This window comes from Amphiura filiformis, chromosome 4, assembly GCF_039555335.1.
Source record: "Amphiura filiformis chromosome 4, Afil_fr2py, whole genome shotgun sequence".
In the NCBI taxonomy this organism is placed as follows: Eukaryota; Metazoa; Echinodermata; class Ophiuroidea; order Amphilepidida; family Amphiuridae; genus Amphiura; species Amphiura filiformis.
The window spans coordinates 83,134,205-83,199,179 of NC_092631.1; the positions used below are offsets into that span (position 1 = coordinate 83,134,205).

The 64,975-nt window shown below is 38.8% G+C and overlaps 1 protein-coding gene across 1 annotated transcript; it reads left to right on the top strand.

Moving 5' to 3' along the window:
- Window positions 1–12,004: 12,004 nt before the first annotated feature.
- LOC140151539 (uncharacterized) lies at window positions 12,005–59,350 on the top strand. The gene is made up of 7 exons (XM_072173914.1): window positions 12,005–12,220; window positions 12,617–12,671; window positions 13,496–13,653; window positions 16,374–16,635; window positions 32,909–33,222; window positions 38,588–38,726; window positions 56,847–59,350. The coding sequence occupies exons 1-7, from the start codon at window positions 12,101–12,103 to the stop codon at window positions 57,104–57,106; spliced, it is 1,308 nt and encodes a 435-aa protein (XP_072030015.1). The 5' UTR covers window positions 12,005–12,100; the 3' UTR covers window positions 57,107–59,350.
- The last annotated feature ends 5,625 nt before the right edge of the window (window positions 59,351–64,975 follow it).

The window sequence follows — 64,975 nt, forward strand, 5'->3', positions numbered from 1 at the left end:
ACAAAAGACTTGGAAGTGATGCTTGTTCTCTAATAAACTTATTTATATGTATGAAGATTTCATAAATCATTCCAAAGTTTATAAAAATTGAAAAATCTAAAAAAAAATAAAAATCTGACAAATCCCAGAAATTGAGGAGGGAGGGGACGAGAACCAAAATATTAATTTTACACGGCCTAACATCACACAAAAATGTATCCTATTAGTTCAAGTCACTTATATTATTAAACTGATCACAATGTTGTCTTTCATATATAGTTGCAGAAAGCAGATATTACGAAGGTTACAAAAGTAACGATTCTCGAGTATCCTTAACTTAGGGTTTGAGACATACAAAAACGGACTGTTACAATTATTATGTCAGTAGATATGCAAAATAAATTATTGACAGACAGAGATTTAGTCAATGTTAGTTGAAATTGTGGGATAGGCTTTTACGACGGGAATTCATAACAATTAGTGGGTTTTAGCGGGTTCGCCGTCGGACAAGTTTAGAACTGTCAAGCTTTCGTCAGGAGTAGCTCTGACTTCTTCAGGACAAAGTACCTAAGATTGAGACATGTAGACCGCCCCTTGTCTACTGATGACTCTGAAAAGAGTCGTTCACTGAAGACTGCCCCTTGTCAACAGAGAACCAGCAGATCTCGCCTATCTGCTAATATAAAGGTTTTGGTGGCTCTGAAAAGAGCCGTTTGCTGAAGACTGAAATATTTGTTATCAAAACATTGTGATAATTCACTTTCCTGAGAATGCTGCCTCGTAATTTACGCAAGTTTAGAGGTCGAAGAACTAATACATAATTTGCAAGATTGCGTGATATTGCCTATGCCATACCATTTTACCATTTAAGCACATCGTAGCAAACGTGCATGGCGGCAAAACAGATGTTGCTACTTCTCTATCCGGCTTTGCATGGCTTTGTTTAGCACACAATAATATTTCTAATCCGATTGTTTACCAGTACGTCATGACTCTATACAGTGGCGTGCGTAGGATTTTTTTTTGACTGAAGGGACACACAATCCTGTTCACCCGAATGACTGCGCCCAAAAAGATTGAGCCATTTTTTTACAACAACAAAAAATCATGTATAGTTCAATTGGTTTCACATTTTGTTTAAATCTCCCAGGGAGATCCAGAATTTTAGGTTTTTTACCTAAAATTTACCGCTTTTAAGGGGTAAAGTGGTAAAAGATGAATGCAGTTTTCATTGTTTCATCTTAATGTGACCACTCCCGTTCCCAAGAATGACCATTTCCCCCGGTCAAACTGTAGGGGAGGTCTGTGCCCTCCTCCAGGGGCGTAGCCAGCTTTTTTGGTCAGGGGGGGCAAAATAAAATTTCGGGGGCACAGACGAAAAAAATTACAGTTGCATCATACAATACATAGAGACAAAGGGCTTTATTGGGATGTTGTATTTTACACTATCTTTGCTCATTATCAGGAAAGAACGGACTTTATTTTTACAACGTGCGCGCGTAGCGCGCAAAAAAATTGTATTTTCGGACTGAATTTTGGTAGAATATGGCTCCTTGCCCTTTTTCTTTTCCTTTGCCCTCCTGATTTTCTCTTTTATTTTTTTTTTGTCAGAGGGGCACTTTTTTCTTTCATATTTTGTCAGGGGGGGGGCACTCTGCCCCCCCTGCCCCCCCGCTGGCTACGCTACTGCCCTCCTCCCCCTTTAATTTTGCGCACGCAACTGACGTTATATGATTTCTATGCCAAATAATTTGCTTAAGCGGAAACATCTGCTTAGTTTAAAAACTTCTACCTATTAGTCTTTCATGTACTTTCACATCCAGCTCAAAGTTCAGAAAACTTTTCTAGTCTGAATGATACATGCTACTTTATAAATGTTTATCATATCGCATTCAAAAGAATTTCAAAAGTTAAATTACTAGGTGTCGGTAGAGATTTCACATGATGCAGTTATGTCTACAGTAGAATTCACCACGACCTTTGCAGGACGTAAACCCCATTAAAGGCTATTAAACCCAAGACAACACTCATTTGAAACAGCTCAATTAAATCAGATATTTTCTGGTTAAATCCACACTACACATGTTTCTGTTTTACCTGTGCGACATTGCAATGAGCTGGTATTATAGTTTCAGTTGCGTGAACGATTATAAAGCAAACGCAAGGTAACAATACTGGGTGGGCCTTTGTTTCCTAAATGAGACAATAGTCTGCATATTGTTAACCAGCATTTTTGAAAATGAGAAACATAATGGTTTTAGAGTTAACACGGTTTGGAAATAATTTCTTCATTTTTTTGGTGTTATCTGTCATTTACATATCAGGGATGTACGACCATTTGCAGATGCCTAACCTACTCAGTTTTTAGCCTACATGTAATGTATTCATTATTCTTGATTAACATCAAGTACAAAAAATATCCGTCAAGTGGTTTAGCTTTAATGCCCTTCGCAAGAGAGCGGTACACAAGTGAAACATTTTGCAGGCCGTGCCGTGCCCTTCCTTCCTAAAACACCAAAGTGCGAATATTTCCAAACACCTACATTAGCTAAAAAATTAGGACATGTTACAAAACTATATTTTCTAGAATTTCAGAGAGTACTTTAAATATTGGCCGGTTATATTTGCACACAGTGACGTTAACTAGGCAATGCCCTATACCCATAACATACACTGTTTGTAGAGGTCACCCGTCAATGGTGAGAGTACTGTGTATTGTACATAGGAAAATGAACAGTAACTGCAGTATGAAGGTTTTTTATCAATATATTGATAAGAATATGAGTTAGGAAAGTATTAGTGCAAATGCCATACTATTTTATAACACGAACCCAAATCTGGCGACCAAATCAGCAGTTTCATAATTATATTATCCGGGTCTGGATGCCTCTGTGTGGCACAAAATAATATCTTTCCCGGGGAAATAATAATTCCCGGGGAATAATTCAACCTTTAACCATGTACCAATCTTTCAATAGGCTATATATACTTTTTTTCTAACACGTTGTAGCTGAAACTTGCAGAGATCAGATAGCAAAAAGGTTGCAAACGATTTTGCAAAATATGTTAACACTGTACTCGTGCATGTTTAGCCAAAGCATTTCACGATTGTTTGATCATACTACAGTTACTGTCCGTTTTCCTATACACAATACGCAGTGCTCTCACCATTGACGCATGACCTCTACAAATAGCGTACGTTAGAAGTATGGGGATTTGCCTAGTTAACGTCGCTGTGTGAAAAATAACCGGCCAATATTAAAAGTACTCTTCTAAAATTCTAGAAAATATATTTTTGTAACATGTCCTAAATTTTTAGCTAATTTAGATGTTTGGAAATATTCGTACTTTGGTGTTTTAGGAAGGATATGTAAACGACAGATAACACCATAAAATATGAAGAAATTATTTCCAAACCGTGTTAAGTCAACAATCATTATGTTGCTCATTTTCAAGAATGTTGGTTAACAAAAAGCAGACCATTGTCTCATTTCGTGAACAAAGGTCCACATACCATTGTTTCCTTGCGTTTCCTTTATAATCGGTTACCCAACTGAAGCTATAATACCAGCTCATTGCGATACCGCACATATAAAACAGACACATGTGCACAACCAGAGAAGATCTGATTTAATCAGTTGAGCTGTTATCTTGGTTTAATAGCTTTTAATGGGGTTTAAGTCCTGCAAAGGTCGTGGTGAATTCTACTGTAGACATGACTGCATCATGTGGCATGTAAAACTGATTCATTTTTACGAAAAGTTGAACAATGATGGCGCTATTTATCTAAAATCTTGTTTGCATCTTTACAAGGGGTAGACGCTTGTAAAATGGTATTAGAACATCAGCAAACAGACTAACAAATGACAAGGGAATTTTCAAAAAAACTTTGTTATCATGAAATGTAAGGTATAACTCATATTATTTGGCTAATTTGAATCTAAAATGTAAATAGCGCCCTCAATTTGCACACAAATGTAGAGTTAATAGAATTAAAATTACCATAAAAAGCAGAAAAGATGAATAATTTGATATAGGAACGAATATCTATATTAAACATTGCTACAAAATATATGTGTAATAAACTTTATTAGTGTGATTCTGTTGGTATTATTCAGGTCTAGAATTGAACATTATAATGTTTTGTTAGAAAAATTAATAAATGATCACATCAAACAACCGTGATTTCAAGAGTTGTTTCTTATCCATGAATGATACACCAATAACCTGGCCCTTGTACGTAATGTTACAGAAATCACAGATATTTTCTGTAAATTACAAAGGTTTTGCCACATCATTTTACAGCACGACGCGCCAACGTGGAGCCAAAAGCAGCAGATGTTGCTACTTCTCTATCCGGGTTTACATGGCTTTGTGTGAAACACAATAATATTGTTCAAACCGATTGTTTGCCAATAAATGCATATGTTACCTTTTGGCATCCGTGTTTCTAAATGGTTCTGCTTTCCTGTCAGCATAGTAAGACTGAATATCACGACAATATGCTTCATCCTAGCTGATTTGACTTCACTGAAAATTTTTATTTTTTCCCCACACTTTTGAAACAAATCTACTTTCAGAATCACTTTATCTAACTGGAATGTCAGTGGCGTAGCCAGGGGGCAAGGGGGAATCTGTCCCCTGTGAGAAGTTTTTCCCTCTCTTGCCCCCCCCCCCCACCCCCACCCCCAGTGTGGGATGTTTTTGGTGCTTTTTAGTCCATTTTTTGTCAAATTTCCCCCTTTGCCTTGCCCCTCTTGCCCCCTTTCGCCACTGCGGAATTTCGTAGCTGAAACGTGCTAAAATAAGTTTTTAAAGGATACTCCTTTAACAAGTAGTGGCGAATTAGACGGGGGTTTAGTGAGGGGTGTGATCCAATGTGCTTCTTGTCATGTTGAACAGCTCGAATATAAAAAACCCTAAAAACAAATGCTTCGCTGACGTGCATGTGGCCCAAGATACACCATGTTAACCATTTTAGCAACAATCAGATACTTGCAGCTAAGAGGTGCATACCCTATGCAAACCACAATCAACCATTGCAGCCACGATCATCTCCCCGAGTTCTCCTACAGGTAACCAAAGCAATATAGAGGTTGTAACTTCCAAATGCTGTGATCGTATGCGCGTCTAACTATTAGTATTCAAAATCACTAGGCCTATCTTGTATGCGCGTCTAACTATTAGTATTCAAAATCACTAGGCCTATCTTGTATGCGCGTCTAACTATTAGTATTCAAAATCACTAGGCCTATCTTGTATGCGCGTCTAACTATTAGTATTCAAAATCACTAGGCATATCTTGTATGCGCGTCTAACTATTAGTATTCAAAATCACTAGGCCTATCTTGTATGCGCGTCTAACTATTAGTATTCAAAATCACTAGGCCTATCTTGTATGCGCGTCTAACTATTAGTATTCAAATTCACTAGGCCTATCTTGTATGCGCGTCTAACTATTAGTATTCAAAATCACTAGCCCTATCTTGTATGCGCGTCTAACTATTAGGCCTAGTATTCAAAATCACTAGGCCTATCTTGTATGCGCGTCTAACTATTAGTATTCAAAATCACTAGGCCTATCTTGTATGCGCGTCTAACTATTAGTATTCAAAATCACTAGGCCTATCTTGTATGCGCGTCTAACTATTAGTATTCAAAATCACTAGGCCTATCTTGTATGCGCGTCTAACTATTAGTATTCAAAATCACTAGGCCTATCTTGTATGCGCGTCTAACTATTAGTATTCAAAATCACTAGGCCTATCTTGTATGCGCGTCTAACTATTAGTATTCAAAATCACTAGGCCTGTCTTGTATGCGCGTCTAACTATTATTATTCAAAATCACTAGGCCTATCTTGTGACGAAGCGAGGTCGCTTATTAATTTAGCCAGTATGTATTGTAGCTTCTGCACGTACGAAATGGCCGCGCAGAAAACGTAGAAAACGCTGTGAAATTGTCTGTTTATAAAAGACAGTCAAGGATATTGAACATACGAGGGAAAGTCTAACCATTAATATGATACATTTAATATGTTTTTAAGAAATCATTTTAATAAAACAACAGTGAGGTGTGACTTCACTCATATACGCGCACCCATACGTGCAGATTGTCAATTGAATTAATGCGTGTGAGATCGGCAGGGGCGTAGGCAGCTTTCTTGGTCAGGAGGGGCAAAATTAAATTTCGGGGGCACAGACGAAAAAAAAAATTGCAGTTGCATCATACAATATACCGGTTTTGTATCTAGAGAGGCTTTATTGGGACGATGAGCGTGTAGCGCGCAAAAATTTGTATTTTGCACTATTTTTGCCCATGATTGGGATGAAAAGGGCTTTATTGTGACAATGTGTGCGCGCAGCGCGCAAACATTTTATATTTTTTTATTTTGGCCCATGATCGGGGTGAATTTTGGTGGAAAAGGGGCTCCTTGCCCCTTTTCTTTTCCTTTGCCCTCCAGATTTTCTCTTTTATTTTTTGTCAGAGGGGCACTTTTTTCTTTCATTTTTGTCAGGGGGGCACTCTGCCCCTCTTGCAACCCACTGGCTACGCTACTGGAGATCGGTCATATAAAAAGAGATTGCGATTTGTAATAACGTGTAAAACACGGACGACGTTGAAATTGACAGTTTTATGAGTTTAGCACTGCGTCACGCGATTCATGCAACGCGACTAATTTTCCCCACGAAAATAATATCATTTTGAAAACAAAGTCATGATATATTTATGTAGTAATACTGAATCAAAGCAGACAAAAGACACGGGCATACAGAGCCCATGCCAGCTAAATATCTTGTATGTTGCCAGATGTCTTAAAATAAATACATAAATAAATGCAGATATTTACATAGCGCTTTATGCGTAAACAGCCTCAAAGCGCTTTACATTTATTCCGTCGTTATTTTGAGAATATGTTGAGAATAACCACGTTTGCTGCCTACAAATGGCGCATGGTTCATTAGTACAACGATTGTGACTACCCCTAACAGCTTCCCACTGTACCTGGGTGGGGTGGGGTGAGGTAAGCGAGGCAAAGCGCCTTACTCAAGGGCGCAACTCGGTGTTGGGACGGGGACTCGAACCCACGCACGTCGAGCAAGATTATGAGTCCAAGGCCGTAACCACTTCATCTGATATTATGTTTCCAATGTTAGGATGGAAGTCACTTCAAGACCGTTGTAACTATTTTAAGGCTTTATTGATGTATAAATCTCTAAATGCTTTGGCTCCATCATATCTCTCTTCAAAATTCAATTATATTTCAGATGGACATTGTGTTAATAAGAGACAAGCCGCAGCTGATCTGCTGGCGCTACCACCATGTTCCAATGGCAATGATACTGAATATTTCAAGTCTTCATTTTCCTATAGTGGTGTTCAAGTATGGAACAAAATTAATCTTGACATCAGAAAGTCACCAAGTATTCAATGTTTTAAGCGCATGTACAATTTATGATGAACATAACGTTTGTTAATATTGGTCTATTTTGCATTAAGAGTATATCGTATATTTTGGTTAATGTTGATGAATTTTATTGTTATTTTGTATCTTATTTTATGTTATCAATTATTTCATCATGGTTGATGCGCACAAAACATCAAGATAAACAGTATCTTCATTTTATGTTTGTATATAATTATGTGGGGTGCGTGTGGGGTGGGTGGGGGTGTGGGGTGTATAAGGTGAGAGTTTTACGTGAGGGGTGAAGTAGTGTGGGATGTGTATGTTTGTGCGGTAGTGGGGATATGAGGACGATAATGTTGTGTGGGGAGTAGTGCAGTGGTGGATATTTGAGGGTGATAGGAGAATATGAGTTCATTATGAGTTTGATTTTGATTCGGATTTGTGCAATATATTTGATTATAATTTTGTGCCATGTTGAGTTACCAATATTAGTATTGGGTAAATATGATGCAATAAATAAATAAATAAATAAATAAATAAACCACTGAGCCACCGTGTCCTTCCGCACAAGGTTGGTCTCGATCCCAACCGGCTTGTGCTCCTTCGTCACGAAGTTTGATGACCAAGGGAGCACAAGCCGGCAGGATACCGAGACTAACGGTATACCTATGCACGCCCGTATGAACGCACGTACCACACAAGGCGTATGAAACATCGCAATCTATTAAATAAGCAGTTAGTTCACGAGAACAAACAGAGACTCTGCCGGGGCTCGAACTCGCGTCGCCAAATACCAATGGACCAAAGTCTAGTGTACGCATTACTGTACCGATTGAGCTAACTTGACTTCCGGGCAGAAATCAACCAATATTGAATTATTATTGAGATGCGCATCTTCTATTTTTGGTCCGTTTAAGGGGTCTCATAGGGACCTTTGTAGATTATGTTATATCAATACACAGGTGAGGACAAAACTTGTTTTTCATTTAAAGACGCATGACTAGCAAAATCAATGTAAAACTCCGGTTTATCATCATTGGATGAATTTTGCCTTTTTACGAAAATATATTTATCACCGAATAATCAAATCTACAGCCTGTCTTGTGCAAGTGAAAAGCGCCCTCTTTGGCAATTGCAAAATCCCGTTGTGACATAATGCCTACATCAACGTCACGGGCGCAGTCTTAGCTCTCAAATGCCGCTTGTTCTGTTCAATTTGCTTGTTCCAATTTCGAGATATTTTTATTTAACAACGAAAGGGTAAAATCACAATTGTGCCACTTTTAATATGGAAGAGAGCTGTACATGTAAATCAATGATAGCTGATGTTGATGCGTCTAATGCACTCCCCCTTTCTTTTTCGGCGCATGCATTAGACGCATCAACATCAGCGCGCGTACATTATTTTGTCTAATATCTCTCCCAACAAGTAATACGCATTCATTAACCTACAGCCTGTCTCAAAAAAAAATTGTGCAAGTAAAAAGCGCCCTCTGTGGAAATTAGAAAATACTTTTGTGACATTATGCTTAAATATCAACGTCAAGGACGCAGTCTTAGCTCTGAAATGCCGTTTGTTCTGTTCAATTTACTTGTTGCAATCTCGAGATATATTTATTTAACAACGAAAGGGTAAAACTAGACTTAGCTGTGGTCTAACCCACGAACACAGCCATGTTGTGACCCCTAATGACCTTTGACCCCAAAATATATGAAAACGCCCATAGACATTGGCTAATGTTAATGCATGGGTGCACGTGGCACCACTTTGCTATGTTACTTGTGGCAGAAGGGGCATTTTGAAGGTTTTTCGTCTCAGACCGGAAGTGACCCCTTAATGACATTTGAACCCAAATAAAAAAATACCACATATGAATTGGGTAACCACAATTCATGTGTGAATATACCGTTACTGTCCTATGTTTTTCCTATCAAATAAAACATTTTGAAGGTTTTTCGTTTTATACCGGAAGTGACCCCTTAATGACCTTTGACCTCAAACAAAAAAAATAGGGTAAACATAATTCATGTGTGCACATACCGTCACTCTCCTATGTTTTTCTTAGCTTATAAAATTTTTTGAAGGAATTTGGTTTTATACCAGAAGTGACCCCTTAATGACATTTGACCTTAAATCTGTGTACGATTTACAGACACTGGACAATAACAATGCATGTGTGCAAGTGGCGTTACTGTCCTACGTAAATTGTGGGAGAAGTAGCATTTTGAGCTGAAATCACGTTTTTGACCCCTGTGATCCTTACGTGACCTTTGACCCCACAAATTTCATGTGACATGTAGGGGCATGGTCAGTGATGATTGTGACCAAGTTAGGTCAAAATCGGTGTACGGATGTCAGTGCTAGAGCATATGTAAAGGTCGACAGAAGAAGAAAGAACTAGACTTAGCTGTGGTCTAACCCACGAACACAGCCGTGTTATAACCTCTAATGACCTTTGACCCCAAAATATATGAAAACGACAATAGACATTGGCTAATGTCAATGCATGGGTGCACGTGGCACCACTTTGCTATGTTACTTGTGGCAGAAAGGGCATTTTGAAGGTTTTTCGTCTCAGACCGAAAGTGACCCCTTAATGACATTTGACCCCAAATAAAAATACCACATATGAATTGGGTAAGCACAATTCATTTGTGAACATACCGTTACTGTCCTATGTTTTTCTTATCAAATAAAAATTTTTGAAGGTTTTTCATTTTATACCGGAAGTGACCCCTTAATGACCTTTGACCTCAAACAAAAAAATACCACAAGGTAAACATAAATTCATGTGTGCACATACCGTCACTCTCCTATGTTTTTCTTAGCTTATAAATTTTTTTGAAGGAATTTGGTTTTATACCGAAGTGACCCCTTAATGACCTTTGACCTCAAATCTGTGTATGATTCATAGACACTGGGTAATAGCAATGCATGTGTGCAAGTTGCGTCACCGTCCTATGTAATTTGTGGGAGAAGTAGCATTTTGAAGCTATTTCGTTTTATACCGGAAGTGACCCCTTAATGACCTTTTGACCTCAAATAAAAAATACCACATATACATTAGGTTGACATAATTCATGTGTGCACATACCGTTACTCTCCTATGTTTTTCTTAGCTAATAAAATTTTTTGAAGGAAATTGGTTTTATACCGGAAGTGACCCCTTAATGACCTTTGACCTCAAATCTGTGTATGATTTATAGACACTGGGTAATAACAATGCATGTGTGCAAGTGGCGTTACTGTCCTACGAAATTTGTGGGAGAAGTAGCATTTTGAGTTGAAATCACGTTTTTGACCCCAGGGACCCCTACGTGACCTTTGACCCCACGAAATTCATGTGACATGTAGGGGCCTGGTCAGTGATGATAGTGACCAAGTTAGGTCAAAATCGATGAATGCATGTAAATGCTAGAGCAAATGTAATGGTCGGCAGAAGAAAGAAAGAAGAAAGAAAGAAGATCCTGTAAGAAAAAAAGACACAGCCGTGACTAACGTCACGGCTGTGTAAAGAAAGAAGAAAGAAGATCCTGTAGAGAAAAAAGACACAGCCGTGACTAATGTCACGGCTGTGTAATCACAATTGTGCCACTTTTACTAGGGAAGAGAGCTGTACATGTAAAATCAATGATATAGCTCTAATGCACTCACTCTCCCTTTGGGGCTCGTGCATTAGACGCATTATTCGCATCAACATCAGCGCGCGTGCATTATTTTGTCTAATTTCTCTCCCAACAAGTAATATAAACGTATAAGGTCCGTATGATTTACATGCAAAGCTCTCTTCCCTATTAAAAGTGGCACAATTGTGATTTGACCCTTTCGTCGTTAACTAAGCATATCTCAATATTAAAACAAGCAAATTGAACAGAATAAACGGTGTTTGAGAGCTAAGACTACGCCCATGACGTTGACCTAAGCATCATGTCACAATGGTATTTTCTAATTGCCAAAGAGGGCGCTTTTCACTTGTACAACTTTTTTTGAGACAGGCTGTATAACATGTATAAGTGCGCAATATTTGTTTGTCTTTTAACATGTCTGAAGTGACTAAGAGAACAGTATTTACCATGATAAATATATCATGCACATGTATTTAATTTTTACAGCATAATGTGAAATATTTATTTATCTTTTAATATCTTTTAAGAGGAAAAAGAGAATCATCATTCCTGCATCATGATAAAACAGTAAAAACAGTCAGAAAATTTTTGTTTTGTGTAATTTATGCATTTTTTTGATTTTACGAAGGAACTCCTGATAAACTCGATGCTATCACTGTTACATGTAAAGCCCTCTTCCCTAGTAAAAGTGGCACAATTGTGATTTTACCCTTTCTTTAACTAATCATATCTCGAGATTAAAACAAGCAAATTGAACAGAACAAACGACATTTGAGAGCTAAGACTACGCCCTTGACGTTGATACAAGCATTATGTCACAACGGTATTTCCTAATTGCCAGAGAGGGCGCTTTTCACTTGCACAATTTTTTTTTGAGACAGGCTGTAGTGACTGCTGTAAACTACTAGTATATAGCAAATGAACCAATCAGAATAATTCACAACGTTTGGACGTATTTCTATAAGTTTTCCGATATATCAGTTGTTATCAGTTTCATATAACTAAAAGCTTATAACATTGATCAGATTGGCCAGAAGCTGATCAGTACTGGGTGAGTACACAGGTATCAAAACTTCAACTTTAACGATGGCGCGACCATTTGGAATGACTGGAATTCTTGTCTCCATTTTAGTCCTACAAACCTTGAGTTTGGTGACTTTAGAAACACCTGAGGCCAGTGGTGATGAAAATGATGTGGACCTTTTGGTATGTAGCCCTAATATTATTTTTTATAAAACTCATTTTTTAGTTAAACCCGTAAATTTTATATAAAAAGCTAAAAGTGCAAAGTATTATCCTCCCATCGGTCGTGGATATTCATGATATTGGTGGTGAAACTACGCACCTCAGTTGCATTTTGTTGGCACGGCTGGGCCTGATGGGCTCGAGATGCAGAAGGCCCGAAATATTTGAAGTGTTTTAGTTTTTTAAAGTCAATTTTAAGAATATAAAAATAAGGAGACCAGGAATTAATAATATTATAGCCAACTCACTGCACCCAAAAAGTGAATGAATTTCAACCTGCGTGCCTTTTTATAGTCACTACGATCATACAGTAGTTGCATTTATTTTTATTTTCATTTTCATTAATCAAATCCATAGGGATCAACTACAACTGCAGACTTGGTCGACTTAATATGTTCTTGCAGAGAAATGGGTTAGTATACAGAATGTTTATTTTTGTCCTGATTAACAGACTTTTCACAGCATTTTTGCTGTTTTAAAACGGCGAAACAGCGGACATGGAAAAACGGTCGTCCGTATAAAAGGATTTTGTTGTTGTTGGTTTTTTTTCTTTTATGGAATGTTTCTGTTAAAGCTTCTCTCACTGTAGAGAGTGTCATTCACCATGTAAAATTAGGACGCTATTGTCATAACAAAACGTCTAGTTCCCTAAACCTGTAGAATTATGAAATTTTGGATATTAAAGAGCATCATGTTATCATTTCCTCATGACTTTGTGATATGTTATGAGTAACAAAAACGGCATGTCGGCTGTTAAGGGTAGACGAGGTATTGTTGGTCGAAGCAACCTAAAAATCGATTTTCATTATCTAGATCAATATATTATAGAAAAATAACACCTTGATTTTTGCAAAAGTTCATTCAGCAATCATATACTTTGCAAACTTGCTTAATTTATTGTTGTTAATGAGTTATGTACGTTTTACAAAAGTGTTGTTGTTTCAGCCCTAATAACAACGTAACTCAAGAACCGCAGCACCTATAAAAGTATATCTGTGATATTTTAATTCTTCTACACACTCGCTATGAATTGAGCAATACAGTTTTTGCCAAAGCTCACTACCATTCGTAAGATGCTGTGAACTACCAAATCACAACAGTTTAAAATAATTAATAACCTTAAATGAAAACACTAACACTATCAAAAACGGGCATTTTTAACAATGAATAATTTTTAGTGTGCAATTAATTTAACGTGTTTCTTTTATTTGCATTTCTTGTTTCATTTAACATCAGAAATCGATGCCGCAAATAAACATAGAGACTGTTATGAAGTAATGCAAGCTGGGGCAACGAAGAGTGGCATATATACCATTTATCCATCTATTACTAACACTCGAGATACCCCAGTAGTAACATGGTGTGATTTAGAAACACATGGCGGCGGTTGGACGGTAGGTATAGTTTTGATTACAAAATTAACTTCAGTTCAGCTTACTGAAATCGATATCACTATAATTATAGAATCACTTGCATGAACTTTGTCAGCGCTATATTTAATAATTCAAATTATCTACATAATTTGTTGAGCTTTCTTAATTTAATTTAAGTAACTTGTTGGCTAAAGCAAGGGGTAATTGCAGCAAAATAATAAAGTTGACCAAATAAAGCAAATAATTTTAGTACAACAAACTCTGCAACTCAGACTATAGTCAGCGCAATAAATAAGGTAGCAGTTTATGAATCATGACCTTATAGCTAGCCAAAGTAAAAGTCGATTTCGAAATTCAAATAACCATAATGATCACAAGGATATTTTCTTTACTTTGAGCTATCAGTGACGGCAAATGATACAAAAATAACCTGATTATCAATCTAGAACCGATAGAATGTACTTTTTGCTTTCCGTCCATGTTTATCGTAGCAAGCCCCACTGTCCGCGGCACTCACTACGATTAAGGTTGTAATTTTTTGTCATGTGACATTCATGATTTGAATATGTACTTTCTATCGGTTTTAGTTTGCATCATTTGCCATAGACCTTTACTTTGGCAGCAGACTGTGATGTGATCGGTTTGTTGCAACTAAAGCCACTTTGAATTTTCATATTAATTTGGCCAATAAGACCACAAAATTCAGCCGCACAATCTTGATTTTCCGAAATATAGCACAGACGGTCACAAAAGAACTCTTTGTCAAGTTTTTTAGTTTTGTCGTGTGAACTTGAGAAACTTATGTGAAGATATTATTATATTAAGCAAGCAGCTAGCTTCAGCTATTTACATGTCACCCTTTCTTTTTCTGCATCCCTTCTTGTTTTAATGCTAGAAACAATTTCCCCGATCCATTTGGCCATTGGCATATTAAAACTTTAAGTTTTTTTTAAATGGTTTATTTGAAAAGTTGTCACATTCTCGGGAATTTCAAGTGGATGTTCGTAAGTTTAAACGATATGTCGGCGTCGACAAGCCCAATATTGATATTGGTAGTATCGTATAATATGTCTTCAGTGCTAAATTGGGTGTTAGAATTTTCGAGTGACCGGACCGGCCCGCACGGTTGTGTTTTAGCGGGCCCGTGGTGATTTTTGCGGGCGATTGGCTAAGGGGCGCGCCTTATTTCTAGTGCTGACTTTAACAAATTAACGATAAGGCGACGAAAAAAAGAAAACCTGTTCTACGGGCGGACGGACCTTTCAAGTAGGGTCGGTCCGTCGAGCTTTTTTTTTTTTTTTTTTTTTTTTTTAATGACCCAAAAATCACCAAAATCTGTAAATATTTGCAATTTGGGAAAATAAAAAAATAATTCTCGAAATTTGGGTCGGTATTCATTTGTGCAGGAAATTATTTTTACCAATTTGTTCAATATCTGGGTCGGTCGGGCCCGTAGAACAGGGTTTTCTTTTTTCGTCGCCTAAAGGTAGATTGCAATGTTTGATTCAAAATACGCTCCATCGAGGTACCTGGATACGTATGTGTCGACGGATGCGTATTGTTTCACGCTTCACGGGTAAAGGGCGTTAGTCCGACACTCCGCTAGTCCGACACGCCGCTAGTCCGAATCTGAAATGTACTGCACCAGTCCGACACACCGCTAGTCCGAATCTAAAATACACTCTGCCAGTCCTACACGCCGCTAGTTCGAAAAATGAAAAACACTGCGCTAATCCGAAACTAAAAACCACTGCGTTAGTCCGAATCTGGAAAACACTCCTTCAGTCCGACACTGCGCTAGTCCGAAAATGAAAAGCACACTGCGCTAGTCCGAATCTGAATTTGGGAAACACTGCGCTAGTCCGATATTCGGACTAGCGCAGTGTTTTTCAGATTCGGACTAGCGCTCTGATTTTCAGTTTCGGACTAGCGCTATGGTTTTTAGTTTCGGATTGGCGCAGTGTCGGACTGAAGAAGTATTTTCCAGATTCAGACTAGCGCAGTGTATTTCGGCTGCGTAGTGTCGGACTGAAGAAGTGTTTTCCAGATTCAGACGCAGTGTATTTCTGATTCGGACTAGCGGCGTGTCGGACTAAAAAAGTGTTTTCAGATTCGGACTAGTGGCGTGTCGGACTGTTGCAGTGGTTTTCATTTTCGGACTAGCGCATGCTTTTTTCGGACTAGCGCCAGAGGATGTTTAAAGACATTCCCACAACACAATGGGGTTTCTGACCTTGTATGTCAGGCTTTTGTACACATGTGGTACAGTTGATCATACCTTGCATTGGGATTGTGTGAAAATATCTGGTGTTTTCATCCTATTATTTAACATTCAAAACATCGAGACTTAGGAATAAATTAATGCAGTGGGACAATATGAATGTTTCCTGTAAGAAAATCAAATATCAGTCCTAAGTCTCAACTATTAGCTCGTTGGCTGCAGTTTTAAAATTACCATTTTGTGTGTGGCAATGGGGACTTTGCCTTTAAAATTAGGTTATATGGATCAAATTTCCCAATCATAGTGCATTGTAGGAATGCCTTTAAGCCTCCTCTGGACTAGCGCAGTGTTTTTCATTTTCGGACTGACGCACCCCTACTAGGGAATTTGTGTAGTCGGACTAGCGGCGTGTCGGATTAGAGGCGTGTCGGACTAGCGGCGTGTCGGACTAAGCGGTGCACCCCTTGCTTCACAACCTCAATATTTGAATTATCATTCCCGTTCATGTCATTTGAAAAAGGTGTTGCAAAAACGACAAGACGGGTCGGTGGACTTCGATCACGATTGGGATGATTACAAGCATGGTTTTGGCCACGTTGGAGGCGAATATTGGCTGGGAAACCAAAACATTTATGTCATTTCTAACCAGAAAGAATATGAGTTTCAAGTCGAAGCAGAAGAATACGACGGTACTCTTCATGTAGAGAAGTACAATCACTTCAGGCTGTCAGATGAGGCTGGCCGTTACACGCTGTTTACAGGGACCTACACGGGAAAGCAAGGTGAGATATCTAATCGTAACTATAAATTAAGCAAAAACAGAAACAGTGCAGTTTCTATAGTCTCAGCAGCGTAGCCAGCTTTTTAGTGTGATGGGTCATGCCAAATTTTTGTCCACATTTGTCAAATTTTCGACCTATTTTTAGTCTCTAATGGTCATGATTACTTAATTACCACAGTAGTAAAGTGCTAGCACAGTGCTAGTCTACTGTAGTAGACCAGTTTAATTTATCATTCCCTAAATTAATCTCTCTGACCTGACCATGGAAAACGCATCATTCCTGTTCTGATTCAACAGCTCAGCTATCCATGAGAAAACTGGTCTACTGTATTTCGAAAATACAATGAACTATGCACTCTATAGTGGGTATGATGTTACCTCATTAAAAATGCAGTCTTGGCTGTTTATGCACATATCCTGTGGGTTTTACAAATTAAGCTGTTTGAATAGCCGTCCAGCGCGTATTATTTGCACAAGGTCCAATGTATGCCATTAATCAACAAATTATGCGGATCCTAGATGTGTCGAGGATGTTACGTTTATGAACAAAACGTTACGTTTGTATTTTCAACATTGTTAATCATTGCTACGTGTATGTTAACAAGTGAAAGTTCTGTAATTTTTTTTAATTCTTCAATGCTAAGTATTCTTTTGGATATCATCAAATTGTAAATCTCTAGTCAGATTTTCAGTGTGTTAACAACTATGTATCAAAGACGTTACGTTCATGTACAAAACAACGTTCTTATCTTGTAAACATTGTATACCCATAGCTACTTTTATGAAGAATGAATGTTCTGTAATTGTTTTTTATCCTTCATCTCTATTAGATTTTCAGTGTATCAGTCTATTAGATTTTCAGTGTATTAGCAAGTAGATGATGTATATGTATCACATCCCCCCCCCCCCCAATATTTTGCCAGGGAACTTACTTACTTGTGTCTTCTATACTATCCATCATATACTCTCATGCATAACGAAATTCAACAATATTCAATATCCAAAGCAATATCATCACTACAATATGCCCCCAAAACAGAACTCCCCACCCCACATAATCGCAAATTGACACGACAGCTTCATTCCAATTCAATTTATTTCATCCAAAGCGGTACTGTGATACACCTTCCCCAATCAAACACATTTGCATTTGATCATCTTCTACTCTTCCCTAGAAAAAATCATTATAATATCAAATCTAAACACCATGCCATGGAATTCACCATATCACGTCCAAGCTCACATTGGGCGCCCCATTCCTATTTTAAAGGAATTTTTATTTCTCTGGGCAGGGCAGTCACTGGAGATGTGATGTGTTTCGTCATAGATTTTAAATGGTTTCATGCATGGAAACGTATGAATTGTTTATCAAAAAAAAAAAGGAATGCAGCGCAGTCTAGCACAGTGCCAAAAATCAGGATACAGTGTCCGATTGGTTTGTGTTGAGGAAATGGGCTATTTTTAGAACTATGTGTACAGAGTAATTGATCTGATTGGCTTGTGGTAATTTTATGCACTATTTTGGGAATTGATGCAATGTACCATATGTGGGATAATTAAATGTTGTAACAGTTTAGATTAATCTAGAATCACATGAAATAGTATAAAAACCTGGAGGATGAATGATTGGGAGGAAGCAGACTTAAGGTGTAAGAGGAAACTCTGTCAAACTTATGTTAGCCAGTATTGGTACAAAGTTACCATTGAAGTCTGTAAGCTTCGGTTCGCGGTTCTTGTGTGTGTGTGCTGGAGAGAATTTAATACGCCAAAGGCGGTAGTGAAAGCCAAAGAAGTGACAGACTGTAATATCTCCATCACCGAACTGTGATATTTTGCTGGACTAATATAGTGTGTTATCTGTCTGTCAAGTGGAGCAGAACGCTTGCTCAAGAGATCTCCGAGAGAGGAGCTTATGGTCAACATAGAAGACCATTTGGAGAACACTAGCAGAGTAGCTAGGGTAGAGAAAGTATAGTCATCAGGACTTTGGACTGAGATTGTGGTAAACCAGGGGTTTACCTTGGATAGACAGGAACTGAGACCATCAAAGGAATCTCATCAGAAAGTCAGCCAACCAAGATCTCCAGGCTTAGCTAAGTAACCATAGCATAAAGAAAGCTTTATTGTAATAATCATTACTCGTTGATGGTCGATAAACGTCCCAATAAATCGGACTTAGTCACCGGTCAGTTCTACAGCATAGATATCCATGGCTAACGATGGTTAACTATGGAAACATGTTAAAGGACATCAAGAAAATTTTCTAAGTTATTTATTTTGAGCTCTTTCGAGACGAGTAATGGATATATTCTGTAGATTTAGGTTTTGTCTGTGACTGCTAATGTGAGGCCGTCGTAGGTCGTACGGGGCTCAAACTCGGTGGGTGGGTGTAGTTCTGTCCTGGCAAGAAGAAGTTTATGTTCGTTAAGTCATCCGACCCCGGGGCCCCCTCCAAGGGGTCATTTGAGGTCAAATGACTAAAAACTGCCATATGGGCATGAAACTAGGTCCTACGGGACGCAAACTCGGTGGGTGGGTGTAGTTCTGTCCTGGCAAGAAGATGTTCATGTTCGTTAAGTCATCCGATCCCGGGGCCCCCTCCCAGGGGTCATTTGAGGTCAAATGACTAACAACTGCCATATGGGCATGAAACTAGGTCATACGGGACTCAAACTCGGTGGGTGGGTGTAGTTCTGTCCTGGCAAGAAGATGTTCATGTTCGTTAAGTCATCCGACCCCGGGGCCCCCTCCCAGGGGTCATTTGAGGTAAAATGACTAAAAACTGTCATATGGGCATGAAACTAGGTCGTACGGGGCTCAAACTCGGTGGGTGGGTGTAGTTCTGTCCTGTCAAGAAGATGTTTATGTTCGTTTTAAAGTCATCTGACACCGGAGTCCGCTCCCAGGGGTCATCTGAGGTCAAATTACTAAAAAGTGTCGTATGGGCATGAAACTTGGTGGGTACAGTCAACATTTAGAGCCAAATTTTTGGAAGGTCATTTTGGGGTCGCCAGGGGTCATCTGAGGTCAAATTAGTAAAAACTGTCATATGGACATGTCACCATCAGCCTGGTAATCGCGCCCAGCCGAGAACCGCCAAATATGGTAACCGCCTAGTCTATTTTAAAACTGATGCATCAATGACTATGTTCATCATGTCATTATTGTATCATTCTCACATACATTAGGAAATGAATTTGGAGAATAGAGGCCTTGCATGTGACATATCATCCCGTAAATATGGCGGACTACTCAAATGCATTCAACAAAAGCATGATTGCAATCAAATAGGTTGATGACAACATTTGATTGAATGGACTGCACTCCGCCATAACTACGGTGAAGGACACCGGCTCAAATCCTTTGTTTGGAGCCAATCGATAATTTCATGCAGGGCCTCTGTACTTTCTGTTAATAAAATACTATGCTGACCTCACACTCCAGTAATTTCAGATCATTGAGCTCAGTAATACATCAAAGAATGTCTTCCAATTCATGAAAACAAATAGATAATCTGCATATCGGATTAAAAGCTTGAGGCATTTCAATTGCAAGGCCCATTACTTATACACAAACAACAACATAGGCCTACAAGTGTATATAATGTAGCATGTGCACACATTATCATGTTGTGGATGGTGAATCAAGCTGCAGTGCCTACCCATTCCCAAATAAATGCAGTAACCAACCGGTGTTCACTCATGATTGACGTACTGATCATTATGTATGATTTAAGGGATCTAAAATGAGCGTTTATTGGGTTTCGACAGTATTTTTTGTGGGACCTGAGAGCACCCCAGACCTATCGAATTGCATTCTGAATACGAAGCATGTCTTTCTGATATCAAATAATTTTCATTTTTGAAAATCACAATATAATACAAATTTTATGACAAATTATAAAAATTTGATATTTTTCAAATTTTGATATAATACAGTCCTCGAAGTAAATTATATAAATCTAATGATATATTCTTTAAGTGTATGTAGCAGGAGGAAAAGCCGACGGTCAATTGAAAATTTTGACCTTTCATATTGAAGATATGGATTTTTTCCCAAAAAGACCTAATTTTTTTTTGGTGTTTTGGGAAAAAAATCCATATCTTCAATACCAAAGGTCAAAATTTTCAATTGATCGTCGGCTTTTCATCCCACCTAAATACACTTTAAGTATAAATCATCAGATTTATAAAGTTTACTTCAAGTACTGTTAAATATCAAAAATATCAATTTTAATGATTTGCCATAAAATGTGTATTAAATTGCGAATTTCAAAAATCTAAATTATTTGATATCAGAATGACATTCTTCGTATTCAGAATGCAATTCGATATGTCTGATGTGCTCTAATGTCCCAAAATAAATACTGTCCAAACGTTCATACCCCAGCCCTTAAACTCATAGGTTTTGGCAATTTGGGAGGGGGTGGGTTCAAAATGACCCCATAGGATTATACGGGGGTAAAAATTTCAAATTGCTCAAATACCCCTTTCAAATATATCAAATTATTTAAATAAATAAATGAATGAATGAATGAATGAATGAATGAATGAATGAATGAATGAATGAATGAATGAATGAATGAATGAATGAATGAATGAATGAATGAATGAATGAATAAATAAATAAATGAAAAAAAAATTGAACAAATTGTAGCGTAGCATTAAAATCATAATAACCATTGCTGGCAGGCGGATTCGAACCAACGATATTGACATTACCAGTCTGATGCTCTAATACTGAGCTATGCCATCATCTAGTAATGAGGGTCGAGTTTTTAGCGTAGGCCCCTATACAGTGTTTGTCTGTGAAAATGCCGCCTTGTGAAATAAATAAATATAAAGTCTCAATTTTTAATTTAAATTTATTTGATAATTTTCTAACCTATATTTTCTTTAGAGCAGGGACAAATATTTCCCCTTTTATCCAATTTGGCCGCTAAATAAGAATCTACTTCTTTTATTACTGATTTAATTCCGCGATTTGTTCCATTCAGCAATATCAAAGATTAATGTCAAGCATCTCACGACAGATATTTAGTTGGCTTAGTGGTTTTACACAGTGCTTTTTAACCGGGAGGTACCGAGATCGATTCCCACCTCTGCCTGCAATTTTTTTTTCAAGACTGGGAAATAATAACCTGACATTCGCCGCTGACATTCGTACTGCAGAAGCGGAGTTGTAACTTGTTAAACTTTGCTCCTTCCGTAAAAGGGTACATTATTTTGGCACTACATTATTTCTTTTTTTCCACATTGCTGGTAGGCCCCTATTAAATATCAAATGGTCATAATTGGCGGTCACTTCAAATCATCGCCAACTGAACGAGGTTCAGGAATGTACTCTCATTGTTAATTGTTGGTTAATCCACCACTTGAACAGGACTTAACCAAAGCAAACAAAGACTTAAGCTTCTTTACGAATGCTATACATAAGTATAAGCTTATTATCCTCTTCAACAATAGGATTAAAGATTGGTGCTTGACTGGAATTACGTGCTAGTGTCATTGGTTATTGTTAAAAGGCAATAAGGTGTGTAATTGCAATATTTCCTCTGAATAGGAAAGACTCTCTACATCGAACCATGGGTCTTTTTATCTTTTCAGTTTCCGTAACTCTATTGTTCAGATACGAAAACGCAAGGGATTCAGTAAGTTTACTGTAATCTGACTTCATTGTTAACTCTGAAGTACCAATCAGCTTATTTCAATAGAGGTAATTGCCTGTGTCAATAAAGCCCATAAAGGCTGGAGATAAATGAACACCGGTGTACGACCGCTGTTTTAATGGTCTAGCGCCCTCTCGTGTTTGACAGTGATAAATTGATTCACATAATTATAACAAAATGCAAATCCGAATGAAAAGGTCCACTTTTTTCTGTAAAAACGTTGAAAATAAGCCCTTCAGTCACAAAAGGTCCGCTTATGAGCCTGTCGCGCCCCATTGCACTTGTGCAGGGCCACAGTGTCGCCCTTCCCTCGTATCAATGTCTATCTCCCTATTTTGCTTCCTCCTGCCCCCCCCCATGATCAGGCTCCCCACTCCCTCCCCGGTCCCTACTCTCTCCTCTCGAGCTTTCTCTTTCTAGCCTTTCCGTCTCTTCCTCTCCTCTCTTTCTTCCTCACCCCCTCCCACTCTCGCTTGTTTAGTCTCAACTTAAGTATCTCCCTCCCTCCCTCCCTCCCCCTCGCGAAATTTATCAGTATGATCCATGACTAAAAATAAGCTCTGCAAAAATAAACATTTAAAATAAACCCGAGTCTTGCATATATAGGCCCAACCAATTATCAGATTAGCTTGCCATGAATAGAATACATTATCTTTGCTCCAATGCAAATTCTTTTGTATTGCATTTCAATATAAAACATGATTACCAAATCACCACTTGTACGCGCCACATTGGGAGATATTTGACTATTTTAGACGCTCGTTTCATCGCCAATATGAAAGACTCATTGCTTATAACTTGGCAACATGGTCAGTATATATTTCAATGCAAGACTTTTTTTACGATCCACTTACGTCTAGGCGTAAGTACATATACACCAAACACAAGTCAATTGAAGCCGTACAATTTACCGCGAATTTAGGACCGTAAAATTTAGACTCTTCTTTTGTCTAGATTGGCACCCAACCGCACATCTCAAGGTTTTATGTAAAAAATCAATATAACTTACCAAAACGAAAACTGAAATTCACGAGCTTCAAATTTTCAGTAACTAACAAAAGGCTAGAATAAAAGATTGGTCATACCTGGGAGACTACCACTTCAGAATAACAATGACTTACAAAAACTATTACGGATACGGAAACAGAAACTGAAAAGATAAAACGACGGCATGGATGCTGGTGGATCGAATTAAGGCCGATCCTGACTCCACTTCGCAGCGGTATGCGATGCTGCGATGCTTTTCAAACATCTCAGCATCCCGCAAATTAAAATGTACAGGTGGAGTCAGTATCGGGCTTTAGGAATAAAAACCCAATTCGAAATGATGCGCTTGAGAATTCAACAATATAAATAATGGTAGCTCTATTATAATACACATTAATGATAAAATTCCAAAATATAATACGTTTTCTGTCTTTGCTGTTCACGTGGTAGCGATTATATTTTTAAATAAGTTTCAAATGAATAACAACAAGACAAGTGGCCGAGTGGTCTAAGGCGCTAGACTCATAGAGTACTAAGCGTTGCGCCGTGAGTTCGAACCCCGCCTCTGCCAAACTTTAAAAGAAGTAAATTAAAATTTGACTTTTTTTAATTTCATATTTGGGAAATGTGACTGGGAGAATTTATGTATGGTGTGGAGTGGTGTGATAGGGCATATACTGGCTGGCGCGGTCCGGTCTTTATTGGGCGTTTTATCGGCAGTCAACGAGTAATGTTTGATAATTGTTGTGGCATTGTATAAGAAGTTGATAGCCATACTGCATTAATTAATAAATAATCATAAGTTGTTCTATGTAATAAACAGTGTGTTTGTGTATTTGGTGTTGCGTGAACCCGAAGCAGGTGATTTTGGCCTGGGTCATTTTAGTGACCATAACAAATTGGGGGCTCGTCCGGGATTATTGAGAATTGGGAATACACTGTATAAAAGACAGTTCATATTAATTGACTGAGCCTCACAGAGATAGTACAGTATGGCGTTCAATGCAGAGGAGTTTCTTGAAAGTATAACTTGGGAGAAGTTTAAGAATTTGAGGAAGCCTGATTTGGTGGAACCTGCCAAATATTTCAAGTTGAAAGTAAAGCAGGGTACTAAGAAGTAGGAAATCAAAAATGCATTAATTGATGTTTTGGTACAAGACGAGATTTTTGATGAATCCAAATTGCAAGAGAAAGGGGAAGTAGAAACTGAAATTGGTGGGGCGGTTAAATTGAAAGAGCTAGAAGTTCAATTAGAACTAAAGAAAATGGAAATGGAACAAAAGAAAATAGAAGAAAAAAGCACAGCAAGAAAAGATGGTGCTTGAGCAGCAAAAATTGGCTATGGAAGAAAAAGCAAAAATGGTAAGATTGGAAATGGAAGAAAAAGAGAAACAAGCCAAGTTGCAAATTGAATCATCATCATCAGTCGGCTGCAGAGCAGGCGACTACAAGCTTTCTCCAACTGTTGCGATCTTGGGCAAGCGAAACAATTTTGTTTGGCTGCAGCATCCCTTCAGTATCTCCTAGGAGGTGCTGGACATACTGTAAGTACAGTGTGCGCGGTCGTCCCGGTTTCCTCTTCCCATGTGGTGGGATATAATGGTGCCAACACATCACCCTGAAGCACTCCAGTTGTTACTTGGAAAGGCTCTGAGATACTGCCATCTACCATAACGGCACTATTGGAGTCCTTGTAGAGCACCTGGATGGCATTGACCACAACCTTTGGTATTCCATAATGCCGCAGCACTGAAAACATGACGGACCTGTTGATGGAGTCGAAGGCTTTTTTGAAGTCCACAAAAGTGACTGTTAAGGGCGTACTACACCCATATATTGATTTGATTGGTCTAAAAAAATATTTTTTCATTTATAGCTAGGCGATATATACACGGATCATGTGAAATAAAAAAAAATATGAAAAAACATCGTTTTTCACCTATTTGTCTTAATTTGTTGATTGGTTGATAAGGACGCTTATTCATCCCTTTTTAAGGGATTTTTTATTTAGCGAGAGTACGAGTCAATCTCCATAGGGATGGGCGATACCAGCTTTTGGTACCGGTTGTCGATCTAGAGCAGTCAGGGGGTGTGGGTCGAATTTGTAGAAAAAATAAAATAAAATGAAAAAAAATGGCCGCGGAGCGCGCTTGCGCGACGCATGGGGTTGTCTGAGGGAGGGTGTCCCCCCCTCAGAATAAAAAAAAACGTGTGCAAAATGAAGATCTAATTGAAGCGATTTGGTGGACAATTTTGGCACTATTACCCCCGGTATGCCTAGGCCTACTAGTGTAAAATTTTAGTTTGGCGGCCGAAAATTTGTGAAAACCTTTCGTGGACAAGTTTCCCTATTATCGTAGGCCTATAAATTGTTTTAAACATAAATCGGCGAAAGCAGAAGCGAAAATGGCCACTTGTATATCGATTACGCAGGGGAGGGTAAAATGAAGACTAAATTGAAGTGATTTGGTGGACCATTTTGGTACTAGTGTGTAAAATTTTAGTTTGAAAAAGCCGCAAATTTGTAAAATGACGGTCCATGAAACCTTCCGTGGACAAGTTTTCCCTATAAATTGTCAACATAGGAAATTAAATCAAAAAAAAAAAAAGGCCCGAAGTCAATTTGCAAAATTCGAGATTCGTAAACATGGTAAAAACATGCATAAATCGATGAAGTCGGTATGGAGTCCGTCTTAATAATGACTTTGGTCACGGTGGCAAAATGTGACGGACCCTGCATATCGGCAGGCCCGTATAGTAATTTTCACATGCTTTTACGATGCGGACCCGCCTTCAAGCAACACGGTGACGGCCAGGTGGTGGCCGCATTGCATTCTCTAAATTCAGTAAATTTTCATCGTTAACCGTGTAATTGAATGGGATTATTTTGAAATTTTAAAACCGTCACAAACAAATAGGCCTATGTTGATAAATAATATAAATACAAGCTAAAACCGTTGGGGTTAGATAATGAACCCCACAAAACTAACCGACTATATTGGAAAATGCCACACGGCCGGGCGGTTTCACAAGTTGCCGGCTCGATCATGTCATCCGCCGTCTGGTGACGGTGGTGAGGCCATTATTATAGGACCTACTTCCGATCGACCCGACTGTGCGGGTTTTTATTAAGCATGGGTCTACTCAATTACGTGAAATTTAACCTTTTCTCTCCACCTTTTCTCTTCTCCTTCCCCCCCCCCTTTCTCTTCTCTTCTCCCCTTTCCTCTTTTTTGGGGGGGGGGGGGGGGTAGCGGGCCAGTCGGCGCTCTCCACCCTGAATCCGCGCCTGATGTGTTGGGATGCGGGGTACGTGTGGCTGTAGGCCTACCGTACCACATTAACGAACTAAACTTACTCTTCGTGGGATTACGAATCGTAAACACAAACAACACAGGTGATAATAAAACCAGTAGCAAACATCGATCACTTTACCAACAAGCAAGATGCAACAACTTTCTTTTAAATTAATGAAACAAAGCTTATTTTTGACTCAGAGTTTAATTTTAAGATGCTAGCCGAAGTCAATAACTTTGCACATTCTTTGCGTTCCTTTGTTTCAACTCTTGTTAAAAGATGACATAAAACTTGATGATCAGCTGACTCTTTCTGTTGACAATTTAAGTTTAAAACATTATTAACACAATTTTTGTGTTGAAAATAATTGTAAACAAAACCAATACAATTGGCTAGTTTCAAATCTTTCGTAACATTATATTAAACCGTGTTTTTTGTAAAATAGTTTGTAAAAGATTTGCAATTAGGCCCTACTTTTATTGGGATCGAACATTGCCACTTTACAATGATCAAGGACACCAAAACTTTGGGTGTGTGAAAAATCCTATTGTTAAAAATTTTATGAAATGAGAATCCCTAAGCGTAAACTAGTTTCTATAGACCACTTGACATCACTGTTTATCAACAAAGGCGAGGGACTCATCTGTCGATATGGTCGAACGAGCCGCTACACTGTTCAATGGCTTTCCTGTACTATATGAAATGTGGCGGGCGATTTAAAATGCACGTGCCCTTAGCAGACTACGATGCGTACGCACACTGTAGGGCAAAGAACAATGGAAATTGCCATAATGCGCGCGCATACTGCCGGGCAATGACGTCACATGGCAAGTGGTCTATACACTTTTAAATTTGAATGATAGGGCGCTGCTTTGTGACGTTTCAAGTACATTAGAAAACAATTGTTATTTAAAGTAACATTTTTCAAAATCGAGATTTTTAATTGTAATAGGCCTAAATATAACATAACAAACAGTGCACACCCTGAAATGTTTTATCGTGTACATGCGCCGCTAATGCTCGCCATGATGTACCGCTGAGTGCAATATCCCATAGACAATTCATTTGATTAATCAAAACACTATACAGTGTACAATGCGACGTAGGCCTAGCTGCGAGATCTGGATCTGGATCATTTATACTTCAATTAAGCAGTGAATTCTGCATCACACTAGAGTTGGAGATAGTCTAGGCCTACCACACAATTTATTCGCTACCTGAAGTCGCTAATAGAGAATGAAAGATTAGAATATTCGTTTATTTTTGTTTTCAATTTTCGAATATTTTTTGTCAATACGTTCCATAAAATAACTCTATAGGCCTAGGCCTATTCTGTAAAGTATACCGTATCGTATACGCGTATCGGAAAATTGACAGTGTCGAGTCCCTCCTCGCCTGGTTACGATTGTAGCGTTGAGGAGTAATTAAGCAGAAGAAGCAGAAGATACCGCCCAACCTTAACCAATTAGTAAATCAGTACGGTAGTAAATATGGCGTCGCGCATTTTTGTCTTCCGAGCTGTGAGTGCACTGATTTTAAGTGTTTTTCACCGTGATTTAAACATGGATTTTCTCAAATGGAAGGAATAATCGTAGGCAACAGGTAAGTGACGAAATATAAAGAAGTAAGGGTGTTCCATCAGTTTAATATCGAGTTGTTACCATTGTGAACATAGCCACACACATATAAATCGCGTTTCGTAAGCTTTTCTATTTTGTCAGAAAATTAAGCACAAATTCACCCTAATACTGAAAACCAAGGAATTGACTGTTCTTTAATTTCAACCTTATGAAATCTGAAACAAATGTGCATATCATTGTCAACTGGAAGGGGGAAAATAAGTTTAATTTCATTGATAACATGAAATTGATGCATAATTTTTCTTTTCAAAGCTGTGCATAATTAATGAATTACAAAAAAAAAAATATTTTGGTACTTTTAGAGTCTACCATAAGTGATAATATGTGTGTGTAAGTTGATTCACGGTATCAGTTCTGAAATAGTTAAAATTATCAAAATTGTGACAAGGTCCTCATGTACCTCTCTTTGGCTTGTACCATTAAAAGCATGTAAGCTACATTATTATCAATGCCACCAATAGAACGAGAAGATTTGCCCTTCATTTTGCATACCACTTTGACCAATTTTTTTCTCATTTCTTCGCAAAATGCAAAAAACCTGCAAAAAAATGTGATGGGTGTAGTACCCCCTTAAGGGAAGTTGGTACTCCTTGAAGCCTTCCATGATCCTCCTCAAAATGTGTATTTGCTGAGCACAGCTGCGACCCGATCTAAAGCCAGCCTGGTTGCTTCTCAGTAAAGGATCAAGGTGAGGTCGAATCCTGTTCAGAAGGATCTTGTTGTACACTTTTGCGGCAATGGACATAAGCGAAATACCACGGTAATTTGTCATGAGAGAGAGGTCACCTTTCTTTGGCAGAGGAATAATTACATTCGTGACCCATTGACGTGGCGGTGTCAGCGTTGAGAACACTTCCATACAGAATTCGAGAATCATATCAATCATGCTATCCCCTCCTCCCTGAAGTGCTTCTGCAGTTATAGCACATTCCAATGCTGCTGCCTTGTTGGTCTTCATGGCTGCTATTGCGTCAACTACTTCTTCACGAGTTGGGGGCTCAGTGATAATAGGAAGATCTTCAACAGCTGGTGCAGGAAGTTCTGAAGCTGCTGTGCCGCTGTCGTTGTTAATGAGTGAGCTGAAATATTCCTTCCATTCCTCAAGCAGTTCATGGTCACTGGTTGGAACTGATCCGTCTCTCTTTTTAACTTTCACCCCCTTTCTTGAGTTCTTCCCAGAAAGCGAGTGTATGATTTCCCAGGTGGTGGTATAATTACCCATCTCGTCGGCCAGCTGAAGGTCTTCCATCTACTTATTTAGGGTAGCAAGCTCATCAGATTTATAAGAGTTGTTAAGGCTGGTGTTCAGGTTCCTCCATCTTTCTCTAGATTGACGAGACTTTGAAATGGAGTACCGCTTTTTGGCCTCATCCCTTTCAAGTTTAAGTCTGATGGTTGCATCTGATACCCAACTTGGCAGTCCGCATGGCTTTTGCTTTCCAATAACTTTCCCAGCAACTTCACGAACCACTGTTTCGAATGTCTCATACCTATCAGAGATGGGTGTGGTGTCATCCATGCTCAAGACCTGGAATCTGTTTGATAGCTCCAGCTGAAATTCCTTCTTTGTATCAGGATCTTGCAACTTCTTCCAGTTGATTTTGGTCTCTTGCAAGGTTTTCCTTTGCTAGTTCGCAGACTGGCAGCTAGACGGATGCTCACAATACGATGATCGGAGTCCACTTCTACTGAGTTGTATGCTCGACAGTTGCGGAGATAGTTTACCCACTTGCTGTTTATTAGTATGTGATCTAACTGTGCATGGGTTGATCCAGCTATATGGGTCCAAGTCCAGAGACGGTTCCTGGGTTGGGGGAATCTCATCTGGGCCGGTCTGAGATTGTACTCCTGGCAGATATTGACTAAACGCTCACCATTGTCGTTGGTTGAATCATGGTAGCAGTGTGGACCAATGACCCAAGGATGAGAAAGATGACTATCTGCTCCTATTCTGGCATTAAAATCGCCGAGGATGAGATGGACGTTGTGTCTTTTTATACCATCCAGGTGGTCAGATAGAGATGAGAAGATGTTGAGCACTCAGTGGGTGCATATACAACAGTGATGCTAAGCTGAGGGTTGCCATGGAATGTTACAAATAGTATCCTCTCGGAAACAGCTTCAACACTCTTAAGACATCTGTGAATGTACTTGGACATGACCAGATCAACTCCTCCGTGCCTTTGCTTGGTAGCAGAACTGTATATTAAAACCCAGTTCCTATCATTTGCAAATTGAAGCAAATTTAAAAGAACAAGAAATCAAGGAAAAATACAAGTTTGAGCAAGAGAAATTAGAAAATTTGGGGAAAAATACTCATCAAATTTCTCCTCAAAGTCAGGCTTTGATGTTACAAAATATGTCAAGCTAGTGCCAAAGTTTGAAGAAAAAGATGTAGATAAGTACTTTGAACACTTTGAGAAGATTGCCACAAATTTGAATTGGCCTAAAGAGCATTGGACATTGCTTTTACAAAGTATTGTTGTGGGAAAGGCCAGGGAGATTTACTCATCTCTGTCACTAGAAAAGTGCAGTGACTATAAAGAAATCAAACAGGCAGTCCTAAAGGCCTACGAGCTGGTGCCTGAAGCCTACAGACAAAAATTTAGAGGGGCAAGAAAACAAGAATTCCCACAAATGGGAAGTAATGAAGACAAAGTTTGTGAAGAATTTGAGCCTTTTGTGTTAGAAGGATTGGTATCACTTGATGATAAGAGTAGCCACATCCCATAAAGATCGTACGAGATACGTGCTGTGCGCGGTCTGTGATCTTGGAAGGAACTTTGCCGTTTAATGAGAATAGTTCAACAGGCAATGCATTAATCCAGGGTATTGGAATGGAAATACTCAATGTACCCCTCCACAAAATGAACTTGGTCTGTGACTTGGTTTCTGGTTCTGTAACCATAGGAGTTAGGGAGGAATTGCCAGTGAAAGGAGTTTCCATGCTATTAGGAAATGATTTGGCAGGGGGTAAGGTTTTTCCCGACCCAATTGTCACAGATAAGCCCTCTACGCAGGAAGATGAGATATTTCCTGCATGTGCAGTTACACGGGCAATGAGTAGAAAAGCTTAGAAAAGCTGCCTTAGAAGCAAATGAGGACTTAGGCTACAATTTGGAAGACACATTTGTGTCGAAGTTGAATGAGAAAGAAGACAAGCTTCCTTCTCCGGGGCATGAGAAAACCCCTAAAGATGATAAAGCTTTTGAACATGAGCAATGGGGAAACTATTAAGGTTATTAATTATTTTAAACTGTTGTGATTTGGTAGTTCACATCATCTTACAAATGGTAGTGAGCTTTGGCAAAAACTACACTGCTCAATTCATAGCGAGTGTGTAGAAGAATTAAAATACCACATTATATACCACATTATAGGTGTTGCGATTCTTGAGTTATGTTGTAAAGAGGGCTGAAACAACAACACTTTTGTAAAACGTACATAACTCATTAACAACAATAAATTAAGCAAGTTTGCAAATTGTAGAATTTGTAGAATGAACTTTTACAAAACACCAAGGTGTTAATTTTCAATAATATATGGATCTAGATAATGAGAATCGATTTTTAGGTTGCTTCGACCAACAATACCTCGTCTACCCTTAAAGACCCATTAAGTCATGACAAGCTGGTTCTAGAGCAGCAAGATGATCCAGAACTCAAGTAGATTAATCAAAGGGCATTGACTCTAGAAGAAGCAGAACAAAATTCTGTCTGTTTTTACAAACAAGGTGGTGTGCTTATGAGAAAGTGGCGCCCGCCTGATGCGCCTGCCGATGAAGAGTGGAAGGTGGTGCACCAAATTGTGGTACTAAAAGTATACCACAATGAAGTTATTAACATAGCTCATGATAGTCCTATGGCAGGGCATTTGGTAGTTAAGAAAACTCATGAAAGAATTTTGAGACATTTTTGGTGGCCTACACTTAGGAAAGATGTGTCGGAATATTGCAGGCATGCCACACATGTCAGATGGTGGGCAAACCAAATCAGCCAATTCCTGCAGCACCACTAAAACCGATTCCGGCCTTTGATGAATTTCTCGACTTAGGCCTATGTCAAAATTCATTCACCCGGTAATTTTGTCTGCATCTGGGACACCCTGTATTGCTGTACAATGATATTCTGTCCTTTATGAATATCTCACAATTGACAGCAAAATGCGTAATTGTTCCAATGTCGCACACAATAATTTTTTGACCGGCGTTTGCGTGTTGTTGTTCGTCGAACAAACTGCGCGCGCGCTGGCTGCCGTATTTGGATTGCGCGCTACCATATTTGCACAGATTGTGATACGCACTTTTGTTATTGATCGTCCTGTTTTAGCCTGATCGATTTTCGGAAAGGGAAGATGTAAAAATCATCTATTTTTATACACTTTTGAGCAAAATTGTGTGTTATTTTGTAAAGTAAAGCCATTAAAGTGACGGTTATGAATGAGGTTAATAACTTTGCATCGGTAATATGTCGGGCATTGTGAAAAATCTAAACAATTTTTGCTTTGGACGTCGGAATATCCCTCGGTTCCAAAGGCAAAATGTTTAGATTTTTTCACAATGCCCTCCAAGTAACCGATGTCAAAGTAGCCTATGTCAAAATTCATTCACCCGGTAATTTTGTCTGGGACACCCTGTATTGCTGTACAATGATATTCTGTCATTGTTATCGGTCATTTTTCAGATTCTTGTATAAACCCACTTGGAATGGAATCTGGGGATATACCAGATAGCAAAATTACCGCTTCATCGGCGTATACAGGCGCTGCGTATAAAGCACCAAAAGCTCGATTGAAATCAACTACGGGTTGGATTCCTGGTACTCATGACGTTAATCAGTGGATTCAGGTAGATTTAGGTGTGCCACACGTGATCACTGGTGTCGTTCTGCAAGGAAGACACGACTCTGCTCAATGGGTGAAGACGTACACGTTTCGGTACCATGACGGGCTTCTCTGGCGGTATATATTAGATGATATTACATCAGGAAATGCCCAGGTAAGCCAATTAATTAACATTATGATATTCCAAAAACAAAAAATTCGAGGGTAGAGACCATTGACGAACCTGTAAGTGATGTCGGGACTACTGCAATTTTTTTACTTCATTCAAGTAACAACCAGGGGTGTGTAAATTCAGAATCAGCCGAGAGCCAAAATGGCACCCTTGAGCAAAATTAAGTTATTGAGGTCAGAGGTCACACAAGGGGATACAATTTTAAAATGCTTAAATCAAAGAATAAAATAGCAGAAATTTTTCTTTGGGACCTAATGAGTAAAAAGTCATAGGGCCTATAGGGCGAGTTTCTGGACAGGAGTCTTAGTAAGCCTTAGTCTTAAGGAACAGGTGGCCTTGAGGCTACTATAGTGGGAATTCCAATTGAATGAATTAGGGGTTCATTCATATATTTTCATGACTAAACGATTGTTTATGCCCGAGGGCTTTAGCCCGAGGGCATAAACAACGTTTAGTCATGAAAATATATGAATGAACCCCGTTCATACATACGCAACATTCTGCTTGCTGTTATTTCCTCCAAAACTAAAAATACCATCATTTTAAACTAAACACTACCAGTTCCTTATCATTTTTTAACAGTTTCTCCCCGGAGTTTCTCCATCGCTAATTGTAAGAAAACGTTTTCTTGCTCAGTCCATCGTGCTTGGACGCGCGCGAACATCGCGTACATCACTCGCGCTTTGCGTAAATAGCTCGCGAACATAGACGCGTAATATCCTACTCGCGAGCGTCCATCAGTTCTCGCGCGGCTTGTTTATGACCGGAACGCCGGGCATAAACGTTGTTTATGCTCGCCTATCGACCAATCACGCATGCTGTTATATAGCGAGTATGTATGAACGCAGCTTTCAATATAGCGTGACGAATTTTTGCGTACACTGCGCGATGTACGCCAGCGTGTGCGACTGTGCGTGAGTAACGCGGAAGTGAACCCAACCATGCCAACGCACTCGTGATTGGATAGCATTGTATCCAAGGTCGTGCGTTCGCGTTGTAGTTTGAAATACGCAATATACGATCGCGGTTGGATCGAGTGCAGCTGTTAAAAGCTGCGTTCATTCAATTGGAATTCTTACTATAAGCCTAGCCCGCTGTCGAAGCCTGAGTCTTAACTCTACCCGGAATTCTTAAACGCAAATTCAACCTAGTCACAGTGGCCTTGCAGGCTTAATGCTTGACAACCGCGTCCTTTTCTACCAGCGACTTAATTGTATAGACAGTTGGAGGTAGATGTGCATAAGCTGTTGTCTTTCACGGTTTACCGTACTAAACGGGTTGTCGTCTCATTGTTGCAATCACAAAGACTAGCCTAAACCCGTGGTCTTGGTTTTTTTTTTCTTTCTGTTTTTTATGTATTATTTTATTTCCACTTGACTTTATTATGTGTCCTGCTTGCATGAATGATACTTCTATGCTTTTTACTCATTATTGTTTCTTTGCATCCCAAAAAGGGTAAAACTGTAAGCCTACAGGGGCGAGTTTCTCGACAAAGGAGTCTTAGTAAGCCTTGGTCTTAGTAAGCCTTAAGGCTACTAAGCCTAGCCCGCTCTCGAAGCCCAAATCGTAACTCGAGCCGGATTTCTTAAACGCAAATTCAACCTAGTCTTAGTGGCCTTGTAGGCTTAACGCTTGACAACTTCGTCCTTTTTTTACCAGCGACTTAATTATATAGGCCGTTGGAGGTAGATGTGCGTAAGCTGTTGTCCTTCACGGTTTTCCGTACTAACAAGGTTGCCGTCTCATTATCGCAATGTTACCAGCGTAAAGACTAGCCTACACGTCCCCCGGTCTTGTGCTTGGGCTTATACCGTACACAGCTTGATGCAAGACTATTGTTACGAGTCGTACTTGACTCAAGGCCAAAATCACCTTTTACCCGAACTCACACGAATGCACAACACAAATACACTGTTTATTTAAGCTAACAAAATCTAAGTCTTTAATTGAAAACAGAGTATGATTGGTACATATAATAACAATATCGCATATACAATAAAATCACACAATGACAGTTTTACTCTATGACTACTTAACCAGCTGTCTTCTTGTTGGTGATCCTAGAGTTCTTGCAATGTTCTGGACGACTGATGTAATATATCCTTATTCGCTTGTCCTGCGAAGTCCAGTGTACACTTGCGCTTATAAATCCTTGCGTATAAAATCCTCATACGAAAATGATGATGCTTTCTCCAATCTCCTTTGCGCTGTTATCTCCACAAATATATCTCCTTGCGCTGCTTTCTCCTCAAATATATCTCCTTGCGCTGCTTTCTCCAAAAATGGTGTTTCTTTCACCAATCACTCTTTTTCCAGGGAACCGGTTTCTTTAACACAGCTCCACTGTTTCTTGACAGATGCGTGGCCTTCACAAACCCAGCAAACTCCAGCAATTTGACAGAAGAACTTTTAATCCTTTGATGAGGAAGAGCACTTTTGTGTGCTCGCTGTCTTCTTCGTTGCTGTATTAAAATTAGCTCAATTATTGGTTATATAAACTGGTTAAAATGTACTTCTTTTTTTGAAGCACGAAGACCATCACACACATGTGGAGTTTTCAATCTCCCATGGCATTCTGTAAAGTCCCAACAAAAGCCTCCAGCTTTTTATATCAGTACTCATGCAAAAACCCATCATCTATTAATAAACCATTACTTCAATCACATTTTCACCACATTGCTGCAATCTTGGGATTTCCCAAGATTAATTATACACATTCACATTACATCACTTCCTGGGGGTTTTTCCTGATGGTGCAATAATGAACTGGGGCTTTCCAAGTTCCAAACATAGATCTGACTTTGTTTACAATAATTTGGGGGAATTCCAAAATGACTTTCCACACCATTATCTTGCACGTACAAGGGGCTTTCCCATCTCATCACATACTTTCAGCTTGTAAACAAAGTTAAATAATTAAATTAAATCAAATTACTCAGGGCACATCACACTATTTTGTCTGTTTTTGTGTATTTGATGTATTATTTTATTTCCAATGACTTTATTATGAGTCCTGTTTGTATGAATGATATACGTCTATGCTTTTACTCATTTTTTTTTCTTTGCATCCCCAAAAGGGCAAAACTGTAAGCCTACAGGAAAGGAAACTGTGATTCCCCTAAAAAGTAAAGCAACAATATTGTTTCAGACTTCAAACAAATTATTCGAATGTTTGTCAAAAGTGAAACATTATTTTAAAAAAACATTTTTAAAAGGACATTTTTGGTGCAAAAACATAACCATAATACTATTTGACAACCATCGTGTAGATTATTGCTGATATTTTCAGTAGTTTTCTCAGATCTCACATGAAGTTATCTGTTGGTACAATATCTATAATTATCTAAGTACATGAAGTAGAAGATATAGCAATATTATTATTCATCTCATCCGCAAATTCTGTTTTAATACTGCATGCATTAACAAATATTTAGGCTACTATAAGTATCTTTACACAATTTGTTATAGGCACACCAATACTTATGAAAAGGTCGGATACGAGTATCAAACTAAATACTTGGATAGGGACAGGTAGAATCATATGGAAGATATACAAGTTTTCCCTAAAAGACCTATTTTTCCGGTGTTTTGGGGAAAAAATCAATACGAAGGTCAAATTTTTAATTGATCGTCAGCGTTTCATCCCAGCTACACTTTTAGTACATATCATTAGATTTATAAAGTTTACTTCGAAGACTGTTAAATATCAAAAATATCAATTTTAATCATTTGCCATAAAATGTGTAAAATCGCGAATTAAAAAAAAAAATCAAAATTTGATATCAGAAGGATATTCTTCGTATTCAGAATGCAATTCGATATGTCTGATTTGCTCTCATATCCCACCAAACATACTGCCCAAACGCTCATGCCAGAGCCCTTAATGTAAATATAATTTAGTTTTCTCAGGGTTTTCTTCAAATTATAGTAAATTGTCCATTTTCGATTCAGAAGTGATTACTAATGAGCATGATGTGGCGCGAGGAATAAATGTAAAATGATACCGATATCTGGATATTGGTGTCTGTATATTGAAGGTGGATCATGAAAATAAACTAATATCTGCAGGCACAAAAATGGGAAACTATTAGACAGGGGGTCATAAAAATAATGGCCTTGTACTATTCCTATTTTATGGACCACTTCCGAAGAAAATGACCGCCCTTTACTATTCTACCAAATCGTCACCCTCATAACTTAATTGCCCAAGTCATTTTTTTTGCAGTTTTGAGAAAAAGGCAAAAACGTGAAACATGACTTAGGCAACAAAGTGAAAAATGAATTTGGTTATGATGGTCTTGTGTTGGTGTTGTGATGGTGGTGTTGAAATTAAAATAGGCTCTATGTGAAAAAGATTTACGTATTCAAACTTATGATAAAGAAAAGAAGTTTTTGAAATACATTGCCTGAAGATTTAGGCAGAAAATCATTGAGGTGTTTGAGGGCGCTTTTTGTTACAAGGTGGCAGTGATCAGTGATCCAGCGAAAGTATAAAAAAATTAAATTGTGTATAAATCCATAACAAGTGAAGGATAAGTCGTTAAAATTTCTAAGGTATTTCTGAAATGAAAATTTTGGGCAACAAAGGAGGAAACGGCATTATTGACAAAGCTGCAAAGCCCCATTGAAATACATGTAGCTAATTTAGATACTATACTGTCAGTATATAAATTACAGATTCATGAAAAATGTCATATTTTGTCTTTGATACATGGCTTTCGACTGTACTACTATAGCAACCTTATGTTTAGACTACCCCGTAGTCCACTTGCCAATTGTGCATACTCTGGATATTGTATTTAAGCTTAAAACTCTGATTTAATTAATGTGTGCACAATTGACAGATTTTCACATCTGATCAGTCACCCTACTCCCTCTGTTTGTTAGCTTCCCAAGTGGACTACTGACATTGCCTTGCGGTTAAGATTTTTAACACGGGACTCTATGGAGAGTTAGGCCAATTTCTGGCCTAACTAAAATTGGGCATGATGTAATGCATCTTTAAATGGATCTGCCTTGTGATTGGTCGCCCAATGGGTTCATCATGACTAATAATAACATATTTTTAATAAAATTCGACTATGGCATAGTCTACCTTATGTTAGCACATCTATGACAATGACAAAGGTACCAAAATCTGAATTTTGATGATTTTTACGATCTTCCGGATGAGCAAATCACTGAATGGGCCTTTAAGCAAAAAAACTCAAAACCTCAAAAAACGACTTAGGCAAATTAGGCCTAGGTTATGAGGGTGACGAAATGAAACAAAATAAAATAAAATAGTATTAGCGTATTTCATTTAAATAATTAACCCTATTTTTCATTCTTTTATATCTTTATTAAGGTATTTGACGGAAGTACGAATCAAAATTCTGCAACGACCACTTATTTCAAGTATCCAGTCAAGGCAAGATACACCCGAATAGAACCGGAGACATGGCAGAGTGCCATAAGTTTGCGTTTCGAGTTGCTTGGCTGCGAGGGTGAGTCAACTAATATTATCATCAGGCCGTCGCTAGATCCTTTTCTCGGGCAAGATTTACCTTACTGGTCCCTGACACCGGGCCCTGACATTTGTATTTGACATGCAGGTCTTTGTATAAAGTGTTACATCATGACATTGCTCCTTACCATTAAAACATGCTAAAAATATATGCCACATAATTACTGATTTAGTACAGTTGAATAAAATCTATAGTACCAAGGCCGAACTATAGTCCAACATTGGCCAACATTTTTGCACTGCTACAAAAATAACTACAGCTACTGTGACTCAAGAGCCACGAATACAGGCGGTGGATTCTGATTGACCAAATCGGGCAAAGTTTAACATTTGGCCCCATTTGACCTTTGACCTCTGATGACCTCACATTGATTTTGTTTTTCATGATCCTCGCATATCAAGGGTTATTTGTACTAGGTTTAAGCCCAATCGGACACTGATTTCAAAATTTGACCACTCCCAACCATGCCAACCCCACCAATCCTCTCCCCGAACTGGCCATGCTTCCCCCTATATCCAGCACTTCCCTCCCGTACAACACTTGCGCACACCCCCTAATACCAACGGGTACAGGGCGTTAGTCCGACACGCCGCTAGTCCGACACTCCGCTAGTCCGACACGCCGCTAGTCCGGATCTGAAATGCACTGCACCAGTCCGACACGCCGCTAGTCCGAATCTAAAATACACTGCCAGTCCGACACGCCGCTAGTCCGAAAATGAAAACCACTGCGCTAGTCCGAAATTGAAAACCATTGCGCTAGTCCGAATCTGGAAAACACTCCTTCAGTCCTCCACTGCGCTAGTCCGAATCTAAAAAACAATGCGCTAGTCCGAAACTGAAAACCATTGCGCTAGTCCGAATTTGAAAACACTGCGCTAGTCCGAATCTGGAAAACACTCCTTCAGTCCGACACTGCGCTAGTCCGAATTTGAAAACCACTGCGCTAGTCCGAATTTAAATTGGGGAAACACTGCGCTAGTCTGGTATTCGGATTAGCGCAGTGTTTTTCAGATACGGACTAGCGCAGTGGTTTTTTTTTCAGATTCGAACTAGCGCTGTAGTTTTCAGTTTCGAACTAGCGTCATGGTTTTCAGTTTCGGACTAGCGCAGTGTCAGACTGAAGAAGTTTTTTCCAAATCAGGACTAGCGCAGTGTATTTCGAATTCAGACTAGAGGCGTGTCGGACTGAAAACTGTGTTTTCAGATTCGGACTAGCGGCGTGTTGGACTGTTGCAGTGGTTTTCATTTTCGGACTAGCCCCTAAGGTTTTTTTGGACTAGCGCCGTGCTTTTCATTTTCGGACTGACGCACCTCTAAGTACGGTATAGGGAATTTGTGTTGTCGGACTAGCGGCGTGTCGGACTGAGCGGTGCACCCCGATACGAAGAGGTATTCACCCATCGATATAGAATAAAAACTAGATAACTAAAGGACCAATCACAGGACGAGCTAGCTGGTGGAATGGCGACCATTATGCTAATTAGGAGATTGTTGTTTATGTCCGTGACGTCATTTTTTGCCAAAAATTTTTGTGCCGAAAAATGACGAACAATTTCAGGGTTTTTTCATTACTGTTATATTGTGCAAAACCATATAGCTGTGGAGTTAGTCCAATATGTTAGGATATTGTGACCACCCCCCCCCCCTGTTGGACATTCAAATAATTGGGATTCCAAATAATGATTAAATACATCAGATTTGTAGATGTAGGCCTACAATAAGAAAACTTAAAAAAAACCAACTAAACCGATATTTTACTCATTATTGACCATGGTAGGCGAAATCATCAATAGTGATTAAAGAATTTTTGTTCAAAATAAAATTTCCATATCATAAGCGTTTCCGGACATTTACTGTTATCCTCCCGAGGTTTACAAGGTTTCCCACGAAAAATCCTAAAACATGGGTCTACTGAAGAAAAAATCCTTAGACATGGGTCTCCCTTTTTCCGTGCTATGTGTGAAAAGGAAAAACATGCGGGAAAAACATGTTGCTTTTACTATTTTCAAGCTCAAATCCTTAGATATGGGTCCTTACTTTCCTGACAATCCTTAGATATGGGTACCTATTTTCGGTAAAATCGTGACCCTTAGAAATGGTTATGGGTTCGGAAGCTCGGGCCGCACATCCCCGGCGAAAAATAATCCAAGTCCCCCCCCCCCAGGTTATCCTAAGCCTTTTATAAAGCGTTTTAAATCGCACCCCCCCCATTTTACCCTCCCCAGGACTCAAAACTATTGCACAGCCCCTGATAATCTCCAAAATTATTCAATTGCTTTTTTCGATGGGCCTAAACTCTTGTAATAGGCCTACACATATTAAATACAGCAAGCTGCATTCAAATTATACATGCACGATACAAGTGGTATTCCAGAAACTCTGCACATCAGTGACATCACTTAAAAGGATTGGTGGCGCTCTCAGCAAGCTGCACTCTTATTTATGGGCTCCGTAAAAACTACTGATTTTTGCATCTTTAGTGGACTTTATTCGTCTTTTAATGACATTCTTTTATTATGTAAGTAAATCGTCATACTGATTGTATACGAATCTGAACATTTTTCAGCGTCATTTGTAACTTTGAACTGTTTTTAATGGTATGTACTTCATCGTAACATAGCGTGTATACGGCGATATACTGTGTGTATACATATATCATCTTTAGACTCTTATCCAGTCTCGTAATTCATACTTAGTTATCATGAAGCCTCGTCTTTTTTATAGCAAGACTACCTTGTTGGACGTGAAGCAGAAGTGTGATAAACAGTATTATGCTCGAGTTGATCAACAGCTATGGACTAGATTGAAAGAACTTAAGATTGCCAAGTTAACAAAGCGGGGTTGTCGTGGTGGTAGGAAAAATCGATCTATTGAAGTAATCACTACCAATAGAATTGGTACCAAATCTTTGCCTGCTGAGAATAGCGTCTCGTCACCAAGACAACGACAACTTGTCAAAGTTCCAATTAATCCCGGTGGTACTGACAATTTGCGATCCGATAATTTTCCAAAAGTTCGGTTCGCCACATGGAACGCCAGGTCTATGAAACGCCGCGGAAAATCAGCATCAATATGTGTCCTTATTATTGATCACAAACTGGACATTCTCGTAGTAACTGAAAGTTGGCTCACTGGAGATGCTCGCGATAACCGTGCGTTAGCAGATATTTCCAACACGCTTCCTGATTATGCTGTTTACCATAAACCTCGGAAAGATCGCGGAGGAGGCATCAGTGTAATTCTTAGAAAGGGGTTTGAAGTCACTGAGAATCATAGTGATTCATTCTCTTCGTTTGAACTTTATTATGGATTTGTCTGTGTCCTCACATGGGCAACAACCTTTCAGACTATTGTCTGTGTACAGACCTCAACCATCGAAGCGTAACAAGCTGAAAACTTCAACATTTTTTAGCGAGTTTGCCACATTACTGGAGACAATTTCCATCGTTCAATGTCGCGTTTTATATGCTGGAGATTTTAATTTCCATATGGATGATGAGAGTGACCGTGATGCTCTACACATGCTTGATCTTCTTGAATCAGCGAGTCTTCGTCAGCATGTGACCGAGGCTACGCACATCAAAGGACACATTCTAGATCTCATCATTTCTCGAGATACGGAGAGTCTAGTAACACAAACATCAGTTCACCGTGGTCTTCCATCTGACCATTATGCAGTCAAGTGTGAACTTGATGTTGCACGACCTAATGCAACGAAATGTTCTGTCCGTCACCGTCAACTAAAGGACATTGATCTTAGTGCTCTTCGTGATGATGTTGTACACTCACCACTCATATTGACACCTGCTGATGATCTTGGCGAACTTTCTGAACAATATCACACCGTCTTGCGCACGATTCTTGATAAACATGCTCCTGAGAAAACGCATGAGATTACCTTAAGACCTCATGCACCTTGGTACGATGAGAGCCTTAGAAATGCCAAAAGGAAGAAGCGTTCTTGTGAAAGAAAGTGGAAAACATCTGGTTTGGAGATTCATAAGCAAATCTTCCAAGAAAGCTGCTGTGACTATAAGAAACTTCTTGATAGTGCTAAGACAAAATACCACAAGTCTGTCATATCAAACTGTGATCAGAAACAACTGTTCAGTGTCATCGACAAATTGTCTGTTGCACAAAATCCAACGGTGCTACCATCAAATGAATCTTCTTTAGATCTTGCAAACGAATTTGTGAAGTTCTTTGATCAGAAGATTCAGAAGATAAGAACATCACTTGACAACGCTTCTGTCTCTGCTTCATCTGTTAAGGTTAAACAAAGTGTTGAAGGGCTTTACCTCCAGAAAAAATATATTATTACCTTATACGTAAGAAAATATGTCTACTTATCATGTGAAATAAAAAATCCGGAAAAATTGTGTGAAAATGTGTTTTTAGCCTATTTTTTAGCTGTTATCAAGCACTATTATTCGATTTGTTTACAAGCGCCAAGCAACTGTCGTCTGGGAGAGTGATTGACATCTTTATTATTAGAGAAGAATGGAATCTGTATAGTTCATGAATATTCATGTAGTATTTACACAACCTGTATCCCAGCCATTTTTGCCTAGTTATCGTAATCGTTCATATAAGACGCCCATATGATCCATGGTGTTAAACTGATATTCAACAACTTTATATCTCTCGATCTTTGCGATCCGAAATATTGAATTTCAACTTTAGGCACATCTCTAGCAAGGTAATAAATACCTGTCACAAATAGAGGTCTTGAAATGTTACTTGCAACGTTAAAAATGTGAATAGAGAACAAATCGGGTTCAAACATGCTTCAAAAATATGAAGGTAATTGTCAACGCCTACTACCAGAATAGCCGGAAGAGGGCAGACTTCATAAGGGAGTGTTCATATATTTTAGTGGGGACAAAGAATTTGGAACTTATTTCGGGAAATTTCCTGGGTTTTTGGTTTTGTTTTTTTATTTTATCTTCCTGTTCGGGTGTTTCGGTTGGCACATTTTCGGGGCATTTTCATGCACTTTACAGGAGTTTTTCGTGGTTTCTCTGTAGCTGCCGTGTGTACTTTTCCCCACGTAGGCCTACAGGGTATAAATCCCGGGGTATAAATAAATAAATGAATAATAACATATAAAAAAAGAATCTGGAACTTCAACGTCAAAAACAAGACAAATTGTACCCTGCTAAAAATATCAACCCCTATCCTCTCTGAGAATAAAAATAATAAGACTCCAACCTCACCTGCAATAAAATATTTTTCGGGGGATAATTTATAAGGTGAAATGTGTCGTGGGATGTGCGGCAGATTTGGGGTGCATTTTCAGCCATTTAGTTTAGACTCTGTTGTATTTTTAGCCATGATTGTATTGACCCTCAGTGTCATGAAAATTAGGTTCAAGAAGGGTATTTTCAATAATTTTCTCGAAAAAGTAAATATTTGCGAAAACTTTCAGTCCAAAAGTTGATACAATTTTGGGTCTGTTTTCTTCAAATTTGGTTTAAAATCGTACCGTAGTTTTTCGGAGTCACAGCCTCACATCCTTACCCAAACCAGCTTGAGAAGGTTCCCCGGTGTGTGCAAATTTGTAATTTATAGGCCTACACTCGTTATTTAAGCCTAAAATCAAAGTGTTAATACCATTAACACTGCCATGGCCCGTTTTGTCGTGATGACTGGCTTCCAAAATGTAGGCCTATTTTAAATTATAAATCTGGTCCCGCTAGAGGTGTGTTTTTACCCGCGGAGGTCTCTCCCTCGGGTTCGTGGATGTGCCACAGTTTTGGGGTAGGCCTACCTTTTCAACGACTATGATGGGTGGGTTTACAGCGAAGACCAACTTTTGGGCGCATTTTGGCAAAAGTGCCCTTAAAAAAGCGTCAAATTAGGCCAAATTTGGATAACTTTGATCCCCGCGGTACAAATGTTTTGAAGAGACCCGCCCGAGGTGTTTTTATTTAAAAAATGGTCGGGCCTGCTAAAAAAACCTCCCGGAATCAAGCATGGGTAGGCCTACCAAAATGGCTTGAGACCCCCCCCCCCCCCAACCCAGCGCCGGGACCTACATGACATGATATTCTCCGCGAGTCCACCAGAAAATATAAAAATACAACATTTTGATAGGCCTACTATATTTGTCTGTATAAAGAGCTAGGCGTACCGGGATTTGCTGACTCCAATGTTCATTTTTAACCATTAATATTTGAGCCACGGCGCTCGGGAATGTGAAAAGCGGGGGGGGGTCTCAAGGCATTTTGAGTAGGAGCAACAAATTATTCAGGACGATGCGTGAGATTTTACTCATTTTCCAGCTTTTTGCGTGAGATTTATTACGTAGGCGTGAGATTATACTACCTTGGCGTGAGACCGTGAGAAAGTGACCCAATGCGTGAGACTCACGGCCAATGCGTGAGAGTTGACAGCCCTGCTTGTAGGCCTACCGCGTATGTCTACAGTGATGACAGTAGCGTAGCTGCCGGGGGGGGGGGGGCAATTGCAAAAATTGCCTATTGGGGCCCCCCCCCCCTAGTGCAAGGAAAAAAAAAGAGGGAAAGGGGGGGGAGAAAGAGGAAAAAGAGAGGAGAGGGTGAGAGGAGGGGCAGAGAGATGGGGAATCCAAACGATATGCAATACAGCTCAATAGGCCTACCATATACGATTATGATAAGCCTGGCAAAATTGTCTATTTGGGCCCCCCCGCCCCAGTGGGAAATTTGGTGGATATTTGGGCCCCTCCCCATAGGGCCTACAGTCTTGCCCCTCCTGGAAAAAATCCCAGCTACGCCGCTGCGTGATGATGTTGCAAAGTTGCGGAAGTTCATTCATAAATTTCCCATTTCCACTCGACAACAACAGACCAGCACGCAGCGCGCAGTAGCTAATCCCCGAGCTAATCAGAGACATGTGCGTTTCTCTTTCAACAGAAAATAATGTGACCATGTGACTGACACGATGTACGCTTCAAATAATTATGCTCGGCGTCAAAAGTATGATAATGGAAAAATTTATAATGAACACTCCCTTATTTAGCCACACCTTTCTCGTGTTGCCTGGTATATCAGCAAAATCCTACACTATCGCCTTCCCTTGGTAAAATCCCTGATAAAAACTCGTGATATTGAAATTGAATTTCAGCGCCAGAACTTCCGTCATTCTAGCATCATGGATGGATAGGCTATGCAGTGGCGCCGCTAGGGGGGCAGTATTTCCCCAATATTTTTTCTTTCTCATCCAGTTTTAGGCAAAATCCCCACAATTATGTAATTTTCCACTTTTTGCGGCAATTTCAAGTGCAATAAGTGCCCCTGTCTCAAATTAACCTCCCCGGGCCCCATGCCCGGAAAAAAATTCTGGTTCCGCCACTACGGGTATGGCTATATAGCTAGGGGCGTCCCCCCGTTGCCCTTGGTTATGCTGGACGTATGAGAAATTTAGAGCTTGTTCAATTCCGCCAATTTTAGAAATTTTAAAGGTAGGCCTATATACAGTGTAGGCATGTATATAGCCTATAGAAAAACGGATCACAGTCAAATAAAATATAAAAATCGTAGGCCCAATAATTTTACTAATGGCATTTATTGAGCTGCTCACTTCTTGAAAATCCTATGGTTTAATATTGATATTATATAATTGAGCTCCTTGTCAAGCTCCTCAGTAGGCCTACACATAGGAGAGTGACTAACTGAGCTCCCGCTATTTTCAGAAATGAAGGCCTGGCCTATTAAATGAATAATTAGGATTGAGGCAGCCTTTTGTTTCATTTTACAGAACTTTTTAATCCCCCAAAATTAGTGGGGTTTTTAATGGGGAGTAGGCTTTTAAAACGAAATTCAAATTTGGCAATATTTTCCATTGCTTAATGAATTGATCTGCGTGAAAATGCCTAAACATGTGGCCAGAGCGGGATGACTGGTATAAAATCTTAACTTGTGAGAAAGGACGTAGGCCTATGGGGTTGTATGAGGCTGTGGATCACGAAATGCCCCTTTAATGTGTGCTAGGTAAAGTCATTCTGGCTTTCGACCTGCCAAAATCAGTAATTTTATTCCCTCCCCCGGCCCCGGCTTGCCAAAAAATTGCTTTCTCGAAAGGCTGTGCAATCAGTACCGGTATTAGCCTACTAATTATAAGCCAAAATTTCCAAGCGACTCGCTAAAATCGCTTGCCTCCCGTCTCGGCCAGCCGAAAATCGCTTGTCCGCACCCCCCTGGACTGCCAAATTTTTGTGGCCCCCTCCCCCTTGGCCTGCCAAAAATGCCCCATCCCCTTTGCATATAGCCTATATATAGGCATATGCCAATTTTTTGGGATCCCCAATTTCCATACCCATACCCATACCTTAAATGGATTTCTAAATATCTACCTGTTGCAAGCGCAGCATTGGCGCTGGATTTTAAGCTAGAAAATACCTAAATATTTTAAAATCCAAACTCGGCAACACCACTTGCCCTCGGCAACACCACTTGGCAAATACAGCCCGTCGTAACAATGTCGTACGTAAACATGTGTTTTAAAAAGAAATGAGAGTGTCACTTCTGTCCAAAAAATTTCGAATTTTGGCCTTGAGCAGCGACAATCAGAGGTAAGAAAAACACAGTATGACGCAGCTTGAAATATAGAATCACTATATCAATTTTGAAGTGTGTACTTCAAAGCACAAGCCGAAACGAGGTGAAATGGTTCGAAAAAAAATTGATTTCGCTGTATCTTTTATCGCGAAACTAGACAATTTGGCAGCAGCGAGTCGGAAAAATAGCAAATATCTCAATTTTCTGCTATCGAAATGAAAATTTAAATAGCACCTGCATGCAGAAGAGGGTTTATAGAAATAATGTAGGTCAGAATTTTGTCTATGAAATCTTGCACGGAATTATTATTACTGGTTACAAAACGACATACAAGTGGAGGCCATTTTACTTCAAATTCGGCCAACATTTTAAGCTTACATAAAAAATCGAGACAACCAATATCAAGAATGAATATGCACATTCTTTTATTGACTTGTTTGTAATGTGCGTCGAAGTTCCCAACAAAATCGCCACTTCCAATGAGAAATTATGGCCGTGTTCCCAAAAATCTTGATGCTCCGGATATTGAAAAAAATTTGAAATGTTTGAAAAGTACATTTCATTTTGAGCCAAGTGGAAAATTCAAGCATAATAATGACCCTTACACTTTCAGCTTTTAGACGTAGTTTGCGTTTTCTCTCTCCGATATTTATTTCCAGAAATAGATAAGTTTAAAGGGGGCTACGTGCATCCCATTTTGCTTCTGAAAATGGCAAAATTGTGTATAACCTTAATGTGGCTGACAAGTGAGTGTGATTGCTCTCTCTTGCAATTCCAGGAAGTTTCCGAGGATTATGTCCGCGAAATTGTGATGCAGTCGTCCAAAGCATCCTGCACCCTCGATCCGCTGCCAATGTCGCTATTCATGCTCTTGGTTGATGATCTTCTGCCTGCCATTACAAAGATCGTCAATAAATCTCTTTCAACTGCTTACTTCCCGGACACCTATAAGGTGGCTCGCGTCAAGCCTCTTATCAAGAAGCCTTCTCTCGATTGCGAGGACATGACAAACTTTCGTCCAATATCAAATCTCCGGTTTGAATCAAAGCTGGTCGAACGCGTCGCTGTGAGACAGCTTCAAGCTTACTTGAAAGATAATGGACTTCAAGGCAACAAACAATCTGCCTACCGGGAAGGCTGTAGCACAGAAACCGCACTTCTCCGTGTCTGCAATGATATTCTTCAGACTATAGATAAGGGTGATGAGGCAGTTCTGGTTCTGCTCGACTTCTCGGCCGCATTCGACACTATAGACCATCATGTGTTGATTGCGCGCCTCGAGGACCGATACGGAATCGGTGACAGAGCACTAGACTGGTTTGCATCGTATCTTAGCAATCGCAAGCAAGCCGTTGCCATTGATTCCGTCGTCTCTGATCCGCTCCCATTGGATTGTGGCGTACCCCAGGGGTCGGTTGCGGGACCCGTTATTTTTACTTTGTATAGTGCACCGATTGAAGATGTTGCTTCCGCCAATGGAATCCAGTGTATGACATATGCAGATGATACCCAATTGCATATCTCTATGAAACCTTCGGACAGAGATGTTTGTATAGCTAAACTTGAACAGTGTCTTGTTGATATAAAATCATGGACCATTCGTAACAAGCTCCAGTTAAACGATAGCAAAACCGAAATCGTTCACTTTACGTCGCGGAACAAGAAGACAACAGCAATATCTGGTGTCAAACCTACTTCTTCAGCTCGCAATCTTGGCGTTATCTTAGATAACAAACTCTGTATGACAGAACATGTGAATAACGTTTGTCGCAATGCCACTCATGCCATCAGAAGCATTGGGAGAATCAGACATTATCTTGATCAAGTCACCACCGAAAAACTGGTTCACGCATATGTCACCTCGCGCTTGGATAATTGTAACTCGCTTCTCTACGGACTGCCTGACTGTGAGATCATGAAACTTCAAAGGATCCAGAATACTGCGGCAAGATTGGTAACGCGTACAAAGAAGTATGACAGCATCTCTGAAATTATGCGCGGACTCCACTGGCTTTCCATTCGCCAAAGGATCGCATTCAAGATCAACCTACTCACATTCAAGGCCCTTAATGGACTTGCTCCGCCGTACTTATCAGAACTCATCACGCCGTATGCTCCATCCCGTTCACTTCGTTCATCATCACAGAACCTTATCAAACCTCCTACTCGTCGTCCGCGCACCGCCTATGCACAGCGATCCTTCATGGAAGCCGCTCATAGAGAATGGAACAATTTACCTCAGCATGTCAGGCTTGCCTCATCAATTGACGTTTTTAAAACAAAACTGAAAACCTTTCTTTTTAATCAATGATTGCCTTTGTATATATGTTTGGCATCTTTTATATCAATTTTTGTGTGTCATCGCTTCCGTGCAATTTGACAATATTTACTTAGTGTTTCACAGCTGGTTCTGTGTACGTGTCTAAATTTAATATGTTTTAATATGCATGCATCTCACTAGTTATTTGATTATTCCTCATTGCTTGTATGTAATATGTAATATGTATAGGGATGCTGGAGCGAGGGTTACCGCCATTCCGTGATGCACTTTCTTTTTTCTGCGTTGGCGCTGCGGTCTGGCGAAATCAGTCCCTCCAGTATTTCTGTTTCTTTGAAATTATTTTTGTGTAGTTTTTAAGACTGTATTTTAAGTACCAGTAGTAATTTGTAGTTTTAAGATTGTATTTTTCATGGTTTGTAAAGCGCCTTGAGACCCTGTTGGGTTAAAGGCGCTTAATAAGTGCGGCTTATTATTATTATTATTATTATTAATTAATATTACTACCGGTAGTGAACAGCAAGCTTCAAAGCTTGAAAGTGCGCCCGCTTTACTACCTGAGAGCAATCCGGTAGCGGCGTTTCAATTTATTACTTGTTTAGAAATCCACAAGATCAAATAGAACGGTGAGTAATGATTATTTACTTGTTTTTAAAAATAAACTTCTTTGGCCAGTAATAAACTACGTTTACGGCCGACAACTATAGTTTGAATGATATTTATTATCACACGAGGAAATAAAAACAAACGAATATGGCGCTTCACGTGACGGTAGGTCAGGTCAGTGGTCAAAGGTTTTTATCGCTAAATCGCTGGCTGGATATCGTATCAAATTCAAGTGATACACTACCGTCGTATTAGGTATTATTGACACCAATTTCTAATTTCGACATTACTATTGCGAAAGGTTATTCCATTATCAAATTAGTAGACTTTCTGTAAAAACAAATCATTGGTGCCTGATGGGAAATACTAGTACGCCATCACCGGATTGCTCTCGCTCTGCTAGCTGGCGCTCTTTAAGCTTGCTACTCGCATTCAACAGGCAGAGTTCGCAAAACTATCGTCGTCGTTATTTGCCAACCCTAATTAACATGATCAAGGGATCGAAATTAATTATTCATAACCGATCGATAACTGGCCTCATTTTCTAAGTAGCAAGCCAGCGGGATATGTCATAGGTTTGCGTTGATAATAGAACAACCGTGAATCTAGTGTCACCCCCTTGCTTGTATTCACCATTATTGCACCATCAGTGCAACTTCATATAGGCCTAGCATTTACCGCATTGTGAATAAGCTAATAATTATAGTGCTAATCCACAACAGACTTACATTAGATTAAATATGATTTAACATTATTCCAACATTGAATTATGGGAAAGCATCAAAATTGGACATCAGCATTCCCCGTATACAATGACGGGGAGGGGTGGTGCATGTGCGTGCGTACCTATAAACTCTTGCGCAAGCACGTGCGTACCAGAGGGCACACCACTAAATCAATGCGCCATTTGTGTAACCCTAATGAGTTCCGGTAAAATACAAAAACTTTTTGAGATATTTTGGGCTGGTCTTTAGACTAATAAATCCGAGAGAGTTGCGAATTATAGCTTAAATGAAAGTTTAAAGCCTATACATGAATTTGAGTCCACAAAAAAGTCTCATTTTTATAATTATCGAGAAAATAGGTCCGCGAATTAAAAAACGGCAGAAACGGGTTTGCAGTCTTTAGAGCATGTCAAAAACAATGAGGGCGCTGTTCACAGCCTCGTAGCGGGAAAACGAGGTGGAAGGCACCCCATACATTGAAACATATGTTAAACTTTCATCGATTTGCAATCGACTGGTTATCATAAAATAAAATGAAACGCGCCAAAAGGGCCTCAATATGAGCAAAGAAACCGGTGTTTTTACACATATTTCAATGGGACGGTTATTTAGTGGTGTGCGCCCTTCGAAGGGCCTACGCGTAAAATCGTGCTCCTGAGAGATTCAGCCAAAATTTAAGTTGGCTTTTGATTAAATTGCAGTTTTTTCGATTTAAATAGATATTTGTTATGTTAATGAATATATTTAATGCATTTTAGATGCAAGTCGCGCTAAAATTTATTCTCTCAGAGGCCTTCAAAGTTAAAGAAACTGTCAAAAATTGTGAGAAAACTAAGATTTTTTAGATTTGGACCAATATTGTCTTAAGGTGACAAATCGGCACAAGTCCTTAAACGTCCCAAATCTTAACTGTTTTATTAGGGGGGTGATTGTTGCAAAATCATTAATATATAGACCTTTGTAATTATTAAACGTAATTTCTTTTCATTTTAAAGCGGTTTTTAGCAGATAAACGGTCAAAAACTATATGTTGAGAATGGGTATTTAATGCAAATCTAGGGAAATAAGCATAATGGTCAAAATTTTGAAAATTTGCGCATTTTTAGAATTGACCATGTAACTTTGATAGGACATTTCTCTACATGTGGATGTCACAGAGCACTCTAACCTTGAGTGTTTTAATCAAAACATTTTATATTTCAAGAAAAATATAACAAAATTCGATTTTATGAACATCAGTTACCCTTCGAAGGGCCTAGGCGTAAAATCGTGCTCCTGAGAGATTCAGCCAAAATTGAAGTTGGCTTTTGATTAAATTGCAGTTTTTTCGATTTAAATAGATATTTGTTATGTTAATGAATATATTTAATGCATTTTAGATGCAAGTCGCGCTAAAATTTATTCTCTCAGAGGCCTTCAAAGTTAAAGAAACTGTCAAAAATTGTGAGAAAACTATGATTTTTTAGATTTGGAGCAATCTTAAGGTGACAAATCGGCACAAGTCCTTAAACGTCCCAAATCTTAATTGTTTTATTAGGGAGGGAGTGATTGTTACAAAACATTAATATATAGACCTTTGTAATTATTAAACGTAATTTCTTTTCATTTTAAAGCGGTTTTTAGCAGATAAACGGTCAAAAACTATATGTTGAGAATGGGTATTTAATGCAAATCTAGGGAAATAAGCATAATGGTCAAAATGTTGAAAATTTGCGCATTTTTGGAATTGACCATGTAACTTTGATAGGACATTTCTCTAGATGTGGATGTCACAGAGCACTCAAACCTTGAGTGTTTTACTCAAAACATTTTATATTTCAAGCAAAATATAACAAAATTCGATTTTATGAACATCAGTTACCCTTCGAAGGGCCTAGGCGTAAAATCGTGCTCCTGAGAGATTCAGCCAAAATTGAAGTTGGCTGTTGATTGAATTGCAGTTTTTTCGATTTAAATAGATACTTGTTATGTTAATGAATATATTTAATGCATTTTAGATGCAAGTCGCGATAATTTTTTTTTCTCTCAGAGGCCTTCAAAGTTAAAGAAACTGTCAAAAATTGTGAGAAAACTAAGATTTTTTAGATTTGGAGCAATATTATCTTAAGGTGACAAATGGGCACAAGTCCTTAAACGTCCCAAATCTTAATTATTTTATTAGGGGGGTGATTGTTGCAAAATCATTAATATATAGACCTTTGTAATTATTAAACGTAATTTCTTTTCATTTTAAAGCGGTTTTTAGCAGATAAACGGTCAAAAACTATATGTTGAGAATGCAGTTTTTATTTGCAACGCAATAAATAAAAACCAAATTTGTCATTGGTGAAAAAACTTTTCATCGATGCCCAGGCCAGCGTGCGCGGGTTGACTGGGTTTGTCCTTGGAGGGGCCTGTATTGATGAGCTGAGCTCGAGCCCTTTGTATCATAGACGGTAATCCATTTGATAGAAATCGTTACTGGATTTGCATTTTCTTTATTCTCGGGGCTCTAAGCTAGGCAATGAGTTTGCGCAGTCGTGCACAGCAAAACCGGGCGTGGGTAGGCTTGCTTGGACGAGACACTGCTTGTTTTGGTATCAATCTATTAAGACGTGCGGGTCATCGTGATAGTAAAAAACCCGCCCTTCCCACCCGAATAAAGAAGTCTGCATAAAATATGTCATGTCCATTATGTCAAGTTAGGATCAGTTCTTTTCAGTTGTGGTTATTATAAAAAGATAATTGCAACGGGAAGTCAAAAATTATCAAAACCAATTTATATATGAAAGTAAATAATTCCACAAGAAACTATCTGTGATCAAATATATTTAACTTTATCTTCTGAGATAAAATTTCAATAACTGATGGGCAAATGAGAATTTACGAAGAATGTCTTTCGGATATCAAGTCATTTTCAAATGTTGATATAATGCAAATTTTTATGACAAATTATAAACATTTTGATATTTTCACATTTTGATATAACAAAGAAAAGTTCAATAACTAATTTTCAAATGAGAATTAACTTGTGCCCTTAAAAATTACCGCGGATTATGGTCATGTCCGGGTCTATGGGTCATTCTCTAAGGAGTCATAAGTCAGTTATGGTATTTTACCGTATGGAATAATATGTGCCCTAAAAGGCGGTTTTTCTTTCCAATTTTGGTTATTACAGAAAAAGTATTGTAACGGAAAGTCAAAAATTATCAAAACCAATTTATATATGAAATTAAATATTTCCACAATAAGAAAATATCTGTGATCAAATACATTTAACTTTTATCTTCTAAGATAAAAGTTCAATAACTGATATTAAAATAACTTGTGCCCTTAAATTGCCGCGGATTATGGTCTTGTCCGGGTCAAGGGGTCACTTTCCAAGGAATCGTAGATAATTTAATAATTATCTGATCAAATACATTGAACTCATTGCATATTCTAAATTTAAAAGTTCAATAGCCGATGTTAAAATATGGAGTAACTTGTGCCCTTCAATTACCGCGGATTATGGTCATGTCCGGGTCAAGGGGTCATTCTCCAAAGAATCGTATATAATTATAAATTAATAATTCGGCAAGGGTACCGTGTGTCCTTAAGTAGCGCAAATTATGTTCATGTTTGGCTGTGGGGCATTTACCATAGGGAATAATGTGCTCTTAAATTGCTGCGGATTATGGTCTTGTCCGGGTCAAGGGTCACTTTCCCCATGGAACCTAGAAGTGGTTAAATTACTAAAACGATCATAGAAGATCGGCATTTTTCCACCATGCCTTTTAATAAGGCAATATTACCAATTTATCGGTACGTGATATAAAATAAAAGGTTGATACATTAACAAGCAACCGTCAACAAGAACTCCCCACTGTTGTGTCTTTAATTTTTGAGTCCCAGGACAATGGGTATTTAATGCAAATCTAGGGAAATAAGCATAATGGTCAAGATGTTGAAAATTTGCGCATTTTTGGAATTGACCATGTAACTTTGATAGGACATTTCTCTAGATGTGGATGTCACAGAGCATTCAAACCTTAAGTGTTTTACTCAAAACATTTTATATTTCAAGAAAAATATAACGAAATTCGATTTTATGAACATCAGTTACCCTTCGAAGGGCCTAGGCGTAAAATAAAATCGTGCTCCTGAGAGATTCAGCCAAAATTGAAGTTGGCCGGCTTTTGAATAAATTGCAGTTTTTTCGATTTAAATAGATTTTTTAGATTTGGAGCAATATTGTCTTAAGGTGACAAATCGGCACAAGTTCTTAAACGTCCCAAATCTTAATTGTTTTATTAGGAGGGGGAGTGATTGTTGCAAAATCATTAATATATAGACCTTTGTAATTATTAAACGTAATTTCTTTTCATTTGAAAACGGTTTTTAGCAGATAAACGGTCAAAAACTATATGTTGAGAATGGGTATTTAATGCAAATCTAGGGAAATAAGCATAATGGTCAAAATGTTGAAAATTTGCGCATTTTTGGAATTGACCATGTAACTTTGATAGGACATTTCTCTAGATGTGGATGTCACAGAGCACTCAAACCTTGAGTGTTTTACTCAAAACATTTTATATTTCAAGAAAAATATAACAAAATTCGATTTTATGAACATCAGTTACCCTTGAAGGGGACACCACTAAATCAATGCGCCATTTGTGTAACCCTAATGAGTTCCGGTAAAATACAAAAACTTTTTGAGATATTTTGGGCTGGTCTTTAGACTAATAAATCCGAGAGAGTTGCGAATTAGAGCTTAAATGAAAGTTTAAAGCCTATACATGAATTTGAGTCCACAAAAAAGTCTCATTTTTATAATTATCGAGAAAATAGGTCCGCGAATTAAAAAACGGCAGAAACGGGTTTGCAGTCTTTAGAGCATGTCAAAAACAATGAGGGCGCTGTTCACAGCCTCGTAGCGGGAAAACGAGGTGGAAGGCACCCCATACATTGAAACATATGTTAAACTTTCATCGATTTGCAATCGACTGGTTATCATAAAATAAAATGAAACGCGCCAAAAAGGCCTCAAAATGAGCAAAGAAAACCGGTGTTTTTACACGTATTTCAATGGGACGGTTATTTAGTGGTGTGCGCCTACCACTGTGCGAGCCGATACGCCAAAGCATGGCGAAGCGCCAAAGCGCATAGCCGGACACATAAGATTAAATGTAATTTACCGTAATTTTCAAAATGCATTATGGGAAAGCTTGGAAATGGGCTTCTATTCCCCATTATGTAATGGCAGTAGAGTTTGGTGGTCAAGTTTTTTTGGTCAAGACCACCAAACCATAGCATGTAATTTAAAGGAGGAGTAGCATTTTGAAAGATTTTCGCAAAATAATCTCTAATAACCCCTGTATGACCTTTGGCCCTAATCTGTGTGTAACTTATATTATATTAAGCTTCTTGTGGCCAAGTTTGATATAAAATTGGATGGTTTGAACCCAATACTACAAAATTATTGGTCGAGCTATGAGTTTAAAAAAAAATTGGACGAGGCGTAGTCGAGTCCAATATTTTACAAACTCATAGCGATACCAATATGTTTGTTGTATTGGGTGAAAAAACCATCGGGGACTTCGTGGGGGTCATTTTGTATGCCGGACTTGGGTTGTTTTTTGAATCACATAGTGTATTCTCTACCCTTTGCTCTCAGTCTTATTTTCTTGTTTTGTGCCCATTCAGCTTCATTTCTGCTTTATTACCACTTATTTCGTCATCACTGTTACTATCACCCCCGGCTATCACCTCAATTTAGCACGTCAGCCGTCTTGCCCTGTTTGCGAGGGCACTATTATTTGTGCAAAAACCACCCAAGTACTGGACTTGGGTGGTTTTTGGATTCCACATGCTCAATAGACGCACGGAGAGGGTGGATTTGTGTTGTTCTAGTATACATATCTCTTATACAGCTTATAGAACACGGATAACCTCTCAGTATTGATTTGGTTGTATATATTTATTAGGTACCTTCTTGGCGTTTGAGAACAACCGAGCATTTTCTACGAAGGACATCGACAATGATGTTGAAGCGTCCAGTAATTGTGCTGCAAAAAGAAGTGCGTGGTGGTACGGTCAATCTTGCACTGAATCGGATTTGAATTACGAGTATATGACGGGTGCAGGTCCCCTCAATCGTGGGATTATTTGGCGAGATTTTTCGGTGACGAGATATTCTATCAAGCGTACTGAGATGAAGATTCGTCCTGTTAATAAAGATGACTAATGTTCATTGACACGTATATAAGTTTTAAATTAAAAGAGTAGGCCGATAATAATGAATCCGACCGGTGGTGGTATGTTTCCTGGATAAGTGGCACTTCAACATTCAGTATTCAGTATAAGGTTATATAATTGCCCCTTCCATCCCTTCAACATTCAGTATAAGGATATATAATGGCCCCTTCCATCCCTCCCCGTCTTAAGAAGAATCCATATTACATTGTAGCATACATTTCGCTCTGTCACCTGCACTCTCAAACTTATACCTGCCATTTATATGTCAAACTTGAGTAATAACACACAGGTGCTAGTTGATCTTTTGATGTTATTGCACCAATTAGCATCTGTCAAATTCAAAGATAGCCTTGACTTATTAATTTGATAACCAGGCAGGTTTAGTTCACCCCAGAAGAACTGCTCTGGCGGGCTTCCTCTTTAACAAGGCATCACTTTTGACAAGAACACTTTCACCCAAAGACATGAAAGACTGGTCCACCTTTGTGTATCTCTGTCTCACAATATTTCGGCCCCTCCCTCGAGTGTCGCATGCTCGTATCCATGGAAGTGCCCCTTTCCATGGTCTCAAGATATTTTCTTCGGGGGAGGGGGAGGGGTATCAATTTATTGCATGCTTTTTCAGAAAACATCATAATCCTAACAAAATTAATCAGTATAAAACAAGCAGGTATAAATTAACATTATTGTATTGTGCATCACAAAAACTTCAATGACAGGTCTGTTTCTTGTAGATCACACGCATTTCGTTTTGGAGAAAATTTACTGCAATTATTTTTCCAAGTTAAGCGCAATGATTGAATGCGCTACGCACAGGCATTGTGCCAAGACGTTGATCCACTAGCAAATTACAGGTGAAATCCAGAAAAGAAAAGAAAAGAAAAAACAGATTCAAACAAAAAATGATTCACACAATTTTTCAAAGATATTTTTTTTCGTACATTTTGTTTTATTACAAGCAATATGAAATCAATCAGTCATAATATGATCTAATTTTCCTAAAAAATAATTATAGCTTTTCTAATGCTTAACTTTATGTGTTCTTGTATAGAACGAGGATCAAACTGTACCGTATATTGAAGCTTAACTCTAAAGCCTTCACAAAAAGCAACAAAAAGTAATGCAGCCGTTATAAATACGCCTGTAGCTTCAGAACTATTAATCGTATTTACAATATTTTCACATAGGAAGAAGGATAGTTTATTTATATGGATTTTGATACCCTATATCCATTTGTCCAATATCGTTTAAACATTAGCCAGTAGTTTAAAGAAGAATAAACCCGAATTGAATTTAAAAGTTTCAGATCATAACTTACATGGACACCAAGTATTTTAGCAGCTGAAACAGACAATTAATCAGATAACGAGGATTAATGACGTAATCATCAAAGGTCATTCATTACCTACACGTGTAGGTATAGGCCCTAATAAGAGACCTTTGACCTTTGATCTCATCAATAATTTATGGTCACCATTTTGTTACCAAATATAGAGTAGAAGTTCCTGTAAAGCGACCAGCAGCATTGACTATCCTGAGCACAACTGACATTCATTACAAACAGCCACCATATTTGTGTCGCCAATTACCTGCACATTACAGATCTGACATTGTTTATTGTAGCATTGTATCACCCATATACCACTACAATGACCATTTATTGTTTTGTGGTGGCTAGCCCACTTCCATAACTGAATTCCTATTAAAACTGCCTTTACAGACCACCCCTTCATTAGGTGAACACATCCCAACATTCCTTGAAACATGTGTTTTTACATCAGAGAAAAATTCTAGGATGACTATTTCACCCCTTGGTACATTATCAGAAAGTTCTCTCCAATAAATGACGACTTCTAGCTCCGATGCATTGCAAATGTAACAAGAGTGTTGTTACAAACTATAGATGACGGTACAGCAACATTGCAGCCCAGTGCAGCCAGTGAGGTCTGGTTTTAGCTTACTGGTCTCCTATTCCCTGCGGTCTCCAATTACCTACACTTACCCTACTACTACTAGTTTTGAAGCTATAGGCAGCGTTACTTTTTGTGAAGGTTTTTGTTATTGTGGATGTGTGGGTGGGATTATCAGCATCAATATCAATTATATCTCATCGAAAATCTTTCAACTGATAATTTAATATCCATTTTCAACGTTATTGTAAATCTATGTAGGCTAGTCCTGTTGAATCTTCGCACCAAATAGCACCAATAAAGTTCACAAAATTACAGCACAAGCACTTGCAAAGCATATATAATGTGTCTCTGCGTCATTCATTATCAGAGTGAGTAAGAAAGAGTGCAATAAAGCAAATAAGATATAAAAGATTCCAAAAAAGTAAGGTCCCCCTAAGACATTTTGGTATAATCCAAAAACGACATCATCAATTCTCTTGTTTCACACCTCTTTCACTTGAACAAATTAATCAAATAGAAGTTTCTATATTTGTTTGTGTTTTTTTATCAAAAGAACCTAAGTTAAGATATTCATGGTTTAATGTTCACGTTCATGTTTTATGGTTTAGTGAGAAATCATTTAGTCATGTTTGAAATTTCATGCATAAATAAACGTTGCGCTTTTCTAAATTTGCTTTAACATGCATACATATAACACGTTTTTCATTCTAATTCATTTATTAGTGATATGGAGCTAAACTTATACGAAATCCACTTGCCATTTATTTGGTTTTATAAATCATACCAGATACATGGCCAATGGATCTCAAAGTTTCACGGGGAAAGACTCGCAGAATACCCGAACAGAAATAGACGGATAACAAAATAGCTCAAAATATAACTTCACAATAATCTTTAATTCCGCATCATCAAATCAACAAAGTATATAGATTACGGATTGAGTACGCTTGCGGTCTGTCTCCTTCTATAACTGGCTATCGACTACACAAGGTCGTAGGCGAGCGTGATTGATGAGAGAAAGACCGCGGAGCGATATATTTAAATGATTGAAAAATAGAAAGAAACTAGCGCCATAACATTTAGGAAGAAACAACAGTATCTTCAATGATAAATCTTGTGTTCATTAATTAAGTTTTTAACAAATGGACCAAAAGTTCCTCTTTTTTAGGTTCAATCTCTTATGCTGGAGCCCAATACCTTTATTTCATTGGTAATTCCTTGAATGGTTCAAAAACATTTCTGTGGATGGCCGTTAATATCAAGACTCAACTTCTTACAAGCGGACAAGTTAGGGACAACACCACCTTCAAGGACTTTGCAACACATCCTGCAGTATGCGGGGAACCAGTTTGACCAACAGCATGCTTGGAAGCTATCGCAAATGCGCTGTCGTAGTGCACGTTAGTAACCATTGGTTACTGCTCCAAGCCTGGGCTCAAGCACCTGTTCCGAATTTTGATATGCCATAGGCTTTGTGTTGTGATCATTTCGATCAGTGGTTCGTAACAAGGAAAGCGTGATCCAGTTGACCTGGCAACGGTCATATTCTAATAATTGACAGCGAATAAAGGAGGGCCTAGGGTCTTTTTATCTTTTCAGTTTCCGTAAGTCTATTGTTCAGATACGAAAACGCAAGTGATTCAGTAAGTTTACTGTAATCGGACTTCATTGTTAACTTTGAAGTACCAATCAGCTTATTTCAATAGAGGCAGATGAGTCAGATGCCTATGTCAATAAAAGCGGGAGAGACAAGACCGATGTTTTTAATGGTATAGCGCCCTCTCGTCTTTGCATTGCTAAATTGATCTAGATATTAATTTGACAAAATGAATGCCAATCCGAATGATAATGTGCACTTTTCTTCTGTAAAAACGTTGAAAATAAGCCCTTCAATCACAAAAGGTCCGCTTATGAGCCTGTCGCGCCCCATTGCACTTGTGCAGGGCCACAGTGTCGCCCTTCCCTCGTATCAATGTCTATCTCCCTATTTTGCTTCCTCCTGTCCCCCCTCCCCCATGATCAGGCTCCCCACTCCCTCCCCGGTCCCTACTCTCTCCTCTCTAGCTTTCTCTTTCTAGCCTTTCCGTCTCTCCTTCTCCTCTCTTTCTTCCTCACCCCCTCCCACTCTCACATGTTCAGTCTCAAGTATCTCCCTCCCTCCCTCTCCCTCCCTTGCGAATGCATATAGGCCCAACCAATTATCAGATTAGCTTGCCATTGGTACGAATGAATAGAATACATTATCTTTGCTCCAATGCAATTCTTTTGTATTGCATTTCAATATAAAACATGATTACCAAATCACCACTTGTACGCGCCTCCCAGGGCGCGCCTCATTGGGAGATATTTGACTATTTCAGATGCTCGTTTCATCGCCAATAAGAAAGACTTTTGCTTATAACTTGGCAACATGGTTAGTATATATTTCAATGCAAGACAATTTTTACGAGCCACTTACGTCTAGGCGTAAGTGCGTATACACCAAACACAAGTCAATTGAAGCCGTACAATTTACCGCGAACTTAGGACCGTAAAATTTAGACTCTTCTTTGGTCTAGATTAGCACCCAACCGCACACCTCAAGGTTTTATGTAAAAAATCAATATAACTTACCAAAACGAAAACTGAAATTCACGAGCTTCAAATTTTCAGTAACTAACAAAAGACTAGAATAAAAGATTGGTCACACCATATGAGGGCGAGGTGGCCTAGTGGTCTAAGGCGCTGGACCATTAGGGAGAGTTGAGCGAGGGGTCCGTGGTTCGAAACCCCATCCTGCCCGATCCTTGTTGCTCACTCTAAATAGTTCCAATAGGTCGGAAATATCATAATCATAAGCTCTTTCAGTCTAGTAGAATATAATTGTGATATTTCTCCTCGTTCCCATCCACCGTGTAGAATGTGCAGGTGTACACGGTGGGTGCCCGGCGTCTCGTGGTTCGAATGGTCACGTAAAATGGCGGTTCCGTGTGTCAGACGAGTCAAACCTGAGCACGTAAAAAGTTGCAGGCCTTATCGAAAAGAGTAGGGGGATCATCCCCGGGCTTGTTACCTGCACCCTCCCTAGGTCCCAGGGCAGTAGTAGTTGTGATTACAGTGATTGTAGTAGATTAGTTGTGTTAATAGTAGGCCTAATGTTGTGAAATGGTGATATAGATTGATGTTAAAAGTACACTGCTTACTCAGTGGTGCGCCTGAAAATAGGCGGGATTTCCCAAATACAATACAATACCTGGGAGACTACCACTTCAAAATAACAATGACTTACAAAAACGGATACGGTTACAGAAACTGAAAAGATAAAACGACGGCTAGTCATTATTAAAAGACATACAAGCTGTGGCATTTCTTTTAATTTATTCACTGAACCATAAAAAGTGTGTTTTGAATGAGAGCACGCAATGTACAAAAAAAAGCTGTAGACCTGAAACAGTCTTTAAACTTAATTAGATCAAGCTTGATTGTTACCTTCTTTCACTCTCTTATGTGTTCAAACAAATTTTCTTATATTTTTACGAGACCTTTATGCTGCATACGGTATATCTGTAACTCCAGTAAAGTTATTCTATGCAAGAGCCAAGAGCATCCTTTCGACATAAACAATAAACTTTAAAGCAAAGATAGGTGGTGTGAAAATGACAGTATAAAAAATATTTCTTCCACATATCAATACATAAATCCGTATTACTTCAGTATCAATAATGCCAATCAAATTGATCAGATCTTGTTATAAATCACACCAAACGAGTCAGAAAAAGAATGGTTTGACCTATCTGATATATTTTGTTCTCGAGTTGTAGGAAAAACAGTCAAAGCTGCCAATTTTGGGCTCCACGGGGGTCAAAACCTTTAAAACGCTCCGATTGTTATGATTTTTGATACCATTCTCATACTAGGATGTCTTGTTAAATAGATAACACGGTGAGATGGCATGTGACCTTTGACCTTTTTGCTTATAAATCAAGAGCTATACGTCGCAGATATATCAAACTATACTTTTCTGAATCAGTAATACCAAAGGAATACTTCTGTATGGCGGGGAAGAGTGTGGTATTGGTCCCTCCATAAACAGGGTGTGATAAAATAACATTTGGCCCCTCCATAAGGAGACATAATTTATGGAGGGCAGATTACATCGGTCTGTCCACAAAGAGCTACAAAGACATCATTTATGGAGGGCAAAGTGTGGTAAAATAACATTGGTGTCTCCATAAAGGAGACATCATATATGGAGGGGCAGAGTGTGGTAAAATAACATTGTGTCTCCATAAAGGAGACATCATTTATGGAGGGGCAGAGTGCTGTAAAATAACATTGGTGTCTCCATAAAGGAGACATCATTTATGGAGGGACAGAGTGTGGTAAAATAACATTGGTGTCTCCATAAAGGAGACATCATTTATGGAGGGGCAGAGTGCTGTAAAATAACATTGTGTCTCCATAAAGGAGACATCATTTATGGAGGGGCAGAGTGCTGTAAAATAACATTGGTGTCTCCATAAAGGAGACATCATTTATGGAGGGGCAGAGTGTGGTAAAATAACATTGGTCTCTCCATAAAGGAGACATCATTAAATGGAGGGACAGAGTGTGGTAAAATAACACATCTAATGTTTTAAGCGTAACAACTCATTTCCCTACCCAAAGTATTGTGAACTTTTAGGATGATATAAGGAAATCGTTTTGTGAAGAGCTGGAGTACATCATGTCAATTAGCATGAGTGAAAAACACATTGCGGATGTAACTGGATTTTTGTTATTGTTTATTGAGACTGCGTGGGTATTCAAAACTGTTATCAAATGCTTTTGTCACAAATCACAAAACACCCGGACATTTGTTATTTTAATTAAAACAGCTCACACAAGAAATAAGCCCTGCCACGTTGGATTTGGTCATGGATTTGCAATTCATGCCACTATATAGTATACTGTTCTTTCCATATTTCCATGTAATTTTTAAGGAATGTCTAGTATAGTACATAATGTAAGAAAGTAAAAGTGGGAATCATAATATAGTATACAAATATATACTGCCATGAGATGTTCTGGTTAAAACTATGGGCCCGAGGTGAGATCAATAGCACTATTTTCCTGAGGGGCGCAGCCCCGAAGGAAAATAGTATTAATTGATCTCAACGAGGGACCATAGTTTTAACCAGAACTTCGAATAAAGGCAGTATATATTTGTTTTATATACTTCATTAATATGTTCTTTGTTCATTGATTGGTTAAAAGAAAATTATTTGACGTTTTGACTCTCCAGCTTCTATCCTGAGTGAACAACACGACAAAATTATATTTTGCCCTTCAAAAAATCGAATAGGCTAAAATCGGGCTAACCAATTACAGCAGCGAGAAATCACGCTCTGGCAGTTTCGCATGCGTGAACTGTTCCGTCGCATCGAATGCGCGCACGCGGAAGGCATGGTCAAAAGTACTATTTACGGCTTGGAGGTACTATTTACGACTCATCCGGGACATTGAAAATACTATTTACGGCTTTGAGGTACTATTTACGGATAGGAGTACTGATGGTAGAACTATTTTTGGTCATGTGATCCACTTTTAACCAATCAATGAACAAGAATATATTAATGAAGTATATAATATACAAATATTGACTGCTACGAGGCGCAGCCGAGGGTCATAGCATGGTTTTGAGATCACCGTGTGCCTATAATCTTAACCATTTCCCGAATATAAAGCAGTCAATATTTGTTTTATATACCGAATGGATACGTGGATGTTGCGATTGCGCAGTTTGATCGTGACGCATGTGACCGGTCCATAGTTAATTTCCATGGACCGGTCCATAGTTCATTTTGCGGGCACAGTTAATTCAATGACTGCACCAATCAGATGACAGGAATCTATATATGAGGTATATAATCATGTCTATGTATACATTTGAAAAATATTATGGGATGAAATAGCACTAAAAACAT

Excerpts from the sequence above, each read along its gene's own strand:
- LOC140151539 (XM_072173914.1), top strand. The coding sequence starts at position 12,101 with ATGGCGCGACCATTTGGAATGACTGGAATTCTTGTCTCCATTTTAGTC. Across the intron at positions 16,636-32,908 it reads GACCTACACGGGAAAGCAAG|ATTCTTGTATAAACCCACTT; the intron begins GTGAGATATCTA and ends GTCATTTTTCAG. Across the intron at positions 38,727-56,846 it reads CGAGTTGCTTGGCTGCGAGG|GTACCTTCTTGGCGTTTGAG; the intron begins GTGAGTCAACTA and ends TATATTTATTAG.